The following is a 72,089-nucleotide window of genomic DNA, read 5'->3' as shown; positions in this document are numbered from 1 at the left end:
TGTAGTGAGTCGAATCCGGCGGCTAGGTTTGAAGGTGGACGCCAAATCTCTCTCCGACGCTTTTCACTGGAGGGAGGAGGCGTTCAGGAACGGGCAGCGTCCGGCCCCGAAGGAGGTGGAGGCCAAAAGGGCCTCCTTACGGCGAGCCGCCGTGGAGGAGTGGCGTCTCAGGCTGGAGGCCCCCACAGCGGGGCTTCGGGCCGTCGCGGCAGTGCGTCCTGTCTTTGCACAGTGGCTGGACAGGCGCCACGGCGCGGCGACATTTCGCCTGACGCAGGTGCTCACCGGGCATGGGTGCTTCGGGGAGTACCTATGAAAGATAATAGGAACAGAGGAAAGCGCCGTGTGTCACCATTGTGACAACTGCCCGCGGGATACGGCCCAACATACGTTGGAGTCATGCCCAGCCTGGGCTTCTGAGCCCCCCCCCCCCCCCAATAGGAGACGGGCCGCAAGGCAGTACCGCACAGTGGCGGCTGCGGTCGCAGACTAGACACTTCAACGTCAGAGGAAGCCCGCAGCCGTCCCTAATGCGCCGAAGAGGGCCACCACGGAGTTTAAGCTGGTAGGCCGTGCATAGGTTAAGTTGTATATAGGGTAAGGGACTCGGCCCGGCGGTCGCCCGAAGGTCACCATCAAATCCGGGCGGCTCAACGCCGGGCCGTAAGGCACGGTTACCCCAGCATAACCGCTCAGTAGCCCCCCACGAAAGCTGGGCGGTAGTAATAAGGCACTTTCTCCGCGAAACCAAAAAAAAAAAAGGGTTCCTTTATTGCTTACTTATTATCTAATACTATCCCATTATAATACATTTTACTTATAGTTTAGCATATTCTATAACTTAGAGATGACAACATTAAATGACGGAAGAAACGAACGCCGGTTTTTTTTTTTATTTTCAAAATTAACATCTATTTTGGGTATAGGTGTGTTTAAAGATTAATAAGCACTTTTATGAAATTTGAAATGCACATTTCGTGTTAAGTAGTGACTTAACCATCTAAAATAGATGTTTAATTTCCAATGATAATATTTACATTTCCATACACATTAATTTTTGCAACGTATAACTGTGTCCGAAGTCTGCCATAATGAATTATTAGTTACTAAGCACCGCACGTGGAAAATTTTACTACCTATATCTATTTATGATTGACTCATTGGAGAAGCTTGTCTTTTTTTCATACGGCCACGGCAAAGTGACCCCACTGCACCTGTATATGTAATAACCTGATGGTAAATAAATAAAGTGGGGTCCAATAGAATGTCGACTGACGAAAAATGATTACCTCTCGACATGCCGGCCTGTTGGAACTGGTTAGGATCCCTGAACGCGCCAGACTTACGTAGGCCACTATGACAGGTTTTAACACCTAGTGTACGGTGGTCGGTATCTGCCTAGATACCGACCACCGTACACTAGGTGTTAAAATCCGCCTGGATATAAAATATATCCTACAATCAGCAATAGTCTGGCTGTGGGACTCCGCGCCACTTCACCCAAAATGAGTTATTTTCGCCTATAGGTTTATTCAAATTTTTCTAACCAATTAATATTTTATGGCTCGAGGTTAGTAAGGATAATTTAACAGTAATCATTTAATTAATATTTCATGTGATTAGAGTTTTAATTAGTCAATTAATATTCCTACGTATGTAAAGTATGAAAACTGGTGTATATTATAAAAGTTAAACCGGAACTTTGAGTTACGCATTTTTACGGAAGCGGAATATAAAACAATTATAGTTTGTTTATTTAAAGTAAGTAATGTTTGGTTTGGTCTAAATTTATGGTGCTGGACGGTGCTCAGCCCTCCGAAATTCGTTAACTAGCGAAATCCGGGGTAGAAATCTGACTCCCAATGCTAAGGACTATCTTCTTCTTACTTCTTATCTTACTTAAATATATTATAAATGCGAAAGTTTGTGAATATATTTGAATTACCTGCTGCCGACCATTGCAGTCATAGAATAAATTAGAGCCTGTATAATATATTTTTATACTTATACTTACCATTTAAAATGTTTAAGTAAGTAGGTACTGTATTGCTCAGCGTAGTTAAACCCCAAATTGAATTCCTTACTAAATAAAATCTTGAGTAAACCATGTCAAAAAAAAATGAATTAATCAACCTGAGATTGATCCCAGGATCTTGCTTTTAGGTAACCCATTAATTCACAGAGGTAACAAAATACTAAAGGATGAAATAATTGCGCAAAAACGTATTTTATGCAATAATTAATTTATAAGAATTAACCATATTTTTGTAGCAATTACACTAAACTGCCGTGATAAACTAACCATGAATAATGCACATCCGAAAGCAAGACTAAAATATAGCACTCATACATTTTCTTTACACAAATGATACAATTGGTTAGGAACCAGAATTATAGGTATACGATTCCTGTCCTAAGTGTACCTAAACCGATAGAATCCAGCATGATTTGTTGGAACAATTTAGATATTAACAATTTTTTTACAGTGGTGTGCCATGAGTTTTTGCGGCCCGAGAATGAGAGTAACTGTAGAATTAATTATCTATATTTTATATAGCATGCATAGCCCAGCTCGTGTTCTACTGTCTCACAAAAAGCCATCGGGAAGTGACCGCTTGCAGCTGTATTTCGTGTGTAAAGTGGGATTATCCAAGACTTTTCTCTTTCTTAACTTATTTTCCTCAGCGCATGTGTGACTTCAGAAATATTAATTCCTTCCATTAGTCAACAGAATCAGAGGCTTGGTTGGATTTTTGCTATATAAAATAAGCATTTGCTCGCGCTATCGCCCGCACAAGTTTTTCAAGAATCTGTCCCGCGACATATTTTCTCGTAATAAAAGTAGCTTACTTCCTTTCCACGGTCTCGAACTATGTCCATACTAAATCTTAAAAATACTTAAGTGGTTCAGCCGTTAAAACGTAACAAACAGAGGTACTTTAGCTTTTATAAGTGTGGTTGAATGAATGAACTTATACCAAGAGTGCGAAAATAAATAAAATATGTTATTATTTCTACATTAAGCTCTTGGCAGTATATTCAGTACGTACCATATTACGTCTTCCGAATTACCCACCCTCATTCACTATAAAGGTACTATACATTCCCTATGTGTTAATACAGATCTAATTATTGGAAATTAGGGCACTAGTGAACCGTGAACGAATGGGAAACCAACAAAAATATGTTAATCCCTCCATTGGTGTATCCTTCTTCGTTTCCTAGATCCTACGTATAGTATTAATGCGGTAATAAAAAAACTTGCGTTCTTACAGGCACATATCACGCCTTTATCCCCAAAGGGGTAGACGGTGATACAATCAGGGTACTCTCTCTTCACCATGTTCTGTCCCATAATGTTATAGGGGACGACCCTATCACCATACTTAGCGCAAATTCTAGACTCCCAACTGATACTAAGCGGAATTACCAAAATCACTACCCGACGCAGGCAGTGATGTTGGGGTCCAGGGTTCGATCCAGAACTCTCGTTGCTATAGTCGTACCGCGCACGTAATACAACTCCGCTACGGAGACAATCCACAATATAGCCTTTTTAAATATTTTTAATTATATATATATATATATATATAGTCGCTTGTGGCGTAATTGTATTGTTTCTATAGTACAATTACCGTGCAAAGGTCCCAGGTTCGATTCTTAGGGCAGTTTTTTTCTGCTTAATATTAACCCAGAATGGAGAATAGGATCTGATGATGGATGAATTAATGATAAGAGCTCGCTCCCTTTTACACGCAAATCATGGTACCTAACATAACTGGCGCCCCCCCCGAGGCAATTCTTGTGCGCTCGGTCTCCACACCGAATGCACGCCCATGCACGGGGGGACATTATGTCGCGGACCTAGGCACACTATAGGTGATGCTTACACTCCCATGGTTGCAAGTTCACATGGGGGGTCTGACAGGGACTCGCAGAACAATTCACCTCCCTTTCCTCTCCGCCCATCCTATTACTTCCCCTTCCTTCCCCCTTCTTTCCCCCCTATTTCTCCTCTTCCTCTCTTCCTCCAGGGCCTCGCAGTCGTTAAGCCGGGGGGTTCGTAGTATCCCATTCGCTTGTCCCCCCGGTGTTGACTGTGGGGTCCGTACTTGGAAAAAAAAAAAAAACATAACTGGCGAAATGTGGGTGCAATAAACATCTGCCCACCTTCAAAAAAGAAAAAGGCGTGATAAAAATTAACTAACACACAAATTTTCCCAACTTGGGTATCAATATCATGCCCACCACTCGCCAAAGAGATTAAAAAATAACTGTACCTGCGAGGGTATCATTTCTTTCAAACCTTTCAATCATTAGGGTAATCCATGCCTCCATCTGCATGACGCCTGTGAATCCATCTTCTTACAGATGATTTCAATACACAATCCCAATCTCAATCTTCAATCCGATTCTAAGAATGAACCAATCAAAACAACTCATCAATAAGCAAGCAGCACAAACTTCGTTCTGATTGGTCCATTTTTAAGATAGAAAAAAGGTATTGGGGTCGTTTATTGAAATTGGATAAGTGGTAATAAGTGAATATTTTTGGATTAAAAATCAAAATATTCACTTATTACCAGGAATGGGCTATTTTTTCTGGTAGGAAATTACCAGAAAAATAGCCTATTTCCAGAACTGGTCTATCTGTGTGCCCAAAATCACCAAAATCTGTTCTGCAATTTTTGCATTTACTTCTCAAAACATTCACAATATTAGTAAAATATGACTTCTTAAAATTATGATGAGTGAATTTAAGTATCTCATAAAGGTACAGAAAATTAATAAACTAAATTTATGTAAAAAATATTATAATGAATTGTACTATCACTTAAATATTTAGTACCATTTTAATTAATTCAGCATTCACTGTTTTCTCATCTGTAAAAAAGAGAGGATTAATTTTATATTTTAATTTCATACTGGTACATTACCATAACTTAAGTATAACAATGAAAAGTCAAGATTAGAAATGTTATTGGAAAAATATTCCTTAGTTTTGAAAATCATATTATTGTCTAATAGTTAATACCTTTTTTAAAAGATTTATTAGGGACTTATTAGAAAATGATTGGATACCGAACAGCATATAATGATGAAAAAAATGAGTGCCCATCTGATATTGATTTGTACTGGAATAGTTTGTTTAAATTTGGACTGAAATAACATTATTGAAAAAAGGATCAAAATAAAATTATTGAAGTCTAAATAAAAACAACACACTAATACTGTATTTTTTCATACATACATCATTACCTTGTATTTTCTCCAATATAACTTTCATCCTTTTTGTTTTCAATTGTCCTTTTTTTGTTTTCAATTCATGCTTTTTCAGCATTTGCTGTTTTTTAAGACTACTAATCTTTTAACTCTCACATTTATGTCTTTCAACTGCAAGAGCTTTATTTAAAATCATACATTGCAATTTGTGTTTTTTTTTCTCTTTGGATGGAATGATGGCCCAAATGTTTAAAATCTTCTTAAAATAAAATAAAATAAAAAATAAAAATGCTTTATTCATCACGTAGGCGAACATGGTTGCACTTATGGTGGTATGTCAAGGTACATAAAATATTTAATTATTACTTAATTAAATTAGCTTATATAAAAAAAGACAATTTATATTGAAAATAAAATAAATGAAAAATATACTTAGTAAACAAAGAAGCCAGCTCGGGCTGGCAGGGAAGAGGAAATAAAATGATGTATATATGTATTTTTGAATAAGCAATAAGGGAGAAACGCGTCGCGATCCTCACCGGTGAGGACAATAAAAGCCCTAACCTCGCTAACCTACCAGCCTTTCACTAACTACCTAAGCGATGACTACCCGAAGAAGAAAGGCAGAAAGAAACTCCGGGCTTTATTTTTGTCATCAATTGTCCATTCTTTTATAATATTGTTATTAAATATATATTTTTTTTAATAAGTCTTTTCTATACAAAGTCTGATTAATTATATAAGCTAATACACGCACATCACCATAAAAGTGTGGAGAAAATCCACATAAAAGTATTTAGCAATAACTAAAAATTAATGAAAAAAAAAACAATAATACTAAAAAATTTATAAAAACTATGAAACAGTGTACAGCGTGCATACGCCTACATTTACAAACATAATATTTTCATTTCATATTTTGTCATAGATCTCGGTCAATATAATTTAGATTATAAATTTTAAGGCTGATGCAACAAAATGATCGGTCGGTCGTCTATTATTCTCTTCTTCTTCTTCTTTCGGTATCACTCATTTAGCAGTTTCATTACTTCTTACCAGCCTGATATCACAAAAAATTATTAATCAATACCTTATTAAATGTGCAGTAGTACTTAATGTTTGTCACATACCGCAGTTGTAAAGGTACTTTGTGTAGTTGATTGAAGTGGAGTTAATGGTTAAATTTTAGAAATATCTCTGGTTTGATGCCATTGGCATACATAAAAAATGGATCTAATGCTGTTGTTCAAAAGGGTTTCTAACTATGCAATCAAAATAAGGGTATAAAGTTTGCAGTCACTATTGATGGAAATATCATTGTTTTACTTACTGGATCTTTCATGGTCGCGAATTTTCAACCAAATCTCTAGAGTTTCCACAACAAGTGATTTGTGCCACCAAGTCAAATAGAGGGTCATGTCTCCTACTTTGGGTACTTAGGCTTCAATTTTCATTTTTTGCCATAATCTATTCAAGTTATCAGCAGTTCTGATGTTCAAAATGAAAGTTTACGATGGGTACTAACAGAAGCTAGTTCCATAATTTAATATCTAAGTAAAATGGTAATGTAAATACTTAGACCAATTTCCAAACCTCAATAGACTCCCACATGAATTTAAGTCGGTAGTTGGTATCTGCCCATTCTTACTCTTCTCACGAGAAGAGAAATTAACAGAGCGCTTACGCTTTTCGATAGACATTTTATTTGTGATAATTTCTATATTACAAATATTTTGATGTGATATTAATCGTTTCTAACAAGATTTTTGAAAAACGTATTTTGTAGCAAAGTAAATATTTACATTTTATACTCAAATATGACATTTCACAACAACATAATCCACAGACTGCGAAAGACTAGGGAGGCCCCAAATGCGTTAAATATTATCAAGATTGAAAGACTCAACTCGATAGTAATTGATGTGAACTGTGACCACAAAATAAAAAAAAAATTACCAGCTCGCCACGATGTCCGCGCCAAACCATTTTTAGATAAAAAGTCCCTTTGTGTAGTTTTCTCGCGAGAAAGTGATGTATAGTAATTGGGTCATGCCCAACAGTTTATAGTAATAAATATTATGTTATTGTATCCTATATCATCTACATCCAGATTTGTAGTGCTAAACACAAATTATAACTGTAAGAACTAGGATGATTTCCTCGAAACAGGCTTGCCTAATGAGGAATCGAAGAAATTGTCCTCTACATTTTGATCAGCAACATTATTCTACTGTTTTAAACCAATTTTCTTTAGGTACTTATATTTATGTCCTGTTTTATGTGTTTTGCTATAAGTAATAAACAATTATTATTTATTATTATTCATATACTCGTACATGTGTACCAATCAACCTGGCTCAACCAAAGCGTTCTTGATGCTGAAGTACTAAATAACACTTATACTGTATTTAGAAGAGATCGTTGCTCAACAAGTAATGTTAAACTGGATGGCGGTGGAGTTTTGATTGGTGTCTCTAAAAAATTCCAATCTACACGTTTAACCAAATTTGAAAGCACCAGTGAAGATATATGGATCTCTGTCAATATCCAGCAAAAACCTTCTAAGCATATATATATTTGTGCTCTCTATCTTCCCCCCCCGACAAAGTTTGACACACTGAAAAATCAGCTAAATTGTTTAAGCAACACCTTAAACTCTCTTAGCTCTAACGATGTAATCATACTCGGCGACTTTAATTTACCTAACATATACTGGTATTGCTATGAGGAAACACATGCTTCTATATCTAAATGCACATCTAATTCAGCTTTGACTAGCTTGCTTTCTGATTTTATGGCCCTACACAATCTTAATCAATTCAACCTAATCCGTAATAAAGACAATAAAATCCTGGATCTTACCCTCAGCAATAATGGAAACCTTATAGTTCGTAATGCTCCTGATCACCTAACTAAGATTGATCCATATCATCCTCCTTTACTTTTAAGTTTGACACCTTTCTCAATTGATTACCTTCCTAAAAGATCCTTGACAAAACGTAATTTTTTTCGCGCTGATTATCCAAAAATTATTTCAGAATTAAACAAGGTAAATTGGGATCGTTTGCTGGGCCAGTTCGACAATATTGATGCCATTGTTGAACAATTTTACTCTATGATTAATATTGTTATCGAAAAATTTGTACCCCTTACAAATACAAACAGAGGCTCTTATCCTATTTGGTATACTACAAAACTAATTAAAATTATAAAAGAGACAGAAAAGTATCGGCTCAAATATAAAAAATTTAAAAACCCTTTGGATGAACTTGATTACATAGAAGCCAGGAGAAGGTGTCACAAATTGATAAACATGTGTCATAAAAATTATAAAGAATCTTTGGAAGCTTCCATCTGCAATAACAATATGAAAGTGTTTTGGACGTATGTTCGTAATAAACGAAAGACTACTGAGACGATACCGAGTGAAATGTTCTACAACGAAGTAAAATTAACTTCCCAGACTACGATTTGTAATGCTTTTGCCTCCCATTTCTCTTCAGTTTTCACACAGAATTCCCCCAGCCAAATTAATTGTAAACATTCTGATCCTTTTAATTTAATGAAGTATCCACATCTCTCGTGTGTTAAAGTCCCTGTTTGTTTTACCTTAAGTAGCATCAGTGTTACTCAAAACTCGATCCAAAAATCGCTCCAAAAACTAAAATCAAATCTTGGTGCTGGGCCGGATGGCCTTCCTGCTATATTTATCATTAACTGTGCCAAAAGTCTATCGATACCATTAACCATTATATATAACCGATCTCTGTTCTTGGGGGTGTTTCCAAGTAAGTGGAAAATGGCCAATATTATTCCGATACCCAAAAGTGGTAACGCCAATTTTATTAGTAATTATCGTCCTATATCACTTCTTTCTATATTAGGCAAAGTTTTTGAATCACTCATTTGTCCTCACCTCACTCATCACCTTAAATACATGCTGATACCAGAACAACATGGTTTTCGTTCTAAAAAATCAACAATGTCCAACCTTGCTTGCTATGTCTCTGACCTTGCTGAATCTATCGACGAGGGTCATCAAACAGATGCAATCTATACTGACATAAGCAAAGCATTTGATAGAGTTGACCATGAACTATTAATCCATAAACTTCAGTTGTTGGGAATTCATGGCAATCTCCTCAAATGGTTTTCATCTTACTTAGCACATCGACTTCAAAAAATTGTGGTTTGTGGCTTTGAGTTAAAAGCATACATAGCTAGTAGTGGAGTTCCTCAAGGATCACACTTGGGTCCAATACTGTTTCTGGCATTTATAAACGACATTTCAAATGCAATTAAATACTCAAATTTTTTACTTTTCGCTGATGATTTAAAACTTTACAAAATTATACATGATTCTAAAGACTCGCAACTGCTTCAACTTGATTTGGACAGTATCTTCCACTGGTCAGTCTGTAATAAGCTGCCCCTGAATGTCGAGAAATGTAAGCACATCAAATTTACTAAAAAGAAATCTTGTATTCCCACCTCATATATGCTTGGAGTGAAGGTATTAGATGAAGTAGATCATATAAGTGATCTTGGTGTTATATTAGATAGCAAACTTTCATATACTCTCCATGTGAACAGCATTATAAATAGATCTTTTAAAATGTTAGGTTTTGTCTGGCGTAATTGTAAACATTTCAAAAATCTATTAGCATTAAAGCTTTTATACACTGCACTCGTCCGTAGCATATTAGATTACGGGTCCAGCATTTGGAATCCGTTTTATCAAAATCATATTGATAGAATCGAAAAAGTCCAAAAACGCTTTGTCAAGTTTGGAAAATCGTCGTTGGATGACGGATCAAATTTTTTTGTTTAAAATTTTTAATGGCTTATTAGATTGTCCCGAACTCGTCTCAAGATTTTCTTTTACTGTTCCTCGTAAAGGTGCCAGAATAGTTAACTTTTGTCCTTTTACTACCAGGAGATTTCGAACAAATGTTGGGTCTCACAGTCTAATCGCAAGAATAAGCCGAGAACACAACATATTGTATAAATCTGTGCAGGTTGACTTGGTAAATTGCTCGTTGCCTAGCTTCAAAAATTTGATGTTTAAGTTCAAAAATCAAATTTAAATATGAATTAACCTCTGTTGGAATTTTGCTTATTCTTAGCTACAGCTTGCACAGTTTTTAGCTTCTTTTTTGTGAGTTACTTTTCTATTTTTTTTTTTTAATATTTGTTTTAATTTTTCTATAGGATTTATACCTAGTCTTGCCATAAATATTGTAATAAAGAAAAAAGAAAATTGTTAACTGCAAATAACATTTATTACTTTTACAGTGTGTCAGTTTAATACATAAATATAAAACAATTAAAAATATAAAAAGCTTATTCGAAGTGGTCTCCATTGGCTGCAATACAGTCCTTTAAACGATGAGGCCAGTTATCAATAGAAGCACGCACTCTTTCCATGGGAAAATTCTTCACTGCCAATCGTATAGATTGTTTTAGGGACTCCAAATTATCATGGCGTTTAGAGCAAGCTGTACTCTCTAAAACTGACCACAAATCATAATCCAGCGGATTAAGATCGGGACTAGACGACGGCCAGTCTTCAGCTCTGATGAAGTCCGAAACGTTCGATTCCAACCAAGACTGCGTGGACCGAGCTTTATGACCCGGCGCCGAGTCTTGCTGGAAGGACCATACTTGGTTATTGAACATGGTGATGTTAAGGGGCTTAACTACCTTCTCAAGAATGGTATCTTGATACACTTGTGCCGATGTTTTGATACCTTTTTCACAAAAATATGGCTCAGTCACTCCTTCATAGCTAACACCCCACCAAACCATCACTGAAGTCGGATAATGTCCACGTTGCACTCTGTCGACTAATTGGGAAGCTTCCTTAGAGCTTTGAGCATAAATACGGTCATTTTGTTTGTTAAAATGTTGCTCAATTGTAAAAATTTTCTCATCCGTAAACAAAATTTTTCTGTGACCTCCCTTTGCGTACCGCTTCAGTAGTTGTTTCGATTTTACCACCCTATTCTTCTTTAAATTATCAGTTAAGAAATGGCCAGTGCGTCTCTTATAGGCTGCAAGTCCTAAGTCATCTTTTAAAATACGCGACATGGTTCTAGGTGCTATCTTCATTTCCCGAGATAAAATCTTTTGCTTTCGGACAGGATTTCTTCGAATTCTTTCCCTTACTGCTTTGACCACCTTTTTCGTACGAACACTACGTGGACGGCCAGATCTTTTTCTGTCACAAACAGAGGAGGTCTCATTGTACCTATTAATAGCCCGGTACACAAACATTTTACTAATACCAAGTGTATGGAGAGTTTTAAAAATTGCATTTGGCTCCATACCTACTTTGTGTAATGCTATCACAGCGATTCGGTTCTCTTTATCACCCCACACCATTTTAATATCGCAAAATATTTTACAATGTATTGGCGCCAAAATGAGAAAACACAATGAACAATCGTATAAAAATGACAGATTCGAAATTCAAATGTAATATTTTTTTATAATTAAGTGTAACAGTATTTATGGCCAGACTAAGTATAGTCTGGCATATTTTTACATACTGCGTGAACGTCTCCAAATTATATTGTGCTTAATTCGCTGCGCTTAAGTCACTTTTAGTTTAAATTATGTGCATGTTGAGTTTTCCTAACTTGGGCTTACATTATAGCTATAAGTTATAATATTTAAAATATTGTTATCGTAGTGTTAAGTCTGCTGGAAAACCTAATAAATAAATAAATCAATCTGTTGGGGGTATCGAGAAATGTTCCAGATTCCTCCCACATTTATACTAAGTTGCGTGATAGGGCGGTGATGCCTAACGATCCGTTTTTATTGTAGGAAGGCAGGGTATGACAGTTTGGTTCAAAAGCCAAACAAAATAAATCTATATAGTACTTAGTTTACTAAAATTAGGTAAAATAAAACAATTTCTCGGTAACCACCTTTATTAACTGTTTATTTCTTCATCTTTTCTTATTCATCATTCATCCAATGCCTTGTTACTTTTCCACAATAATTAACTAAAATAGAGTAAGTATGTAACATAATCGCTAAGTTCACTTCCGCACCATACTAACTACACTCGCAGAATTCCTTTAACAGCTTCGTGTGTTATTTAAAACTTAATTGTCAACAACATTTTAAACGCTAAGTACTAAACAAAACAACAAAACTATTGTCAAATAATGTACTTGAAATTGCCACTATTCATAGAGCTGTCATGACTTTTAACAACACAAAAACAGATTTAATCGTAATGCATAAGCTCATTAAATAATTTTAACGTCTAAACTATTTATCGCTTATTTTATTAAATAAGTTGCGATAAGGTATACGAATCGAATTAAGCACTTGTTAAAAAAAACGTTCCAAAATAAACATAAGTACACATTTGAATGTTTATCATTTAATACATTGTATTTATTTTAATTACTAAAGAAACGGCGGTCAAAAGTATGTCATGTCATGATTATTTTGAATTTGTAATATTACTGACATACGGACGGATGTGGCAAAACTTTATGGAAACTTTACAGTTAGTGTGTTCAGGATATTTCTTATATTCATTTGAAATTGAGCAAAATTACAAACAATTTTATTACAATTCTTCAAGCGAAATACTGAATATTTAAGAGGAAACCAAAAAACTATTGACATATATTATTTGGCTTTCTCCCTATTCGACATGAAAATAAAATGTATAAATTATATTTATAACAATAATTTAGTTTACCATGAAAAGGGTTATTTATTTAAGATCAATTATGTACGCTACTGCCTACGATCAATATTTATACAAAATATAGGTACACTGTCGATCAGTAAGATACATTTGTCATTAGTAGGTAGGTACTATAATTCTAATACATATTAGCGAAATAATTCTTATCACCATGATTTTAATTACATTACAATTCCATTATTTACAGTTCATTTCTAAAAGGCATAATATGATGTATATTTATATGTAAACCTACCAAGAATATAGTTACAAAAAATTGTTGATAGTAAAAAATAGTGTTGCCAGCTTCTGAGTAGCACATTATTTAAATAAATTGGCAAACCATGGTGCTTATAGGATTGTTGGCAACACTAATCAAGATATTGGGTAAGTCTGTTCCCATCGACAATATAAATACTGATTAAGACTTTCAAACACCACATCGACCACATTCTCTACACAAAGCTCGACGTAGTTAACTCTGTGAAGGCAATATGAATCGAATGTACCAGGATATAAAGTTAACGATACAATGTTTCACTATGCGTTAAATTGACGTAGTGTTCAAACGCCTTAAATATGATTGTTTATGAAGAATATTTTGCTTATTTACGGCGCCACCCATCGCGTGGTTTTATTGCAATTACATACACGTTACCTTATGGTAATCACCTCATTCATTTGTACAGTATAAACATTAAAAATAAAATTTATTTCAATAACTGTCATGGGCTATTTATTTCTGACTCAGAAGACTTTGTGTCATTCTTCACTGGACGCATCTTCAAATAAACATACGAAGTCACTACACATCCAACACGCATTATCTATACGTTTAATTATATTATGATTATTACTTCGAATACATGTTTGTCTTTTTGTATACATTCATTATAAACATTTGGCACATACATTTCGAAAAATTTATTGGAATATATTGCGAACTACAATTGAGTACAACAGATGATCCAAAATGGCACTAACATATAGAAACGCCACATCGTAAGTACAATAATTGCTTATTAAATAATACGAATATTTTATCGAATATAGTAAGTACACGGTAAATGTATGTACATTATTTATTTGGTCAATACATCACACTTAAAAAGCACACTTCGCAAGTGGCATGTATGTATTTTTCAATAGAATTCTCACACAATATAAACAATTGATTCACTATCATCACCATTTATAAGAAAAAAAAATATTATAAGACAAATCTTCAGTTCAAAATAAAACAATCAATATCGTGAAATTATATTTGATGTAAAACAAAAATTCATACTGACTTACTTGTTTACAATATATGAAAATTCTATCAAAAATTACTACACATAAGTACTAATCATAATGCCTGGAAGACAGAAATATGAAACATGTAATTTTGAATTATGTGACACAATGTTAGTGATTTTTTAAAGTCGAATTGTACTTTTAACGTCGAAGTGATAGTCGAATATGAAAGTTTTAACAGCAATCGCATTAACGAGGTATGATCATCAAACAATTCATCGTAAACGAACAGAATTTTAATAACTCTCAGTTTCGTCCAACCAAGAGTGTAACAATAAATTAATGAATGCTTCCTAGCCAAAATTCGCCATGACGGCCAATCTCAACAGAGATCAGCCAGGTACGCGGGAGATACAGTGCACAAGTGTGTATGCAAAACGCAGGTTTAACAATAATATGTGCACAATCACATACACAAGTATTACTTTTGTATTCTTGATCGATACAACTGTCACATCATTATCAATATATCGATATCGAAAATCGATCATTACTCTGAGCATTATTGGCTTCTTGTCTTCTTTACTTTCTCAGACAAATTTCATACCTCACATATTACAATTGTACTTTAATAATATATTGTATTTTACTTATTTCATAGTCTTTAGATGCCTAAATATACACATAACACATGGAAGCGCAAATGAATAACTCGGTAAATGATGTACACCAAATTCCAATAACATCGAGCAAGCATAACCAAAACAGTCCTACTACTGGCAGTAAGACAAGTCGGCATGAGCCATTAGAAGCGATTTTGAAAATTATAAAATATCGATATTATAATATTCATTATTTTTAGCCGATATTATGACGGTTGTGTAGAATAACATGCATCTTCATTACGTAGATAATATTATTCATTTCAAAAATTAGAAAACATGTATTAAAAATACAAGGCGTATAGTATAAAAATCGATACTATTTTAATATTATACGGAATTGATTAACATAATCGGAGCTGCATTTACTTGTTTTAAAATTAATATATCTATTTTATGTACATCGTTTAAGATTCTCATATATACTCAAACGACGTAAGAATAAATATGGTAATTGGTGTGGGGATACCTTATTTTACAGATTATTTTATTTAATTAATTGGCAATACATATAAAAATAATGCGACTGTCTCAATGCTAAAACATTCTCCTTCGTTATTTCAATACGTATACGAAAATACATTTTATAATTATCAAAACTTTATAAGATGACATAGTTTCCCAGGAAGACAAGGAGTCATTTATCAAGCTTGTGTTCATAAGTTATAAACCATAATAATGTAAGTAAAATTCTTTAATATTACGAGGTTATTATGTATATTTTGAGCATATATAGAGCTGCCAAATATGTCATTAATTTTGAAATATTTCATTAAATGACTGTATTTTAAGTATACCTGACTTCATCAATATAAAGCGTCATTAGTTGTGTACAAACTTATATGATAAGGCTGCACATGTTAAATAATATATATCGAAAGTAAAGTCAAATTATTATGAATGATCGTATTTGATCAAATTCAAATGAATTCTTTAATGCTGTCTAATTAAACTCGCTTTTCTCAGTTAAAATCCATCTAGCACATACTTCGTTTTAAACTGAAAGTAATAATGAGTCCTCGATCACAATGTAATGAATGAACTTCTAATTAATTATAAAATCGACTCCGATTGAACTTGGACTACTAGTTACATCATAGATTAGTTATATAAATTAGTTCCGTCTAAAAATACCTAGAAAACCACTTCCAAACTACAAACAGCCGTCTAAAAATATTGTTAAAATCAATATCTAAAAGTGTTACATCCGATGTAACTCTAATACGGATTAAAAGTGTGGTTTTAGATGTCCCACTATCATTCACTGGTATATATATTTATATACACATATATTTGTCATAGAAGCATTAACACACATACAGTCTTACTTATAAAAAAATCGCAAAGCTATGCTTAGTTAAAACACAAATTTACTCGATCAGCTGTAAGTCAAAACCCGCCATCTTGCCTCTTAATAAGGTTTAAAATAGGAAACCGGTGATGTTTTTGACAGCCATTTAAGCAATCCTTAACCACCTTTTAACGCTAAAACAAGTTTATAAGTAAGACTGATCAATTTCAGAAGCGTTAAGACGCATTCGATAAACTCATAGTTTTTATATTCAATCTGTTTTTGTGATATGATTTCGATATGGACCAATCTATTTATTTGTAAAATTTTAAAATTTGTTATTTATCGAACGCAATCTTATTGCTTTATGCATTATATTTGTCGATGATGCTCGTGACGTCATCGGCTTCATCGCCGTAGTCTCAAGCGCAACTAAGGCTACACGTAACATTTCTAACTAGTCAAATAATATAGAGCCGATTTTTACTATCAGATAAAAGTCATTCATAAAATACTACGTAAACAAATTAAGAATGTCAGTTATGAATAATACTCAATTGTCCTATTATATTTAGTCGGTTTATAATTTGATAGATATTTATCTGATACGAAATCGACCCTTAGCTAAATAACAATAACGTGGAGATTGGAGACGAAGCTCTTCGGGGAGCCGTTGTGTTTATATTTGGACGACTTTCCTGCGCCGCGTGAACGCGAGTAGATATTCAATGCCCCAAACTAACACGCACGACATAATCAGAGCGTTTTGCACGTGAATGCAGAATGAGAAACTGCCCGTGTAGTCTCTTACATAGCCTGGAAAATAATAAAAAGTGCTTAAATAACATCAAGTTCAGATTAATTGAGGAAACTTTGTTGCCGCCACCGGTAATAGTTGCTAGTGACTAATCAGCTGTCATGGCAACTGGCACATTTATTTCGACAAATATAATCAATCAGCGGCAGATTTTTTTTACTGTCCTTACAAGATATTTTTAATTTCCAGTGTCTAATCCGTAACTTGGGTAACTGGTACTATTTAGTTAAAAGATTATCAATCTATTGCAGTTACTTTTTGTCGCCACCATGGGTAATAGAAGCCGCTACCGAATGAGAAGACGAGCAACAATTTTATGTAAAACAATAATTAATGCCAGCAATATGATGAACTCACCGATAAGGGGTCCAATGGCGACCACGAACGCCCCCTTGCTGACCATGTGCAGACCGAAGGCGGCCGGCAGCTTCTCCAACGGACAGTACTCCGAGATGGTAAGCGTGAAGTTACTGAGACACATGCCTCGGAAGAACCCGCATATCGACAGCCATATCATAAGCGGCACCCACTCAGACTGCTCCGCTAGTACTGGAAATATTATATTTCATATTGAGAAAATTATTTAAATTAATATTTTTATTTATTGCTTTAAATGACGAGACGAGCTTCCCCTTCGCTCGATGGTAAGCGATACGACCGCCCATAAACAATAGAAACACTATCCAACACCTTAAATTACAAAATATTGTTTGGTAAATATTTCACTGCGCTCGCCATCCTGAGACATGAGATGTTAAGTCTCATTATGTCCAGTAAATACACTAGCTACAATGTCCTGCAAACCGAAACAACGTGACTACACACTGCTGCTTGGCGACCGAAATAGACATTGCGGTTATACCTACCCAGGCGGACTCTCACATATGAGGGACCTACCACCAGTAAAATTAAGACACTATTAATTAATACATCATATCTACTATCACTGCCAAGTGGAATACTCCACCCTATCCTCCTATTTCGTGCAAAATAAACATATTAGTGTTAACACTTATTGAGGTTCACTGCTCGGTGTCGTAAATCATTATACACCAGGCGTGCGCTCCCGCACCCTTGTAAAGATTTAACACACTTGGCGTGTGATACCGAAATGTCACGCATTTAAAAACTCAACAGACGTGTGGGACGCAGTCAACTTGTTGATAATAAATTAAATAAAATAAATATGATTGTGTATCGACTTTTTAAGTATTATCACTTATTTTGCAATATTATGCAACAGCCGAGATATTTGTATTTTCACAGTATCGAAAAATCGCGTTTTAACTAGTTTCCAATAAAATAAAATCTTGACGATTGTAGGTACCTATCTAAACGAACTCTAGCATACGGTATACGAATGACATTGTTTGCACTCAAGATATATAATAACGTATAAGTATTTCATATATTTCATAATATACAAAAAACTAAATATACGATTGCCTCAATAAATATGTTCATCGATTTATTTGTAATCGATACGGCAGCAAGCGTGTGAATACGTGTACTTAAATATTTACAAAGAAAAATCATTAACAAGTTATCTTAATTATGTCTTAACGAAACATATCGATTATATCACCAACAATATTTATTTAATATATGTACATAGAAATTAGATAAATAACAATTTCCGGCACTACGAGTATCAAGTCTAACGGGTACAGCTGGTTTGTTAAATAGTTGCTTGTTTTTGATGTTTATTTACTTGGGTACCGATCTTTGTATTATTTTATTATATGCAGAATATTCATACGGTGAAGGATAGGTTAGTTTTTGCAATTAATACATCAGTCAGCCGCTAGCTACCGCGTATCATTGGCGTTACAACTTGTTAGAAGGACTCAAATGATTTACTAGAATAAATTATGTACATGTCAAATAGTACTAATAACTACCACGGTAACAATAAAATTGAAGTTAATGGTACAATAAGCGGTTACTTATATGGTAATGAGAGGCTTCGGATTTGATTTTCAATCTTTGTGTGAACCGCCATATTACGATAGTCAACTCAGTAAAATATCCAGACCATTATATTATGATCAATATACCAATTCCAAGTATAGAAAATTAAACCTAAAATCTTTACTCATTAAACCGATTCTGAATTGATCGTGCAATATTTAAGTAACAATAAAGACTATATTTATTATCATTTAATTATATTCTTATAATAACGAATTAATGAATACAATCCTAACCACAATACAGTATGTCACTATAATTAACACATTGCATCGAAGCGCATCATTACTTATGTAACAAAATGATCTCACTCCTTAACCCAATGAATAAAACATACCTTTAAGAATATATTTACTAAGAATAAACAAGCTCACCTGATCTAGTCGCAGCGAGGAAAAATGACGATACGAAGAATATCATCTTCTTTGATATAGTTGTCCTGTCGAATATCGGCGGAAGTATCAACCGCACGAGGATATCCGTAATGGCCGTCATAGACAGACAAAAAGCCGTGTCGTTCATATTGTACCCCAAACTCTGTATAAAGAACGGGGTCAACATCCTAAACTGTAGCTCGCCGCTCCAAAATAAAGAGAGACCGAGTAAAAGGTTCAAAAAAGACCAGTCTTTGAGTAAATCCAAGTCCATGAGAGCTATAAACTTTTTAATGAAGCCTTTCTTTTTCTCTATCTCCGGCTCTGACTTCTTGATTGCTTTCATTTGTATGGCCTCGTCGTCCGCTGTCTGTAAAGTGAACGTGGCTTTACTTTACATTCGATAAAATATGTATGACTGTAATGTAAATGTGGCCTTATTATTTTATTTTCGATAAAATATCGGTGGAAATTAAAACTATCTTTGATGTATTCATGTATTACGCGGCCATTAAATTCATTTAATTAAACAAAATTCTTGAACATTTTATTTAAAACATTTTAGAATTATAAACATAAATTCCGTCGTGTACTCTGCACGCGAAATATTATTTTAGCAAAGCAATAAAGTGTAATAAATGTAAGTAACTTTACCAATAGGAGATGTACTTATATAATCTTTCAATATTATAAAATAAAATTGTAAGAGGCCTGTAGATTATAGACATTGAAGAAAAACCAGTATGGGCGGTCTTTATAGCAACAGAAGCCAAAACAACAGTTTTTAGAATATTTGTCTGTTTATATGTTTGTACACGCATCACGCAATAACTACTGCGTGGAATTTAATGCAGTTTTCACCGATATATTACTAGATGTCTCAATTGAAATATAGACTCTATTTTATCCCGGGAAAATATAAAACAGGATTTTTATCCCGGAAATACTTTTTCACGTAGAAAAAGCTATTACAAAAGCAATTGCCAATATAATGATTTAGCAGCAATAATTCTTCTAGAACACTCCATCATATTTGACTTCAATTCAAACCACTTCGTAATTCAATCGGACAATTCTAATCACTTTCATGATTTATGTGTTAAAATACAATACACACGCAAACCACAAATCAAAATAAATGTCTGTATCTGCAATACGACTATTACATATGATAACACCAAAGGAATATTAACAATTTATGATAATCGAAAGCTACTGTTCCGCCATCATTTAAGGCTGAGTGAAGATATTTTAATTCTCACTAACCTACTTAGACAAACTTTAACAAAGAACTATTTTATAATTGGAAAGAAAAGTAACTTCATTGAACTTAAACATAATTAGTGCCGTCCAGATAAAGGATCGATTGACGAAAAATATTGTTCTTCGCTAGTCGATATTATTATGTCGATATGTCTTTCTGTGAAGTTATCTTCGAGGATGTTGAAAACTTATCTTACCTAATATTATAGTTGTACTATTAGTATAAATACCAATATTTGTGTATATGTTTCTATGTTTGTTAGGGGAAAACGCAAAAATCGCTGAACTGATTTGGATGAAATTTGGCACGCAGTTAATTCGACTTCTGGATCAACATGTAGACTACTTTTAATACCGTTAATTTACTGTTAAATATTAAAACTTTATAATCCAACTTTCAATCATATGGCGCTGACATTCTACAGATGTCGCTGTGGACCTACAGCGATTTCAAGATTTTCGAAGCGGGAAACACTTCACGCAGGCGAAGTCGCGAACAACTCCTAGCTCCTTACAAAACCATAAACAAGCTTGTAAATTATAAAAAATCATCACCTACATCAAGATACAGCTGCAAATAGCTTCCAGTGAAGTCCATGTTCGATATATTGGATATCACAGACACCTTCCTTCTCCGCGCCGCCTCGCTCATGCTGCCGCTGGAGGTGACCCTCGGCATCACCGCGACCGAAGCCGCCGTGGTCAGCCCTGGGTACACTTTACAATTCTTCTCAAACTCTGGCAACGGCTTGTCACAAGTCTTCGCGCGTGGCAACCCTATCGTCCTAACGGAAGGATGGTTCATGTTTGTATGGGATCTCTGTGGTGTCAACTTTGGCATTGGGTGTGTCACGAGAGGGTTAATCTCGAATTTGTCTTCGTTTTCTTCGTCGCTTTCTAGTATACACTCCATTTCCTGAAAATTGATAAACAAAATTCAACTTAATGCTATTAGCAATTATATTGCAAATCGCACGTAATATTTTTAAATTGATTAAGCAGTTAATTAGATTTATCAAACGAATATCGAACTGTTACTAGACAATCTAATTAAAAGTCATTTGCTAAATGTGCGATGGTTCATTGGGGTCATTGACTGCGGACATTAGATTACGAATGCGTCATCAATCATTGTTGTTTATCGTGATATCAATGTGTCAGTGTTTACGGGCACATCTCTTTTGTTTTGTTACTCTCGTGATTTGACACACGAAACATAACCTTTATATTATTACCCGCGATTTTTTTTTTATTTAAATTCAATTTTCGGCGAATATGTTTGGTCATGCCTTTCCCGGAACGAATACTATTTATTTCTTTTAGTAATAAATGACAAGACGCGACGGGGCAAACCTTGGCGAAAATATGAAACTCAAAGCTCTACATGAATACACTGCACTTGTAATACTGATTTAGGCAACAAAAGTCATCATAATTATTCGAATAATGTCCCGTAAAAATATTTTTAACACGAAAACTGCTATTTAACAAAATACTGACAATAAATGGTTATACACTACTTAATGCTTGACATGTTAGCCGGCTAACATGACAGCTACATGACATTACGCCTTATTATGTAATAAATAATAAGGTCCAATGGCAAATGGGTATCTACTAAAAAAAGCCTTAGTAGTAAGTACCCTTCATCAAATCGCATATGACCAAACAAAAACCACCTTTGTATTGTTACACTATTGTATACACTCGTACCGTGCTCGCTGATAACAATATTTACAAATAAAAACTATTAAAAAGTATTCACACTCAATTCGTGTGAACAAACGAGTGTAACATTGCTTTTATTTGTCAACAAATGAGACCAACAAGGGCATTTGGTGAGTTGAATTGATTCGATAAACAGATCGCGCATAACCTTTTAAGCAAGTTTCTTTTAAATATAAAAAATATTCCATTAATACATAGGAGCGAAAATTAACTTCTATGATTAAAACTACTTAAGCCAAACGAATTTATAGCTAAGGGAAATTCTTGGGCCGCTCCTTCACAGCGATAACAGTCCGAAGCGGTGGTAGATTAATGACGATTCAAAGGGGCTTGTAAAAGATTGAATAAAGAAAATTTTAAGTTGAGTATACTCGTTGATTGAATCTATATCAAAACTCTAGTTGCTATGGTCGTTTTTTAAATATTAACACATCGGGAAATAAAAATAAACAGTAACTTTTAGGTTTCGCAGTTTTGTTCGCTCCAATCCGTTAAGCCGTATTATCGATTACACTATTCACAACACAGAACTACATTAGAAAAAAAAATAAATAAAGTTACCTTCACCGGTTGCAATTCACAATCAACTGGCTCGTCGATAAGATGTCTCTTCACTGGTTGCAGGAGACACGACCCCAACACTGCGTGGAAAGCCAGTGCGCCCAGTATCACCACTGTCCAACGGAACCCGAACTCTCCTAATAGTAACTTGACTAGTTGAGGCATGACCATGAGCCCGAAGCCGGTGCCAGCCATCGACAGTCCGACGGCTTGCCCGCGCTTCTTGGAGAAATAGTGGTTCAGCGACACAAAAGATGATGACGACGCTAGACCTACACCGAAACCTGGAATGCAAAGGATTTGTGTTTTATATTATCTTTATTTATTTCACTTCATACATATCGTGTGAAGGTAGACTTAATGCCAGAGGCAATCTCAGAGGTGGAAGGTAAAAACATAGTAGTTGCACGTCAATAAAAACAGTACATTTAAGGTAGTAACCTATACCATAAATAAAATAATTTTCTTTAAATAAATACCATATTATACAATAATTTGTAATAAGTGCCCACTTTCCATGAATGCTTTTGTAACTATAATAAAATTATGTAGGCAAATATTTATTTAAATTTAGCATTTCCTTCTTTATATGTGACTTTAAGTTATTAAATACCTATTTTAAGCACAGTTTGTGTCATTCCGTATAAAAAAAAGTAACGTCATTTCCACCCAATTACGTCTACTTCTGTCCTTAAAAGGAATCCGATTTAACTGTATGTACTTGTAGGGACTGCAAACCTATAAAGGCAATTTATTAAATAAAATTCTTCTACATGGAGTAATACGATATGCGATTGGCTTATAGCCATTTTATTCTATGAACATAATAAACTATTTCTTCCATAAAATATACGCGGGTATAATTTCATAAATATACCGGTGTGTTTACAACATTAATCCTACGAGGAGCTCGTGTACTTATTTAAATGATCTCATTCATAAAAACTGAGTTTCATTTACTTATTTACGAAAGCGTATAATTATGAGCATTTTAATTTGCCCGCTCATACAATTGGTAAACATTTTTATTACGAGTCCAATTTAAAAATGTTCGCAGGCCGCACGCAAAGTTTTAAAATAAAAACATTGTTTTTTTCATTCACGTAAATACGCACATATTTCACTTTGTTATCCTCAAAACTTTTAATTGAATTTAGTTTTTATTAAACAATATTTTTATAACAATACTTAAATAACATAAATACCGACTTGTATTGTGCAGAAAACAAGTACAAATTATATTTTTTTCCTAAAAATAATTTTATTATTATTTAATTGCGTAACAAAATAGCCACAAATACAATACAATATATTCTTCGACCCCATCCTTAACATATCATAAAAAATTAAACCAAAAATACACTGACGTCATCTACTTAAGGCTAGCACACCGCATACGTGACTTGGACCGTATATCACATGAAACATCAGTTTTCTGAAAAATATCAATATTGAGGAAATTCCAATTCTCAAAATTAGGATGTTGTTTGGACATATAATGAATTACAGTGCACAAGTGACGCAAGCGACGTAATGAATGGCGTTTACGGTCCATTAAGTTACGGGCCATAAATAAAACGACTGCCGTGTTCCAATAAAACATCTCGTTTAGCTTCAAAACAATGGTAAGTAGGGTAGAGAGTGATATTTACTGCTTCTGACTAACGTCTGACCGAAATGTCTATCGTTAATTCATTAATAGCCCGACTATCCTATTTTATAGACCCAATTCTGGTACTAAATGTTTATTAGTTTGTTTTGCGTAGATATTTATACGATATACGCATTTTGATTTGGGAAAATTCAAAATTTCCTATTGTTGATACTTCAAAATAAAATAATATGCATTTATTCTCAAAACGTCCATGTTTCAATTATAAATCATCATCAACCGTAGGATGTCCACTGCTGAACATAGGCCTACTCCAAAGATGACCTAATAAATGTCGTAGGAGTTCGCTGGATGCGGGTCGCTTCCAATTATAAATAAAAATACCAAATTAGATTATTAAATTGAATGATTTTCCAACAACTACTTATGCATTACGAGCAGGGCTCAGAAACCCCATCTTTAGTATCTACACGTCAAAGACCTGCCTCGCCGTGGCACATATTTTATCATAATTTTATATACGCAAATCACCCTACTTATTTCAATTTCAAACAAGTTTGACTTGACTTCAGAGTATTAGCTTATATCGCGTCCTCGCTACCTTAAGGATATTTACACAAAAATCGCATTGTGAAATCTTACAAAATGGTACGCTATACACATAATATAGTTCTGACAAACGTGGTTACACAAACAGAGCCAAAGATTTCGAAGAAGTGCAAAATCGCTAGAGAACAAAATACAGACAAGGAAAAAGCAATTATAAAATTATAATTTATTAATTTTCGTTAGTTATTGAATCACTTATTATTATATGTAATGAGTTACAAACATATAAATACTAACACACAATATTTAATTCATCCAAGTCGAATAATGACAATAGTCTTTCTAACTCAAATTAGCATTAATTATTAGATTTATTTAAATAACTCCTAATGGTTACATTCACATGAAAAGTATCTTATAAAATAATAACTATTTACCTAAAGCAATTGTTTATAAAAATCTTATCATATGTGCGCCGCGAAAGGTTAAATTACTCACCGACTTGCATATCAGACTCAATCTATACATGTTTAAAATAGGATACTAGAGTTTATATGCGCCTGGTACAAAATGATAATTTGACAGGAAAAATGCTCACAAATAACTTGATTTAATAAGGATTTGACAGAGCTTTACTTTGTATAAATCATTAACAAACCAGAGATATTGCAATAAACAGAGAAATGGAATTATAATAATGATAATATCTAGCTATCGCAGTTCTGAGAACCTGATAATCTGTTTAGTCGTCTTAACAGTAATGCATGCTAGCGGTCGTTAAACCTAGGCAGAAACCTTATAGGTTGCCTGCACATTCTGAACCGGCATCGACCTGGCATAAAACTCCATTCTATGATATTAAAAAACCTTAACTATATGAATAATGAAGTAGACTTAATATTATTCGGCTGTTAGCAATAATAACTAAAATATTCATATTATATAATACGTTTATCAAATTTAATTGGACGCACCAACTCGTTAATTTCAGTTTGTTTCAGTTTTTAAATTCATTCGACCATTGATAATATTAAACGTGTCTACAAAAGACGACCGATACCTGATTATAGGAGTGTGGTGAACAAATAACAACTGGTGTCTTTATTGTCATTCAAATTCTATCTAGAAATATCGGACTTATGTAGATCTATGACAACGAAGGAATCCTAAATGAATACCCCTACCTTATCCATTATAATTTTAAACCACAACAGTAAACATACCATACAATGCAGTCATTAACACTACCTGTGTCATCCGTGACATACTAAAAATACAATGTTGCCATAAACAATAAATATTATGTAAACAAATAATAGCACCATTTTATATTCTTAATAGGTCACCATAAAATATTAAATGTTGATTTTAAATCTTAGGCAGACTGACTTAAGGCATAAAATGTTAAAACAAAACATTAAGAACTCACCTCCCAGAATACTGTAAGTGGCAAGTATATGACCCATGCTGTTCGCCGGAGCGGTAAAGAGCAATCCCAGCGCGCATATTGTCGAACCAACAAAGCATACTTTTCTATACGAGAAAGTTTTTATCACGGGCCCTACGAAGAATCCGGAGAAATTGACCACAGAGTCCAAGGTACTGGCGATGACGGACGCTCCGGTAGTGTGCACTCCAAGATCATCGAGTAAGTCTTTGAAGAGCAAGCCGAAAGACGGCTCTAGAGATCGCGTTGAAAACTGTAAACAAAGATTACATATTAGATTATTTGATATTATTATTTTGATTACAATGTTTTTAAAGGCATCACTAAGACTTCCTAAATGCATGAAACTTCTCCGACGCTTTGTTTCTTATTTATGCTATAATTAATAAAATTAATTTCGTTTTAGTATAAGAGTTTCAGCACTTATGTTTATTCTAAATCTTTCCATTTGGATAGATTTATCAGACCTCTAGCGATTTCATTGACTAAACGAAACAGCAAAGCTGTTACAACTTGGTTCTATTCCTATAAAATATAGAACGTATATCGATCATTCTGCAAGTCCATACGTAAGACGGCTTCTCATCGATCGAGGTAATGTACTGGATGCAAATTTGCAGATGGCATGAAACAGACGAGTGGGCGGACGGAAAGAGCATAAAGCCGATTACTTCCAGCCAGCGAATACAAATAAACACAAAATTTCCAATAAACCGCTAGGGAAACTCGGGATAAATAAGCATTAAATGGAATTGTGATATATAAAGTATTTATATATCAAGGTATACGTGTCAATATTATAAGGGACGAAACCCAAGTAATGTAACCCTACAGATGACGCAGAAAATTTCAATGGTCCACACTCCATAGTACAATAATCCCTATCTTTTAACCGGAATTGAATGACGAATATAGCATACTCGGTAATGATAAGACTCTGTAGTCGTTCGTAATATTGAACGTGAAAACTTCCATTCATGTATAATATTATATTTGGACGTGGCAGTCAATTTTAGTTTGTTACGGCTTCCACGATTCGTACATTCAATAAACTATCGAATTGAAGATTATATTTAGAACGTGAGGGACCGGAAAATGTATTTCACAAAGATTAATTTATAACCGTCATTGCAAGTCGTAGCCAGAGCAATGATTTATTTATTTATTTATTTAAACAGCCAACAAAACATACTCCTTACATAGTTTTTTTAACAATTCAGTAAGTAATCGCTGTAGTGCTGTTTTAATTACAGGCTGTCAAAGCATGAACATATTAATACATAACAATAACCAATTGACTGCACCATAAGTGCAGTATATTCTAAATATAAGACTGAATATAAAACTAAATTTAGGTTTCAACAGACGAGTTCAATATTTTCTTTTTGAAGATAGGAAGCGAGTCATTAAATTTATGTCAATACAATCAGAATTTTCTACAATTCGGTTATATAATCTGGATAAGCAAGGGACAGGCGACTGGCTACCAAGGTTTGTTCTGCTGAATCTACAATTAAATAAGCTAATCTCTTAAATAGCTATTAACTTCCAAAATTCCATGCATGAATGAACGCTATTGAAAAACTAGTATGCATACATTTTATTCAAATTAAGATATTTAGGATACCTTCATATAGAAATAGTATTATTAATCATTTTCATTTGATATAGAACTCACAGGAATATTCGAAAGCATAATATTCATATGCTCTTACCTAAACTTGTTTCAAGCCGACCTTAGCGTTTATTATCAGTACCTTACGAGACTCCTCAACCGATCAATATCATAAAAGGGCATATATGAGACATCTCCAAATATATTACACAGCTATACACTCGAGTTTTATGTAAATATGTATGCATGTTAATCACAAATAAAAGACGAAGCGCCGCGTCATTAGCAAACATAAAACGCGGCAAGCAACCACATTTTTACACACGAAATACGAATACAAAATTAAACATTAATACAAATAACTATTTTAAAACAAACTTTACTATGAATTTTAGCAAAGGTGTACTTCAACAGATAATTTAATTCAATTGCGTTATCTATGTACTACTAAAAGTACCCTAATTAGACTTAGCGTGTGTGTGGCCGATTAATTTTCAATACCGTTGTGCTATAAAAGAACTAGACCAAATTTATATTAGCTTATCGATAATATATTCACATTAAAATACCCGTAAATGTTAAAGTAAATACGTTTGATTTTTAGAACCACAAATAAAAAGGACTAAGTACAAAGCCTTTTTGAAGACATAATATTGTTTACATTGGAATAAATATTGCTATTCATGTACAGTTTATTAAAATAACGTAATGAGGCTTTAAGTAACGTAATGCGCGACTATTTTAGACGTCAAATTATATTACTGGATGTTAAAAGACCCTTAACTCAGTTAGTAAAAACTTTAGTATCATAGGCCTTGGACAAGCAAACAGACTAATTATAATCTAGTAATAAACTAGAACGAACTATTTGTTGAAGTTCAAGGTAGATGTAAATCTTCTGTTACCTGACAGATAATAAACAATAACATTCATCGGCTGCCTTAACTAAAAGATTGAAAGGTATAATATTTTTTCATTATAAACTAGACCAAATTTATATTAGCACATCGATAATATATTCACATTAAAATACCCGTAAATGTTAAAGTAAATACGTTTGATTTTTAGAACCACAAATAAAAAGGACTTTTGACTTTTTCATTTGCCACAAGATAACAAATCCTTGAAGAAAATTAGAAACACTTAGGAATCCAGTGCAAGAAAGTATTTCTAGTTTCCTTTGCATTGTTTGATTACAAGACATCTATGAATAGAGAATTCTGAACTTCCTTTTTTATAAACGTACTATATAAATTATGAAAATTAATACAACAGAGTAGAGAATATCGCCAAGATCAGGAACTCTGTGTTTTTTCTGTTTCTGTACACTGGACAAGAGTGAGTTACATAAAATGAAAGAGATGTAGATCTACACGGATTGAACTTTATAGTAAACTACTAATTTATACTTCAAAGTATCCACAAGTAATATTATAATACGTTCGTCGTTTATAGATATATAAGTAAATTGTACCAGACACTTATTACAGCCGATAATCTGTTTAAAACACTGCAATTTTTAATCGAAGCTATTAATTATCAAGTGATATTGCGATACGTAAAAATATAAGATATCATGTTTTAGAAGACCATCACGGAATTGGTGCTCAAGAACCAACTGGACAAGCAAACCTCGTAAAATTTTTAAACTGACTGTAAATCCATCAAGTGTTTAATAGAAAATGGAAATAGACGGCAACAAGAAGTTCACAAAACTAGATTACGTCACAGTCAAAACACATTTTAACATCTAGGTGAAATAACGTGGGGAAAAAACGACTAAACTTAAGTTTTACGAGACTGCATGTAATGTTTCAAGGTGATGCACCTGCTGCAATCATACATTGTTTTGTGATAAATAATTATGATATAATTCTTAATTTTGCTATCTTCATCTGGCCATTCCATTAAACAAAAACTTGTTTGTAAGAATGAGACCTCTACAAATGTGGTACAATAAAATCGTGCGAACAGCTGATTCACGTAAGCTAAGACGTGAACACAAATTAATTGTGTCAGTAGTACGAGAGCAAGTAACTGCGAGTTGTTGAGCAATCGTAACTATGTCGCTACTTTAAGAGCAATTACTTCGAGCAAATTGAAATTCTGTTGCAAATTACTTCGACATCTAGAAGGTTCAGCTGTCCTTAACCGGCACAATAAAAGATCAATAACAAAAGGTACTATTATAGTGACGGCGATCATTATCCTGGCTTTTTTTGTCCGGGATTCGTGGAAACGTATTTGCGGGGAATTCCCGGGTAAAGAAAATTTTGACAATTCTTTTAAATCAGTCAAATAACTTCAACCTGTAAAGTACCTTAAATTTAAAACTTACGATAAGTATTGGGTGCTTAGGTAGCTTAAAAACTATATTCTTACTTTCAACAGGTAAGGAGTATTACACTTGTGTATGTGTATACATACAAAAGTGTAATGCATTTAATCAGTAAGAATTATTAAAACGACCGCAAAAATAATCAATATAAATATGATGTCACTTTAAAAATGGTATAATTTCATAATAATTTCTTATGTTTATGCGAGTTTAGACATTCAAATAAAACTATTTTATGTGTTTTATCGCGGTTTTTTATATTATATTTATGTCTCGAAGTTTCGAAAACTTTGCAGTTTTCATGCACACCCCCTCCCCCTTAACATTTCAAGATTCATATCAATGATATAATTTCTAAACGCCAAAAATGTACTATGTAATAATTTTTTTAGTTCATGTTCTACTAGACATATTTAAAAAAACGTGATTCTATTCTTGTGGTGCTTGTTTCTACTAGGTGGACTTTGGACTCTACTACTTACTGTAGAAAACAAAAATCAAGCGAATAATAAAAGTCTATGCTGGTATTGAAGCCGGCAGAATTGCGAACTCGTTCGACACAGATCCGGTATATTACGTCTACACTTTTATGGTTGCATTACATAATCCCTATCAGTAGAACAAAAATAGAGGTCAATACTGACCTTATGCTAACCGTTGTCAAGGTCTGCGGTCTGTGAGTAATATAAGGTATATTTTTGCGTAATTTTCCTTTTTCAAAGGTATAACTAAGATTAACTTCAATCGTTCTTGATAAATAACAACGTGAAAGACACAAGGTTTATGAATGCAGGAAGACTTAAATAGGTAAAAAGAAAAACTACAAACGGAAAAAAGTATGATAGCAAGCCGGGTTTTCTTTTACTGAATAACATTTAAAGATAGACTTTCCCGTTGCTTAACGATAAGTAAATGTATATTCCAACTTTTATTCAACTTTTTCTCTATACTTTATAAAATTTTACATCAAATCTGGGTCAGTTAAGATGCTTGATTCGATAATTATTTTTAGTTATATTTTAAAGCCTGATTTCGGCAAAAAATGCGAATAATTTTTATGAACATTTTATATATATATGTATATTCTTTAGAAATCGATATCTACACTGTGCTAATCGTTTCTCTTATAATTGGAAATGATAACTAAGCGAATACAAACATTCCTATCTTTCGACGAGCATTAACATGTTAAAGCAATTGCACATAGATACTGATTTATGTCTGATTATTTGGACACTGCATTATTAATGATTGTCCTATCATATCAACCTTTGTATGCAGTCGTAGACACCTCAAGATTTTACACGCCATATCGTATCCTATTTTCAAAATTTCTAGACTGACTCGTGTCTATTTTATCCGATAGATAGTGGCCTAACTTGAGAAACCAAAAAATTCAACTAATAATTCATTTTTGCAACGTGGTTGAAAAAGCTAAAATACAAAGTAATGTAAAAAGAGACAGAGACAGAAGGAGATTGCAAGATTATTTCATTAAGAAGAAAAGTTGTTAGTGCCATAGATTTATTATTGAACGTCAACTTAATCGAAGGTCAAGCCGATAAGCTGTACGGTGAAGTAAACGAAGCGCTTGACATTGAGAAGTTTTTATGTCATTCTTGAGTGTACTTGTAATATAACGCAAATTTATCCTGTTCACTATAGATAATTGGTTGATAAGGCAAGTTAAATAGGTTAATAGTAAATTAAAAAACCCGGTTAACTGTGAAAAGCTAATACTGTCCTACATGCCCTTATTACCCAAATCTAGGGTGAGAACAAACTTTATCAAACATGACTACAGAAAGATTTGGCTGGGTTTTCACAAACTGCCTGTCTAACATCCGTGGCGGTAGGGGCAAAGATCTAAAACTAGAGGTAACAAGTTCAATTTCCAACACAAAATAAACGTTTGATTGATTCGTCATTCATATTATCAATTCTACGTGCTATGAGGCCGACAGTAACTCGAATCCGCCAATACCGGCGAAACAAGACCTATTAGCAAAAAACGGATTATACTTCATTTCCTTATTAGTAGTCGATCAAAAGTATATTTATTATTATTCGAAATGTCACAACGCGTACAAATGAAAATATTGAGTCGGTTGTTTTAAAATAATTAAATAAAAATATTATAAAAATTATAATATAATAATGTAATATGTCGAATATATTTACCAGATTTGTAAGAGCAGTTTAAAATATGTTTTACATAATTCCCACATTGACGCTGGTGATCATTTAGATAAATTTTCACTGAATTAAAATCTTAATGCATTCCTATTTTGTCATTTAATTTTTCAATCAAAAACAAAATTATTACATTCAGTTTTAGTTTATTTATAAAATTTTGTTATAACTGAATTGACATGTAAAGATACCGCCCATTATATCTATTTTAGCCGATAGTGCACAAATCCCACGTGACGTTTTGCAAGTTTCTATATAATCACTTGCCGGAGCGTGGTAAAGTGCAAAGTTCAGTTTCCATCGCTGATGTGTGATTGAGTAAACTACGCTGGTCGTAAACATCGCGCTCAATATGGTCCCTCATAACAACAATATGCTAATAAGGATATTGAAGTTATGTCTAATTCTAGAGAAGATATACCCAAACAAAAAATTAGGCCATAGAATGACACAGTTTCATATATACTTTTGTACTGTAAAGCCTTTTAAGAAGTTCTAAATTATCACAAAGCTTTGTTATTAATTATAATATATTAACTTAAAACAAAATATTTAAAATGCGTTAATTTAAAAGACTGCACAATCGTTAAAAATAATTGAAAGTACATTATTCGAGTGCAGTTTGTTAAATAATCGTATTGTTACGCGAAAGTTGCGATGTCTTTCAAGTCTCCTATCTGACAATTGATCTTAAAACATTTAACGATTATTTGATATTCATTAGTTTTCAATTTATGGATCATCATCATCATCAGCAGCAGGATGTCCACTGCTGAACATAGGCCTCCCCCAAAGATTTCCAGATCGACCTATTGTAAGTGGCCCGCATCCAGCGACCTTCTACATTATGAGGTAACTTTTTTTACGTTTATAAATTGATGAACAGCCATCGTTAAATAAACAATACAACTACAAGAGGCACTAAGGCTTCATTTTCGACTATTTAAACAAGACGAACTGCTATAATAATATTCCGCCTCAATGCTCCTACGTCCAAATACGTCTTGACGTCAACTCTTCTTAGAAATTCACATAGTATTACAAGTCACGCACACCATAAAACATATTAATGGCTAGAAATCAATTCGATCGTGGAATTCCCCCGTGTTTCTAATAATTAATATAAACAGACATATGAAATATTGTAGACAAAACAAACGATTCTTATTAAGTTATTAGTTTTTGGCAAAAATAAAATGGATTTGTACTTAGTTACTAAGTATCGATAAAAATGTATTTATTTGAGTTACCATTTTCATTGTACGATTAAAATCGTTTTGATACAGCATATCAAATGTAAATAATCTAAAGTGGTTTGGAAATCTTCGCATTTAACTGTTCATTGTTCTCGAAATTTTCATCCAACATAATATATTTTTTGTATAAACAAGCTAAAGCGTCACATGGATTATTTTTTTTTTTTTTTTTTTTAATAAAGTACCTAAAATGCAATTATGATTACGTAATAATAGATAGACTCTTATAAAATCCTGGACCTTGATATAAAATTATTTATCTCTATTGAGTCGGACACAAACGAATATATGCCAGTAATTTACTCGACCACACAAGTTGTAGTAGCAAAATATAAATAAAATTAGTAACAAAATACCATCCAATGTCATATGAATACCGTGTGATGATACAGATATTGCGTAACATAACTATAAACGACATGCGATCCTTAATAATTGACAACATTTCATTTTTTCAACATACCCAAATGTTTATATTTTATGAAACTAGATCTAAAATTATGAGACCCATATTTTTTCTTTTTTCGAAATTCAGATATTTTCATTCATGATTTTCACTTTGAATTTTGTTTTATTCTAAAACGACGTAAGCACCAAATGACGTCAAATATACGGCTCAAAACGCCTTTGCTTTGCAGTAAAAAAGAAGTGAAGTGACAGATTTTTTGTTTCTCTCTCTCTCTTTGAAAGTAACAGTTGTGACGTATCTATTGTAATATTGACATTTGACGTTGACAAACGACGGTGTCTTAGTTTTTTAAAATAAATAGTAAGGTGGACCGAGGAACTATTTCATTCAACCGTATATGTGACGTCATCAAGCATTTTTCAGTTTTTAATTTTTTTCTTCGAAATTAAGTATTAAAAAAATATTAAAAATTCATAATCGAACTCAGAGTAGAAAAATTAAGAAACGGTATTTTTGTTTTAGCCATGTTTACATTTTGAAATGTTGTCAATTGCGTGCCGCACGAAGGAAACAGTTGCAACCGAGACGCGGATATTATTTTTAATCTTCCTATTTAAAACTATTTCTTCTTAGTTGTTGTTAAGCAATAACATTTATGCATCTGCATAAACCTTAAACACTAGTATTAGATAGCCAAGAAATCTATATCATTATTGCGAAAATGATGCATAAAAATGTAATACATTAACCCATTGATCAAATACATTCAAAAAACAAAATAAATACGGCACAAGTTTTCCCATAGATGTCCAGTTAATATAATAAGTACCTAACATATATAAGTAGTACATATTAAAGTATACTTACATTAACTAAACTGACTCCGAGACACACCATCCACGCCCACCCGCCATCGGGCGCGACCTTCCTCGTCGCCGGTGGTACCTTTTGGTCCGTTCCTTTACTCTTCTCCACCGTCATTTTCAGCCTTTGTCACCTTCTTTCCTACAACAAAAAGATATAAGTAATTAATATTCATGTAATATTTGCATACTTCCTGTATTCTATTTGCATGTTAATGTAGTGATCTTGAGCTATCGGGTCAAGTGCCTACTATACTCTGGATTAATATTTTTGATTCCATAATTCATGATGGTGCATTATGAGCAGCTTCGGCTAGGCGAGCTGGCAGTCCACGACAAAGTTTTTCGTACGTGCAGAACGTTAAAATGCAATACATAAAATGCATTGATAAAAAAATGAGGTCCAAAACCATCTTAAAGTACAAAGGGGCACTCCTACTGGGTACACGCTACGAGGTCAAACTTATCGTGTATTGCAACATCCGACTATAACTCAAAGCCACATCCTACAATCGATAGATAATCACATAATAAATATAGTTATAATTCATGGATTTAAACAACCATTGCCACGCGCCGCGAGTCATCAGCCGGCCGCGATAGCATGTGTTATGATTTGAAAGACGCCAAGCCGGTCGCGCGGTTACGCCTTGACAACAAAGCAGGCTCTGACTGTACCGAAGTGCAAGAGGGACGCCAGATCATGTGAGTAGCACGTGCTGAGCTGTCCATGCAGACACCACGTGCCTTTAATGCCGGTTCCTTGCAACTTGTACCTATCATTTCAATACAAAGCACTGATGTTTGTAAGGTTAGGCAGCCGCTGCTTTTGAGTACCTACTTTAATCATTGTGTTGATCGCATCGAAATTTTGATGAGAAATTCATTTGAATTAAATAACTAAATAAGCTGTAGAGTTGTTTTTATATATATTTTTCTACTTTGTATCTAAGATCCTTTCCAATCTTTTTCAAGTTTCACAGCGATACCCAAGTTTATTCAGAGAGTTTATTCACTAAGTAAAAACCCCGACTCGATAATTATATTTCAATAAAGAAAGGTTTTATTTCAATAAACTCCAGCTATTTATACCTATATACTTAGAAAAAAACTCGAACCGTAATTAGATACCCATTCCTTACAACCTACTAACAACTGTTCATGAAAAATACCGTTATTGAAACCAGATAAACTTAATTTACTTTGCAGTAAATTTGTACATTGTTTTCTTTGTTTGAATTGATTCAGTTTAAGTAATGAAATCGAATACTTTTTATTTTCAGCTTGGACCTGGCTTCACCCAAAATAATATTTATTATTTACGTGAAATTCTAATAAGTAGATAATAATACGTGTTATAAAAACTAAGCAAAAACTTAATAAACAACGTCAATTCGACTATTCACATCTATTTAAATACTTTAGAAGATTTGAAACCTTAATATTTAAGCGTCCAAACTAATGCACTTGATAAATAAAGTATTGGTATAGAAATTAAGTTATCATTAAACATAAAAAACCATAAAACCAAAACACATCGAAACAATTCACGTTAATTTCTTATCAACGCGGTACACGATCAAAACCTTGATTTCTGAATGTAAAAGTCACAATAAAAATAGTTTTGTACGCACATTTTCCTACACTCGACTACTCTAAACTAAAATAGAAGCTTACAATCTCGTTGACCTCGGCATTCGGTGTCCCCGAGGACTTCGGCGTGTGAATATTAAATCGCTATTGTCTGAGTCGATGATAAACCGATTACTTATCGGGTGAAAAGCAATACATTGTGTAAAAACAATAACACTGCCTATTGCTTAATGAGTTCCCAATATTCATTACTGATTAGACGATCGAAAAACAGATAAATAAGAAGTAATTATATTTTATTGACTAGCAACTAATTACTTTCCTCGTGATGTCTAAATACCTATTTATAGAATCAGACATTAAACAATTTAGTTAGTTATAGACCGGACAACAGGACCACATCACAAGTTATTACCAATTCGGTAATAAGTCGTTGTTTTATTTGAAATGTCCGTGTGTCAAGATATCTTAGCGTTCTTTGATATTAATAAAAAATAATGTATTTACAGAAAATATGCCTATATTAAAAACGTGCAAATTACGATATGAAAAAAAAATGAAATATTTTATATTGGTGTTTTGCTATTTCACGGTAGATTGAGTAACGCAGAGTGCAAAATTTTTGTACGACAATCTTCCCAATGATAGATAGATAGAACATAACATGATGTCCAAACGAGTAGACGAAAGTGCAATTGGAACTCCAATAGCTCCCTGAACTTATTATCACCACCACGCAACAATCTGTGAAACGGTTTGCCACTATACTTTCCCTCCTTTCTACAACTTAGGGGCCTTCAAGCAGACCGTGAAGAAGCGTTTAAGCAAGCCGTCAGGGGAGTTTATCTCTTGCCGGTCGACATGTTTTTGGACTTAACTTACGTCAGTAAGGCTACTTTGACACCGTCGATAAAAAAATATGAAAGCGATAAAAAGACAGTAAGTAACTAAGATGTATTTTTTAATCCAAAAATCTCACGTCACACTGATTGCACATCGGGGTCAACTAAGTAGGTACGCTATGACAATACCAAACACAATACAATTCATATTCAATAAAGCACTGACGATAGAAAATGCCATTTATCATAACCCTTTTTGCTAAAAGACAGAACGAATCAAATAACGTGAAGAAATGAGCTATAAAAAATTCCGATCTCACACATAACGAACACATACGCTTAGTCTTAACTCTTATGTAACAAGGCAATTCAAAACACGATATTTTAAATGAGTCGTATGTGTGCGTATACAGATTGTACTGAGAAATAACGTGACTACCAGAATAGCAGGACGATAACCTACAATGATGTCAGAACAACAAAAAATACGCACCGCGGCTGTCGTTCTTGCTTACAGAATTCAATTAATCTATGATATAAATATTTCATAAGGTATTTCCCGAAGACTCATAGTCTTTGAAGTTGTAGTTACGCTGTAGGAATAATTGTCTACAATACAGTAAGGTCAGATTCTCCGGGTCAGCATAAGTGTTTCACAGAAAACAACGTGACAGCTTGCTTCTGGAGATCGTATGATTCCTCACCTGGATCTTCCTAGATTTCCAAATTAATAACTGCCTTAATTTTCCTATTGCTTTCTTTTATAGCACACAGCACATATGTATAATGTATATAATTATTTTGGAATTGGAAGTGTTACGTATAATGAAGAACACTTAACATCACGTAACCTTTTATATTGCCGGTCTGCGCTATAAAACTATTTATAAAATAATTGTAATTGGGGATCTAGTTTTAAATAAAATGGAACAAAATTTGGCGGCACGCAGCCACTTGTAATACTTTCTTAAGCACATGTGTAAAGAACATTTCTAACGCTACGTCGGCTTTCATATTTGGTAACACATCTGTCTGCGCTTGCGCTATCGCCGAATCTTTCACCGTTCGGGTTACGCTTCAAGTTGAACGTTTTCTGCTCGTCATCGTCGAGTTACTGATGCACTGTTATTGCTAATAGTAGTTATGAATAAAACATTTTACTTCCACCATAATCGGATAACCCTACAGGTATTTAGATTTTTTTGTGTGTGTTTTTAAATTGGTTTCTATTTTATCTAAAAATTGTTTACTCTAAGCTCCTAACATTATGGTTAATCGCATGTTACTAAAACTTAAACATAGGCTTGGATATGTTTTTGTCTGTGTTTCAGTTTTTGTTTGTCTGGACTAAATTCGAAACAGAGCTAGAATAATAATACCAGTTTTTTTTGTGGGGGCACGCGGGGCACACAGTGTCCCACAGTGTTCTACTGGCAGGAAGGAAGGAGGGGTACCAAAAATTATGGACTTACAACATTCGAAAATTAGCGTGCCCCCAAAAAAGAAGTGACAAAAAAAGGCCTGATAATACCTAAGTATATCATCATTCAACACAGCATATACTTGTACCTGTCCATCAAAAATCGCGGTCAATGAGCTACTTATAAAATCCTATCTCTTGGACAATAAACATCAGATACTTATCAAATCACAGCCACGATTAATACATTTCATTGCACAATCGAAATCACGTGAAGCGATATTGATTGTTTGTTACCCTATCATGAAGCGGTCGCGGGGCGTTCAATGCAGATAGTAGAGCGGTTACATTTTAAATCATACAACGTCGAAAACAATGATTTTTATTATAATTTAACAATATGTTGAATATTACAACACGATAAAATACCACACACGCATTTACATGGTAATAACAATTTTGTATGGATGTTAAGGACACAGTGAAGATTTCATTGAAATGGTAATGTGGGACGTCAAATGTTAAATATACAACAGTTTAGTTGCTTTGTGAGTTTATAAATGCGAAATATAAAGTACTTAGCTACTAACTACTCTTAAATATACATACCGTGATAAATTAATTATGCCACGACACTAATATTGCCATAGATATTGCTGTACAAAACTTTTTTGAATTCTATTTGTGGCACAATAGTGCCACGTTTCAAAGGACCCGTAAGGCGCGAACGTAAAATAATGCATAAATAATGAATTATTCATTAAACAAAAAGACAATAACAATCATAAAATAAAAAAACTCCCCGCTAGTCTTAGTGCATTAACTCGGCGGACAGGCAAACTAGGACTCAGTTTCTAAGTGGCTTTCTCTTGTAACTTGTCATACGCTAGGTGGCGACATATGGACGCGAATGAGCATTAAATCGCAAGATCCGCACCAAACTCCGCTACGAGACTTTACGCACGTCTACCGTATCATATGAATCATAGTTTAAATGCTTATTGATTGCATTCAACTGATCAATAAACGCTAGCTCATATAAATGCTACTGCGGTCACAATAATGCTGCTCTAAATTCAAATAGTTCCATTCATAACATTTTAACCCTTTACTGTACTTTTAACCCGTCTATTTTGAGTGCGCGCGGTCTCATTACTCTGACCTAACAATTTGCCTGTACAATTAACGTCATGGAATTATTTTGCATTAACAAACGTTAATTAAATCGTCTGGAAGTTTTAATTAAATGTACGTCAGATAAAAAATGACATGTAACTTTTCCTAGAATATTGAGATATGTCATAATTCGCTAAGGGATAATATTATACCTACAGCATTTGTGTCAAATACTCGTATATTCAAGCTTCTGCAAGATCTAGCTTTAATAATTGAACAACGGAATGACTTACCTACTTAAATGAAACTGACTTATGAAGAAATTATTCTAATTTTATTTAAAATGGATATGAAAATTAATTTCCCCACACGGAAATATTTTTGCAATTAGAAAAACCATGAAAATTTATAAGTAACAGTTAATCAAAATTATGCATCGTATTGAGTATGTTTTTGTTTCGAATTTCATAAGAATTCTGTCAATTTATTGAAAATCTACTAGCACGTAGACCAAAATATTTATTACAAGTAATACGATGTACCCGAATCCATTAATAACTTTTTTTTGTGTTGTTTCCGAGGTAGAGTCGAATAATTTATCGATATATATGTATTATACAAAGTACAAACAGTTGGAAAGAAATGCAAATTTTGCATGCCAGGTCTACCTACGATATTTTTTCTGTATCGCGGCTGTAGTGTGTAGTTAGTATATAAGCTATGTAACGTATAGTATTAAGTGAGTATAATGACAGCAGTCTAATAAAGAACTTGAAACCAACAACACGTCTCAACATAAATTAATCCTTCCATTACATGGCGACCCTGCCAGTCGCGTCGGCGCAGCCCCGTGCTAGCGCGCGACGTGCAGTGACAATATTTTAAATATCATATAAGAAAAACTAAAATGAAGATAGAAAATAGAAAAAAAAGTAACAATAAGAAGATAATGAAGAATTAAGAAGAAATAGATATAAATTAAAATAAAGATTGAAATATGAAACTATTCAAGAAGGAAAATACATAGGAAGAAAGTAAAATGAAGAAAGAAAATTATTTTTAATTATTGAAGAAAGTAAATACTTAAGAAGTTTAAGAAGATAAAATAATATGGAAGACATATAGAAAAAATACATGTAAGAAGAAATATGAGTAGCAGGTACATATTTAAGTAGAACAGAATGCAAGATGTTCGAGCGGTGTCCAGGGTAATCCCGGCCCAAGGAGTCCAGGGTATAGCCCGGCCCATCCAGCACGCAGTACCAGAAAGCAGCCCAGCCGCATCGTCGAGCCACGAAGCTTCGAGCTGTCTTCATGAAGAAGATACAATTTATATCCTTTTTACATTTTTATATTTAATTCGTTTTTTACACTTAGTAATAGGCTCTAAAATTTATTTACTTTGAAAGCATATTTTTAAAAGACCATGGTAAACGAGGTATATTTTATTTTTGCTATTTCAATAACTAAGCTTAAATTATTCTTTTTTGTTTGTTCTTAAATATTCATGATTTAAGTAACAATGGCAGAAAACTTTGATTTAGAGACAGCTATAGAGTTTTTACCAGTCATGACAGGAAATGAGAATATTACTAGACAATTAATTGATAATATTGAGTTTTACGGTAGCATCCTTAATGAAAGTTCAAAACAATTATTAAATAATTTTGTATTAAAAACTAGATTAACAGAACATGCTAAATATTCTTTAAAACAAAACTATTCTAATTTAGAAGCATTATTAGAAGATATGAAAAGAAATTTATTGCCAAAGAAATCATTCATTGCTTTACAAAATCAACTTCTTAATTGCAGACAAGGAAATAGACCCATAAAAGTATTTGGCTCCGAAGTAGAAGGTCTTTTTACAGAATTAACTTACGCACAATGCGAAGGAGATCATTCGAAATTAAATATACTTCGTCCTATAAACGAGAAATTAGCAATTGACTGCTTTAGAAATGGTCTAAATAACTACCGAATAAGTATAATAATAGCATCTAGAAAATTCAGTTCGTTGGCACAAGCCATTCAAACTGCAATAGACGAGGACATAATTTTAAAAAATAATAGTGTTTCCCATCTTTATAGACAGAATAATAATTATTGTTCGAAATTTCAACCCATGTCTCACAATTATAATAATTTCTATAAAGTCACATCTCACAATAAATCAAACATAGATCATTCGCACAACATATTAGCACATCAAAACAAGGTGTCCAATAGCGAGTGCATTTTGCAAGATCAGCAATCATCGCATTGCGACTCGTCCGAGTGCATCAGTTTGAATATTTTAAACAACAGCGTAATGAAATCTGATCCCAGCCCCGTATGTGACGATAGTCAAGTTGATATTTGTACTGACGTAAATGTTTGTAATGAAAATCAATGCGATATAATTACAATTATAGAGTCAGTAGAACCTAAAAAAGAGTTCATTAAGCCTCAAGAAAAAATCGAAATTTGTAAGGATAATAATATTTTAAATTTAAAACAAACTCGAACAGAAAATGTTGATAAATCAGAAAAGGGGATATTAAACAGGTCTAAAGATGCAGACTTGAGTTTTGGAAATAATACAGGATATAGAATTAAAAGTAGGAGAATTTTTAAATCTAATGAAGGTTTTTGTTTTTATACGCCTTTGGAAAACAAATTGTACTTTGACTTAAAGTATTTAGAGGTAGGTAAGAATTTAATAAAAGATATAGAAGTATTTTGTAGAAATAAAAATATTAAGGAATTGAAAATCAATAAGAATAGGAGTAATAGAAAAGATATTAAAAAGTTTATAAGAGTGATAAGAAAATATTATGTAGAATATCCAAGAATAAAAATAAATAATGAATTAATAGATATTATGAAAGTAAAGGAAGTAACAAGTAAATATACGAGAAATGATGATGTGAAAAATAAAAATAATGATATTAAAATGTCGACAAATGTTGAGACGATGAATAATAAGAAAAAGTTATATTGTTAAAGAGTATAGATAAATGGTCAAGTAAAATTATAGACAATATAAATGATGAGAATAATAAAGATATAGTAAGTTATATTATAAAAACTGAAAGAAGTACTAAAGTATATTGTATTGATGAAGAATACAATGAAAAATACTTTGTAAAACTATGTGAAATGTATGACAAGCGTTCCGTAGGTATAACATAAGTTTAGAATAAAATCTATATTGTGGTTATAACAAAAAAAATACTTGCAAGATATAATGGTTAAATGTGTATTTTTTTAAGTATTATGTGTTATTGATATACATGGATATTATATGATATACTTAGTTTAAGAATTTTATATTAAAAAAAAAAATAAGAATGTGTAAACATTTATTTTTTTTTCCCAAAGGGGGAAGGTGTAGTGTGTAGTTAGTATATAAGCTATGTAACGTATAGTATTAAGTGAGTATAATGACAGCAGTCTAATAAAGAACTTGAAACCAACAACACGTCTCAACATAAATTAATCCTTCCATTACACGGCCACGAATTCCTAGTCTAAGCATAACCCGCCTACATTACCTACTCTTGAGCGATTTTTTAATGTCAGCATAAACCGTCAGCATAGGTTGTCGAAATTCGCAATTTCTCTGTATACCCAAAACAATACGTAGACTCAACAAAAAATGTTATATGTTATCAGTTCCAGAGTCCCATCAATATAAACCACGTTGGCATTATGTAGGTCAGGGATGTTATGGATATGCAATTTCGGATATGGATACGGATATGGATATCGGAATGAAATTATATCGGTTACGGATACGGTTACGGATATGTAATTATTTCGGATTATCCGTAAGTTTCGGATAGTTTCGGTTACGGATATTACAATAAAGTAAAATAAAAATATTATGTAATACAGTAGGGCGACGAATAATAACTATCGTTCGTCGTCATCGTTATTAATTATCGTTGAACTAATTGAGGAATTAATTAATTAATTTGAGATGAAATTTTAGTGAAGTAGTGCCACCTCCTTCCCGTGAAAAGTTTTTAACCGACTTCAAAAAAAGGAGGAGGTTATCAATTCGACGTGAATGTTTTTTTTTTGTATGTTTGTTACTTCAGTACTCGCTCATTTATGAACCCATTTGGAAAATTATTTTTTTATTCGAAAGAATATCTCTCCAGATTAGTCCCATAATTTTTTTTTCAGTATTTTGGTTTTAAAAATAAAAAACCTAGAATAATTATGTCGTCCAAGAAAACGAAATCGCGAATTTAGCTTTCCTGTAACGTTTTTAGTTATGTTTTTTGCATTGAGTTTGGTTGAGTGTACTTCTTACATACTTATACATACAGTATCACACCTTTTCCCTTTTTTAGGGGTAGGTAGAGGTATAACACCACAGCGTGATAGTTGTACTGTGAGCGAAATATATCAGTTGTGTTTTTGCGTTGGGTTCGCTTGAATTTACTTCTAACATACATATATATAGCATCACACCTTTTCCCCTTTTCAGTAGTACTCAGAGGTGTAACTCCTCAGCGCGATAGTCGTATCGTGAGCGAAACATAACTACGACATCGAGACGGTCTACTTTTAAACTAACACAAAAAAGCAAAACATAAAAATAATTTTAACAAAAAATTAAACCGCCTTTAAAAACCCCTGAAAACCAAAAAATAATTTCACATAACAGGTATTTATTGGATACCAACTTTGGAGTCGGTGCCTAATTAAAATTGCTAGTTAAGCTAGATAAATATATTAACGAATATACGAAAACAATGTGCTGCCAGCGTACAAAGTCAGCAGGTCAGATCGTCGCCGGAGATGAACACACCGCCGCAGCACAGCAAATGGAAGCTATTAAGGAAATATTTAAATTTGTGAACAGTACACTACCTAAATGCTCACCCTGTTACATATAGCTGGTCAAATGTGGGTGTATTACACTCCCTGCCCCGAAAAAAGAGGAAAGATAAAGGTGTAACACCATATATGTGCTTGGTATTACACCTTTCATTGTGTATGTTTGTTAGTAGTTAACGCAAACCTACTCCTTTTAATTAATTTGAAAGAAATTTAGCTCATGGATGGACTATGCTATTAAAATTAAACAATGTTTCCGTACATTTGTTCACATATTTATCTAGCTAAACTAGAAATTTTAATTAGGCACCAACTCCAAAATTGGTATCCAATATATACTTGTTATGTGAAATTATTTTTTGGTTTTGAGTGGTTTTTGAAGGCGGTTAAATTTTTTGTTAAAATTATTTTTATTATCACACTGTTTACATTTTGCAAAATTACCTTTAACTTGATAAAAAAAAATGTCCAAATTAAATTACTTTGGACGCATTTTGTCCTTATAAATTAATTTAGTACGTAACACAACACTTTTCCTTTACTTTATTAAATTAAGTACCTACCTACTCCTAAATAAAAAAAAAATATATATGAATGAGGTTATGTTATGACTAAAAATAACAAACATACTATACAAGATTCACGTGGCGCGTGAGCAGTGACACAAAAACGTGTCGGAACATATTATCCGTAACTTATCCGACACTATTATACCGGATACGGTTACGGTTACGGATATATTTTTATTTCGGATATCCGATAGTTTCGGTTACGGTTACGGAGCTCCATAACATCCCTGATGTAGGTCACACTTGACGGTCATTTATAGTGCCATTTTATTTGTACCTAATCATGAAAAAAATGATAATTAAGAATACCTAAGTGCCTATTTGTTATTAAACAACTTTCGTCCATATGACTTCCTTTTACAACAAAGGAACGAAAGGCGAATCCTCGAAACCAAACAATGGAAATATAGGCTACATTTGCATTAGTCAGATGATGTCATAATGCGCCTTAATAATGAACTGTGCGATTATATTGAGCCCACGCATTAAAATACATTGTTTTATGTTAATTTAAAAAGATACACTGTGGTCGGCGAAAATTAATAAATATACCTAGATCTACTTATTTCAATTTAGAAGAGAGAAGTTTTATGTATGTTCAGAGTTTAGAAGTGCTATAAAAAGTAAAAATACTAGGTACTTGCATCGACTATTCCCACGGCACTAACTGCTAACTATACCCATTGTAATGTGTCGAGTGTAGACAGTAAAGGATGTTTGTATCCTAATGTAGCTTCATATAAAAAAAATTATAAATTAAAGTCGTAAAATATTCCATTTTTGATTTTATCTGCTGAACTAAAAGATAGTTAAAAACTAAATAAGTGTCCATTTTAAATCGGAATAAATTGGCGTAATTTTTAAATGCCATAAATACCTATCATCTTTATAGAAAAATATTAATAGACCTTGCAGGAGATAGTAATAGCACAGCTGTGCGGCGAGTTAAGTTTAGCTTTTTCACCACGGTGTTTTTGGTGATTTGTAATTTTTTTTCCGTGTGAATTACATTCTTTAACCAACCATCATCGAAAGTACTACTCAAATGTTGACAATTAATTTACTAATAGTAAGCTACAGTAAGCCTGTGTCCTGCTACTTTTTTATACGGATACGGCATTTAGTTATAACTGCTTCTGATTATAAACAGAGTGGGTTCCAGATAGTGTCGATTGACGATATACGATCGTCCTTGTCACTCGACACAATTATGCCGGCCAGTTATAATTTGACACGGAGCAGCGAGCAAAAAATAGCATCGACACCTGAAGTTAGGGGGGCAGGGGCAGTAGTTAGTTGCATTAAAGAATTAAAATTAAATTAAAACTTTATAAGAAAACCTTATATTTTATTATAACTTTATATTTCTCTGGCCTTATTTAAACAAAAAAAGTGAAATGAGAATTTTTATATCGGCGTGGAGTGTCCGATTTTGACCAAAATGCAAATAGACTAGAGTTTTACCACATCAGCTGCTGTACGTATACCTATGAATAGGACCATGGGATACAGGACAATCTTTTCCACAGTTCCTAAGCTTGTGAGTTTTGTATGAGAATTCAAACTGCTATAGTTGACTGCAAATTTTTCTCGTTATAATCTGTATATGTGATCCGTAGCACTTTATAGGTTTTATTATTACTTAATAAAATATGATATGTCAAAGAATTTATGAATAAATTACTTTAGAATCACTTCGTTAGCCCACAATACCCTAGCATCTGAATGCAACAGAGCTCAATAATATGGTATATTACCAATCTAAATTATTAATTCATTTCCAATAGAAACATATTTATACACATTATTATGTGTCGTAGAGCCATTTCTTTTTTATTAGGTATTCTACCTATAATTACAGAATATTGGCAAGTAATATGGAAATTATGGATGATATTCCTTGGTTTTGTTTATAAATACAACATTTTATTATAAGGCTTAACAACACTTCAGTTTCATTGTGTCTACAACAATTAGTCGTAACAATAAAGAATTTGTGTTAATGAGGCCAATTAATGTATCCTTGTTGGCTTGCTACCTGATAATGGATTAACTAAAACAGCTTGTTATTTTAATAACAATGTAAACAACACATTATTAACCGAATTGTTCCATGTTTGCTAGAACAATATTGTTTTATGCTCTAAAAAATTACTTTATAGATGTTTCATGCCAGTTGAATAAGAAATATGTTTGCTGTTTTAATAGAACTTGTGTTGTTACTGAACCATAGCTAATAAAATACTTACTAACCTACATAGTAACATATTAAAAATCGAACTCAACGAGATTTGTAGTAGAGTTAGGCTTAAGTCTTTTTAACACTTTGTATTGCAAGTCTACAACCATTTCAATTCACTGTAGAGCAATTTCTTTTTCCACATAATTTATCTTAATTAATGATGTAAGTTTACACATATCTTGTTTTCTTAGAAATGTAATATATTTTTTTGTTTCGGTAATAGCATACGGTGACGGATGCTATATATCAAAAAATGTGTAATCATTTTGTGACATGCCAGTGAAGTAATTATTTCCGCTCTAATTGTTTGAATTTAGAGGGGAAATGTCCCATACTTATTACAAAAATATTTTTTTTAAAGAATAATGCACTATTGTTATAGATTATCCCATTATACTAATATTATCAGCATCAAATTAAAAAAAAATAACAAGTGATACAATGAGTCACAAAATTGCAAATAATTTAATAAAAGGAAGTTCACATAATTATGAACTAAATATAAATATTTAATGTGGTCACAAAATAATGTATGTATATTTATATTTTTTTAAATATAATACCTATTTTCTTATGTTATTGAAGGGTATAAAGCAGTATAACATACTTTATAAACATCATTGGGTCATCTAAATATGGCTATAAACCATACTACGCAAACCGCACTACACTTTTAAAGGGAGCTAGATTAATTGCCGTTTATAAAACCTTTTTGGAAGGATAAAAAGACATCTGCTCTGCAGTCACACATATAGCTTCTCAAAAAAAGGAACCTCTTTTCTACTTTTTATATACAGTAACTAAGATGGCTTCAGATGGTTTTCCATAGGATGTAGGGTAATTATACCTTCCCTAGGGGTAATTATATACTAGGGATACCCCCAATAAGATAGTATTCAAAGTTTAGTGGGTGAAATAAATTTTACTCAGTGATAGTTAAAGATCTACTTTATTTTCTTAATTAATAGATGGTAATTTAATAAAAAATGCATAAAAGATTGGAAATCTTTAAGATTTGTTGAAACTTTTTGTACAATTTGGTAAAGAATACTTACCTCATATTACTTATGCATTTCTAAAACTTTTTGGAAGTGTAAGTTTTAAAAAAATTATTGTTTCTTGTAAATACCAAATTATTCTTTGTTTAAATGATAAAATATTATAAAGTTAACGTAAAAGTTATTTAGGATTGTAAGGAATGTCATGAATTAGTATATAATTGTGCCACCTGGCTATGTTAATTTATAAATAAAGGTCATGGTTTAAATTTAACCCACTAATATATATAAAACACTCACCGTTATAAAAATATTTTCCATACAGTCTCTTCACTCTTACAATAACATCCAACAACACAACACTTTCTTTAGCGTGCCAAAAATCATAGAAACTTAGGTATTACTTTTGTTTGCAAGTAAAAAAATATTCGTACCCCACAAAAATAAATTTACATTAGCAATGTTTTTGTAACTTGTTAAGTGTTTATTTTAAACAGATATTTCATATTTTACTGCACATTTTACTTAACCTGAACGCACAATCCAATAACCAGACTTAACGTAACAAGAGGTACTTTTACAATTCAAAGTAAAACAAAACAATAGCAATAGTGGAGCGCTGAGCGCGCCTGGCTCTTTCACGAATGAAGTCGAATTTCGAATAGGTCAATGTAACGTGTAGGGAGGTGAAAAGTATTATTATATCGATGTATACTTTAAAAGTACAACAAAGACGGTTTAGTCGATAAATTAATAAATCGATTATTCGTTTTATATATGAATCGATAAATTTTTATTCTTTGTAAAAATTTTAATGAGTTCTTTGACAGCTGCCAAAACACGCAATGCAATGTGGGCGAAAAAATATCATTTTTATTGGTGAAACTTGCAGTAATAGGAACGCTCCTATCGATTTAACAAACTTAATAAATCGAACAAATATAAGTATTTAAATTAAAAATTAATGTGCACAGCTCCAAAACACTTTTACAAAAATAAAAACATACGAAATATTACTACTGATTAATTTCTTTACAATATTAATAGTTGGCTATTATTCATTATCAAAACAAATATGACGTATTTAGTCGATAAAAATTGTAATGATAATCGATATTAATCATCTATGTTTACATGCCCCCAACCCCAGACATGTTACTTTGACACCTGTCACATGGCTTATCTAAATTTTACAAAGTATGATACACAGATCTATGGCATATGGTGAATGGTCTCTAAATTTAGCCGGTTCCCTGAGAACGAATTGAAAAAAAATTAGATACACAGATCTGACAAAGATGTCTGTGATTCCAAGTACCATAATTATTGTACTTTTATATGCATGGGCGCCACTAAGTTTAGTTTTAGGGAGGTGGATCTGCACTATGTAATACTACATATACTATACTATATAATACCATTAGGTTTTTTTTATTCAAAGCCCGCGGGTTTTTGAAAATGTTTTATCATGAAGAATCTTTGTGGTCGATAATTCCCGTTGTTGCAGATTTATTCAGGGACATATTTTTTATAATTTATTTGTGGGCAGGGGTGCATGTGCACCTACTTGCACCCCCCTCCCGGCGCCCATGTTTATATGTATGTAAGTATGTAAATTTATTGTTATAACGTATCCGGATTTTCAAACGCGCCGAGCGGTTAGGGCCGATACGCGAACCGCTCTAAGGATGACTCACGCTAGACCGTGTCGGGTCCGAGCCGAGCGTCGGCCGTAGCACGGTCACGGAGCCGGTACTGTGCCTTTCATTTACAAAAACGGGCCTCGTCGGAGCATAAATAGCGTTGTCACTAGACTACAATAATGTTGAATTTGCAGCAGGAATTAGCAGCTATTGCGATCGCTATGGACGATGAAGAATCTGAATCTTCAACTACAAGGAATTGGAGTATGCATCCACTTTGGAGAGAACGGCAAGAGGAAGGATAATTTGTAAATCTTTGTAAAGATCTATGTAGTTATCGGTTAGCGGTCCTATCGCTTACCATCAGGCGAACGGCAAGCTCGTCTTATCATTTAAAGCAATCAAAAAAATATGGAGACAAATATTTGGACTCAGTTTTGCACTAAACTAAAAAATCTTTTAAAAATTGTGTAACTTCGATGCTTGGTTTATACTTATCTGTGCTAAATTTCATTCATATAAGATTCAGCTGTTTAGGTTTCGAAAATCGAAATGTTTTTACGAACTGTCGTATTAATGCTTCTAGGATTTATGTTCTAAACTTGATGAAGAAATCATTTTATTATCTTATCTCCTCATATTACAGTTTGCTTAACTAAATCTCTTCATAAAGTATATTATTTTATGACTAACCATTGCAATAAGTATGCGTTAACCATTGTAAATTCTAAATACATGTTTATTATTATAGATAAGTAGCTATAATAAGTCGCTTGCTTCATTTAACGGAAACTCGCTAGCCGAGCTCGTCCTAGGTGCGTATTGCATTTACAAATAAATTAATTTATAAATACTTAAGTACTTATCTAGTAAAATAACTATATTTCATAAAACTGTGCATCTAAGAATTTAACAAGGAAATAATATTATTATTATTTATGTATATAACGTGTTTGATTTCACTGGAATGCATTTTCGTAAATTTGCATTGCAGAATATTTAATTCAATGATCATGAAATATAAGTGTTATGGTGAAATATGTCTAGTTTACTACATTTTTATATCGGGTAAGATAGTAGATTGTTTGTTTATTTTGTTTATGATGCTATAGAAAATGTTTAAATCATCTTCAATTGAACTACGTAGAAACCTCTTGAGTCGTGTGCATTGAAGTAATTTGAAGTGCCAATTATTGAGAGACATAATACTATACAATATAGGTACATAACTAAGATATTCCATATTCATATTCCAGTCTTTGAATATATTCAAGATCAGATGAAACATCAGATATTGACTATTATAGAAAATACTAAGATTTTTAAACTATTTACTTTTTTTGAACTTATGAAGTTATAAATGTCGCTAAAGAAATATTAATATATTTTTTTTATTACTCAATTGATAAAATTTTTGTACGTGTACGCACGTATCTATACCGTCAGCATAGAACGATGAAAAACTAATTCATTTTAAAGTGACTTTTCAGTTGTCAGTTACTAGTAAAGAGAACCGAAAATTTAATTCTGGTAGTGTTGCTATGCTCAAAGAACAAGCAGCAACTTGCTATCTAGAAAGCAGGCTACTCGATAAATCATTTAATACGGCAAGAAGTCCACATCACTGATAATTTAATAAAGGTTTTGTTGTAGTTAAAAATAAAGATAAACTTTACATTTTCTTTGAAATTTAATTTTCTTAATTCCATTTTTAAAAACATTAGCTACACAAACGTTTACCACAAACAAAGACAGCATCCGGTCCGAATGACGCAACTCTCAAAACCACATGGTTACAATAATTCGTCTTACAATCAAATATTGATTTGTATTATTGACCCCAATAATAACTATACTGCATTTAGTTTATTACACCGCTGCCTACTTAAGATATCACGTGGAACGTGGCTGATAAATACTTAATAGAAGGGCATTGCTTAACTCTTTGATATGTTATCACGATAACACTAGACTCTGCGAAAGTGTATGGCACTACGATTCTTTAATTATAATAATGACTAATTCTAAAATATAGTCTGACTATGATTTAATGGAGTTGAATCATCCAGGTAAATGTATATACAGGGTGATTTGTGGAGAACAATAAACGGAGAGATAGAATATAAAATTAATGTCCCGACTAATCTCTATTTTCATAAATTTATTGTTAATAAATTTCAATTCATGTTCCGCCACTCTAATTTCCATTCAATGACGAAATAAACGTTACAAAGTTGGCACAAATTCCAATAATCCCCTTCAAAGAGTAAAATGGAAAGGATTACTCAATTATAACTCAGAAATTGTCTAAATAGAATTACTTATGTTAAACCTAATATATGAAAGTAGTATAATGATTATAAAATGAGACGGCAACATCCTGTATAATACTCATACAGTACACTCATTCAAGTTAATATCTGTGAACTAGCCGCATTGTTCTATGCACACCGCTTGTCCAGTATTAAAGTATACACTGCGACAAGAATTATCAGTTACATTCGTAACGCAGTCCAAGCTTGTGCCTTCTGATGTTCACGCGTTGTTTGCTTTTTAAACATTTTTTTATGTTTTCAGAACATGGCAAATGCTAAAAAGTTAAAGTCTAAAGTTAAAAATGAAGGGGAATTCATTCCCCCTGACGGTGGTTGGGGGTGGATGATCATATTCGCCGCTGGATTTTCAAATGTAAGTTTCTAGAACTTTTGTTTTTTTAACTTATTGTGAAAATAATTTTTTTTATATTAAATAATGTATTATTATAGTATTCTGCCAGTCTATAAAATCGAACCATATTTTGCCGCACTAAAAACAAAACATTACCTGTCACTAACAATGGCTCTATGTGATTCGATTCTTACCCGATTTACATTTATTTAGTAAAAATTGCAAGTTAAGTTAAAAATTTAAAGTTACAATTTACAATATTATAAGTATATTCATGTAAATTTCCATCATTTGTGTGTGCCATATGTGATGAAGATTTTTTTAAAATTGCCGCCTAGACGGAGCACAAAGCCTATCTCGTGGGCGAAACCGTGAACAAAGCTCTATATTATTATATGCTGCTATATTTTCTCGGGAAACCCTGCGCAATAACCCCTTCTCAGAATAAAATGAGAATAAACTGTAAGGTGCGGAAAAATAAAACTTATGTATAATAGATCTAATACAAATATAAAAAAATCAACCGACGAATTTTGACCACTGGTCGACCACTAGTTTAAATAAATAAGTGAAAAGTGCCAATAAAAACACACACATATCAGGCATTTATCGTCGAAGATGTATGCAGAGGCGCAATCAGGGCACCCACTTTTCGCCAAGTGTGTTCCGTCCCATGATGTGATAGGGGCAAGCCTATCGCAATAAAAGCACCTTGAAAATCGATTTCGTCACTGAGTGGATTAGTACCGTCATTATGACGAAAGTTTTAAGACGCATATTTACACTTTGATAACGTGTGAATTACAAACACTTCAATTTTATTTATTTGTATTGATTTCAATGGAATGTATGCATATTGCATACCTTACATCTAATATTAGTACGTAATAAAGTAGGTAGGTACTATGCAATAATAGATATATACAGACATATAAATATGTATAGTCATACAAAGCAGCTGATAATAAAATTGTTATTGTTTGCAAAATATACTTACTTCGCATTGCATTATTTTTAAAACTCACAATAAACATTGCAAGAAAGTAGTCTCTTTATTCAGTGTAATATTTTTTAACTGAAAACGATTTGAATAACGATTAACTGTAAAATTTTTATACCATAATTTTATGTGTATTTTGTTTTCATATCGTTCGTGGATGTAGCAATTTTCTCTGCTATGGTAGGCTCACATTTTTTTAAGTCTGTCTAATATTATATAGCAACTCTAATATTTTCCTTTTCTACATAAAAGTTTAATACATACTTATTTATATCTCTTGCATTATCTAATATAGACTGTGGATGTAGATAGGGGGTCACCAAGCGCATGTTCAGGTGAAAATTTAATCCAAATCCTTTCTGCACCATGTTTAAAAAAAGGATATGTTGTGACGAACCCACATTGAAGTGATAAATGATAAATATCTCCTGGCACAACTTATACGCAATACGTAAAAATTTATAGCTCATAATTGCACTTTATCATGTGACTATGATTAAAATGAATGCACGTAACAATAATAATATACCTAATGAGTGTATTATCAATGTATCATTTGCAAAACGTAAGCAATAGGCATATTTTTTTTGTAATAAGATTACGTTGTCAAAACATTTTGTTTTATAAGTTACAATAAATTATATTATTCATTTGTTATGTTCTTACGTAATATTACATTAAACCATAAAATATATAAAATCATAATCCGTATTACATTCGTTTGATTACTACAAATTATTTACAGTACACCTAAATAATGAATATAAAAACATGTCCACATACGTATATTGGTTATATAAATTAATACAAATATTTACTTTGTTTCTTACTTGTTACTAATATTATAAATGTGAAAATTTGTAAAAATCTTGATATGTTTGTTAGAAGCAAACGCAGTAACAACTGAACGGATTTGAATGAACTTTTATCCCAGTTATTTGCTCCCATAGGATATAATTGATTTTTAAATCTGATTTTTTGAATAGATGGCGCTGGTGTCGTACAGTGTTTTAAGTACTTTTGTAGAGCGAAATGCTTTATAAAACGGGCGACGCCGCGAGTATCAATTAATAAATAATCACAACCCTTGCCGCTAAATATAGTAAGTTATACCTAATATCTGCGCTTTTTGGAAGATTTTGAATCTATGGAGATTGATTATTTTTCATAACACAGAATTTGTAGATTAATTAATATAACAACCTAAATATTATTTCTACATAATATATTTATTACTAAATAATGTAAATCAGCTACATAAGTCCTTTACACTCAGATAGCTACAGACATGATTTGTCTATAGTTATATTTATGATATACTATAATACGTCGCTGAATACTATATATTATCATTTTATTATTAGTAGAAAAAATGTCTTAAGATTACAACGACGTTTCGATACCGGATATTATAAACAGCTATAATACAGAAAAATATCGGAGCAATTATACGACCTCGTGACCTAATTAGGTAACTGGCTATTACGATGATAACAAAATAAAATAATTGCATACACAACGGATCAAAGGTTAAAGAAACTATTTATTTATTGTGCATACTTCGTTACAATTGCGATATCGTATTTAGTTTGAGCGGTATCGTAAGTGGTAGAAACTCGATGTCACGTGTTTGTAAGGCAGGAGTGGTTTGGCTCAACCGTCGTAGTAACATTATGCCATGGAAAGATCTCTTGAAGTTCAAAATATTCCTACAATTAATGACATTTTTGCAGATTAGGTACATATCCTCCGCAGCTGTATTTTTTTACAAATTTTGCGTGACATCCTTTATACACCCTTTAACGACAGGCCCAGTACGGAAAATTATACCACGTGTTATCCAAACTCGCAATTGACCCTGGGACTACAAGCTCACATTCCGTGTATATACTCACTTGACGTAAGAGGTGATCTTGAAGGCTGTAGACTTTGACGCTGCATTGTCTTAAATAAAAGAAAAGAAGGAACATTTTTACTCAATCCCCATAAAATTCAAACAGGAAATAAAAAAAATCAATGCAATTATTAATGTATATAATAAATTGTTCTAATTCACCGACGGTCTAACTCCGCTTCCACTATACCGATAACACATAATACATAAAACATATCATTATAATGCATGTTGCTATGGCATAAGAGTTTCCTTATGTATTATGGTATTTTCCTTTATCGTTGTACTAGAAATAGATATTGTTTAACCAAATACATTGGTCAGAGGTATTTTTATTTCATTTGTCATACATTTTTTTTTTTTTAATAATAATAATTTATTTATTTAAAAAGTACAGTATTAATACTTAAACTCTAACAGTCTGAGTAGAGCTGTATAAATAATACAATTTTGATAAAATATGGGAGTATCTGTAGCCGAACTAGGAAGAACCTGTATTTCGGTCTACAGCGCTATTCCCCTGGAGATATAATGAATTATCCAATGGTGTTTAATTTAATAGCTATTTTATTTCAATACAGAAACTCAGCTGTGAAACTGCCCTCTGTTTGTGTGTTATGTTAATGTAGGTGTGTGAATGTATGTCAGAGGGTGTGTGAAAAAATTAATGATAAATAATTTATAATAACAATAATAAACATACTCGTAAAAATAAGACTGTACCGATGTTCAAGCTAATAATAAAAATCATAAGTCTCATTTCATAACATATAATATTATTGTATTCCTTCCGTACACTGCTATGCTACAAAAGGGGTCATTTCTTATGGACATTGATTATATAGATTTTATTTTACGAATAAGTATGCTAAATGATAGAAATTAAAATGTCACATTGTTATTACACCATGACAAGACACTTATACAGAAACACTAGGTGTTGCTCGATGCTTCGCATGCGTGAAATGCCTTTCCCATTACGTGAATCCCTTAAACTCTGTAGTCTGTAGCGATCCACAGCGTCATTTATTTAAAGAATCCGATTAAAATATGTCATCATTTCCTTTGGGAGCAAAAGCCTATGTAAGTCATTTTGTCGCCGTCGAAAATATTGATATTACATTTGAATAATTTTTTCTCTCCATTTCAGTTATCAGCGCTGCCAATCCTGCAGCAATTCGGGCTGCTATTCCGCGACAAGTTCGCCCGGCTCGGCATATCCAGCTCTGAGACGACTACCATTATCAACATGAACTCTGCCCTGACCTCTTGCGTCGGTGCGTGACGCGCCTTGCATGGTAACTCTCTGATACCATACCGGCCCCTTCGTATTTAGTTTTCATACAATTCAGCGCGTAAACTTTGAATTAAGTATTTACAAAGATTTTTCAATTACTTATTTGAATTTTTCTAAACCTATGTAATTCGAAACTCAAATGAAATAGGTGCGTTTCATACATAGTGGACAATTGTTTTGTTACGAATGCAAACAAACATATAAAATAGTATAAGATCTATTGAAACAATTCATTCAGTAACCGGATATTCAGCGGACAATATAGAACATGTGACCGTTATCGCAGTTAGTTTATTGTGTTTGTATTTATTTTATAATGAGGACATATTGTCTATGTAAAACTTTGTCACCACTACCTACTGACGCATTGTAGACCCACGACAGACAGGGGAAAACAAATAACTGATACTCGTAGTTACTATTTGCAGTTTTTTTTTTTTTATTACATCTACTCTCCAGTAATGGGTACTTATTGTAATATGCGTAACGTATTTCAAAGATAAAATAAATTAAAAATAATCATTAAGATAAAACTCGTTGTATCTACAGAGCAATATTCTTAAAACAATGGTCAATATCGCCAAATAAAAGCAACTACCTGCTAATTATAATTATCAGAAACTCGTTTATTTATCAGCTAATTATAAACAAGTTTAGACTAAAATATGCCAATCGTTAATTAACCAAAGATTTGGATCGTTCTATTGTTGCTTTGTTGGGGTTTCTTTGAGTCACACACAATGAGTATGGACTAGTACATCCTCTTAGAAGGCACATTTTCTATTACTACTAGCTTTTGCCCACGACTCCGCCTGTGTGAAAAAGATTTTTCGGGATAGTTTTCCGCATTTAGCAATAGTTGTCGGTGATGCTAAGCTCCTACTAATATAGCGTGATGTAATATAGTCTAAACCTTCCTCATTAAATGTTCTATCCAACAAAAAAAAAAAAACATTTCGAACCAGTAGATCCTGAGGTTAGCGCGTTCCAACAAATACTTCTGCTTTATATAACAGTATAGATTTCTCTTTTAAGAAGAAAAAGCACAGCCGTAGAAAATCCAGTGGCTTAGGTTTAATTACAAAGTTTAGCGGTAAGGTAACAAAATTATGAAAGCCGCATATTTTTTTACCCAATCTAAATAATTTTTAAATCTCGCAATTTCGGGCAATATGCTGATGCTGGGACATTGAGATTTTCCGTCCCGCTTCAGTTGCACAGTTGATCATGCTATACTGTATACAGTGTAGCACGATTAACAATAACATACCTTTTGTCTTTGGAGAAGTCCTATGTTCAGATGTGGATATCCTCTGGCTGTTAATGATAATGTGAAACACTTAGAACGAACTTACAGTCAATCTTGTCATTTTCTAAATTTACTCGATATCATATACATCTTGCCGCAATCGCTTTGCTTCTTTCTAACAAATAACCAATTTTGTGATGGCAATGTTTAGTTCTTACCCTACGTGTATCGTACAAGCATGGCCTTGTTTAATTTCAGGTCTGGCGAATGGTCCAGTGTTCAAAACATTTAGCTACAGGCAAGTGTCGTTAACGGGAGCTATAGTAGTTTTCATATCGTTAATGTTGACAACTTTCTCGTACAATTTCATGACCTATCTGATATCTTTCTCAATACTTTACGGTAAGTCGTATTTTGTAAATACAAATGATTACAATATGTTTGTTTAAAATATTTTGAGTTCAATAATTTGACATATTCATTAATTACATGCAGAATGCGTAATTATGATAATATTGATATTATTATTGTTACCCTTATGCTAATATCTTAATTGCAATGATAATTTTCAAGAACGCAGGCAATTCAAAAAATGATCTTATCGTTCATGGATTTTTTCTTGTTGATATTTTTAAAATTTCCAATCTCTGATAAATGCAAATCAATAAAGAAATTATAAAATTCTCGAAATACTTATGACCACTCGGACCATTATAAGAATAATAAATTAATTATCTTATTACAGGTGCTGGTTATGGCATCAGTAGTTCTGCTAATGCTTTGGCGTTGAATACTTACTGGAAGAACAGAAGAAGATTAGCAACTGGTTTATCATGGACGACAACCGGGCTCGGTCCCATCATGTGGCCACATATAATCACAGGCCTTTTTGCACTATTTGGAGAGACAGGTGCAATTCTGATTATAAGTGGAATTTCTCTTCATGCGATAGCGTGTGCATTGTTACTGCAGCCTGTGGAATGGCACTCAAAAACAAATCCAAAAGATGAAGATGTAGAAAAATTATTGAAAAATGGTGGTAAAGAAACTTTGGTAAACGAAAAGAAAGTAGAAAGCGGATACTTCAGCCAAGTATCAAAACTCAAAAATTTAAGCGCTTTTTCAAGTCAATATTTGTATAATGAAGATGACCCTATTAATCCGGGATACGAAATAACGGATCCTGGTGTGCCTATGATGTTACGAGCAAACGATGGCTACTTTAGTCAGTCAAGACAATCTAAAAGTAGAGTATCCTCTAGGGATGGGTCTAATAAGAATTCTCGCTTGAACTCCAAAAAACCATCAATGTCTAATTTATTAGAAAATCGTTCACGCAAATCTTCAACATTATATTTAAACGAATCGAAAAAGAATTCTTCAGCTAATCTTGGAGCACTTGCGCAAGAGAGAGAACCACTCAAACCGAAGCGTAAAACATCGGTCACTCTTGACACACAAATCCCTGAATCCGAAATAGAAGATTGTCCGACTTTGAAAGCTCCGCAGGATTTAAAAGCGGAAGAAAAAGTTGTAGTGGACAGTCTTGATCCAAAAACAGCAAAAGTAATAGCTGATAGAGCTGAAAAGCACTTTGCAGGCAGTAAAAGCCTGAAATCATTTAAAATGGATGGGCAATATGGAGAGAAATATCACAAAGACAATCACAGCAATATATCTTTAAAGAATCAAGAAGAAAATGAAGAGCGAAAGTATTTAAAAGATAACCACAGCAATCAATCATACAGAACTAAACATAGAAGAAAGTCAAACAATTTTAATTATGAAAGTGAGGTGCTAAAGCAAGCATCTTTGAAACTAGAACAGTATTTAAAAGATAATGAAAACAATCAGACTGATAAAGTAAAACTGTTAATACCACAGATAAGTGAGCCAGACAATGAAGTCTTCGACGAAAAAAAAGAGGATGAAGATGACGAAGAAGAACAGCTAACGTTTTATCAAAAACTAGTTCTTTTCTTCGATTTGGATTTACTTAAAGATTTCACATTTATCAATCTAATGTTGGGTATCACCCTGGCTAATTTTAACGAATTGAACTTCTCAATTTTGACACCTTTCATTCTTGGCGATTACGGTAAAACAAAGTCAGAAGTTGCACTGTTTATGTCTTTATTAGCCGGAGTAGATATTTGTGTAAGATTTTGCATACCTTTTGTGGCTGGTAAAATTGGATGGGATAACAACTCGTTCTTTCTATTTGGCGTCATGTCGATGGCTATGGGACGAGTAGGTAAATCTGATTTTCCTTCATTTCGTATTTTAACTACATTATTTACAACGACTTCATATTTTATTTTGTCTATTTTCAGTTCTAGCTTACTGCCAGTCATCGTGGGTAGTAATATTAGTGGCAGTTATGATTGGCTTTGGGAAAGGACTAAGAACTGTATTTATGGCCCTCGTGATCCCAACACATGTGCCCTTGCATAAACTACCAGGGGCAACTGGAATACAACTTATCACAGCCGGAGTAGTGTACTTAAGTTTAGGCCCAGTTGTAGGTGAGTACAATACAAAGTATGATAAACGTTGTAAACAAAGAAGTTGTTTTTGTTGTTCCGAATACTACCAATGAAATCAACAAGTCAATGTATAATACGATAAACAAAGTTGACTGGGGTAAGACCACTGCCTTGCAATTAACCAAGAATGCAACGTACACATAATTCTTTTACATAGCGCGGTACCTGTGATGATAAATTACAATCTGGTGTTCCACTGGCCTATTTGCAACCATTCTATTCTAAGAAGGGGGGTTGTTCGAGTGCTGGTTTGTTAACACTTATGGTAGTTGAATACTTTTTTTAAAATATATTTATCAAAAATGTAGGTCATCCAAAATCTAACGGAAAAAGAATATTCAAAGGTCACGCAATAACACATATTTTACTTAAATCTTTGACGGTAAGGGTAGTTGTCAAGTAACATTATTAGCAAACTGTAATATCACCGAGTGTTACCGGCCATATTGCTGCGTGCGTGAGAAAGATTTAGCGCGATATCTCCTCGACGCCCCCACTTTTGCTCACAACAATATTTCAAATACGAATTACTGCTTTATTTTTAATCAATTTTGATACTGGTTTCACAGAAGAATTTGTTTTCTGCATTATATAAAATAATACCCAAAGTCAAATATAGGAAATTACCCTAATACTGACTATTGACAACTTCCGAGACTCTTACCTATTCGTTACTGTAATAAACGAAAATTATCAGAGCTCTTATTTGATCCATGTAATATTCTGTTTATATGTACTATATTTCGTCAAATTTGGCTATCTTTACAATTTTCTGTTTGAACCTCATTTAAAGGGAATGGAAGACGAAGAACCTATGCTTTTCATTCAAAATCTACAATGTAATGTGTTTGCAGGTTGGATTAAAGACAATGCATCGACGGCTCTAACGTTACATTGTCTAAATATTTTCACATGGCTCACGGCATTATCATGGGGATTAGAGAAATATATAACCTCAAAACGTCAGGCAGCTTCAGAAACGGATATTGTTAAAGCATAATAAAACTGTTACATTATAATATATTTTACGACAAAATTACCTTGTTTTACTTCAATTTAGTAAATATATTTCGCAGCAACTGATGAGTACATGAGTGTCAATGTGTCAGATAGTAACATAAAATAATAATTTTATCACAGAAACATATGGGTACGGTTTCTGTGATTTATTTTTTCGGAAAAGATAGACATACATACATACTTTTTACGAGTATATTCGAGTAAAATTCTTAATATTGATTGACAAATGATGGGAAATTTAAACCTTTAACGTATTAAAATGAGTCCAGATTTTTTTAACTACCATTAAAAGTGACCCTACAGCAATTGATAGTAAGCGGAGTGGGGTCCGTCATAGAGTATCGACTGTCGAGAGATGATAATACCTCGTCGATCGACATCATCATCTCGGCTTCACTGAAACTGGATATTCACAAGTTGATCCCTAAACGCGATATATCTATAATTTAATATATAATATGTCTAAGTGTAGCTATGGTAGGTTTTACACGTTTTTTGTTGAATGGTGGCGTCCGGGCGGATCCAATATCCTACAACCAGTATTATAACTTTCAAATTATATAACGTACCTAGATATGAGCACTAAAATGGGAATTTCCCATTCTTGATAGACGCCAAGGCCATAACTTTGATGTTTTTTCAAAGGTATTTCCAGTAGGAAATCATTTCGGGCATACGGTTTATAATAAATTAACAACTATTGATAATTATTGACCTCACGCTTCTCAATTTTTATCAGCTAACGATAAACTTTGCACTAAGATGGACGTTTTTTTTTTTCATTTATAGGGAAAACGACAGCCAAATAATATATGTAAAGTACGCTATTAATTTGTCTCTCGTGCGAACAAAATCTAACTCAACGGAATCCTTCGTCTTCGTTAGTGATTATTTCGAGTGATCAATCAACAGATAAATCAATCTATTTTGTGGAGCATTCCACACTCAAACAGGTTAAACTCGTGAAGAAAAAGCGACAAAGAGAAGCATAATATATTATCCAGAGTCAGATAAATCCAAAAATTATAGACTGTCCCACGGGACTTCTCTAGTACTGAGAGGGATTAAGCCTTAGTCCACTACTCTGGCGTAGTACAGATTGGTAGACGTCACACACCCTCAAAATTCTTAAAGAGAACTTCTCGGGTATGCAGGGTTCACTGATACACAATATACACATAACTGTGAGAAAAGTCAGTGTTGCGTGCCCTCGGATTTTAAACCTGCAAACAATCGTCTCGGCGCGGCAGTCAGTTCCACTCCCAAATAGGCTATCGCCGCTTCTCCAGATAGGCTATCACTGCTTGATTCTACACTCGTTTCTCCACTTCAATTCAGTATTAATGATTATGAAAAAAAAACAAATAAGTAACTGAATCTGATGTCAGGCGATCCTCATCGTCCATAAAGTTTTAAAATATCATTATGGATCATAGATGCACTGCGAACATTCTGAAAAGGATAAGAGGCACAAAAGAGAGGGGTTGTTTTGCAATCGTACTCACGTGTTGCGTCTTGACTTCAACAATAGACATGCTACATAATATTATGAAGAAAAAAGCATCGCAGTTTCGTGCAGTAAGTACTTTGTCATTCAAAATTCTTATTTATATTCATAGTTTGACTATTATTATTATTGCTTGGTTCACCACGTACTAGGAGACATGGTTGTCCAGTCTTCTAGTTGCATAAAAAAAAAACAAATTAAAGCATTGATTTTTAATAAGGAAACCAGACTGAACTGCATCTCACCTATCTTATTCAACGATTACGTAGGCATACAATAACTGTGTCGTTTGGAATAGTGATATCTTAGTTCGCGAACAGGAAATTTGCCATCTGCGTCGGTGACGATACACATAACAAAAAATACAACATAAGTAATACGTCACACATAAGAAAAATCAATCAGAAAAGAAAACAATACCTACCTACTTTAAATAGATTGCAAACTAAAATAATGAACATTTAATACTTTTGAGAGCTCAAATGATTTTAAAGTCAAATTCCATCTCAAGATTGTTTGAAAATGTCATTCATGTTTTCGTCTCGCACATAAGATTCTTGAAAGGACATACATATCGTTACCGCGTCTAAACAGGCGCCATAGCGCGGTGATTCTCACGTTGACAGTCAAGGCTGTTATGATGCGATAATCTCCTGCCAATTATTCCAACCAATGCCTAATTCCGAACAACTCTCGCCTTCCAACGGACCAGGAACTCGTCTTGTCTTAAGACTTTAGATTTAGAACATATTCCCATCACCACACGTTTCATTCTACGCTGTATTGCTATAACTTGTTACACACACATGCATAGCAGATGCACATTGCACGCAAAAGTCGTTTGAGAAACTAAGGAAGTCCACGATGATGTACGGAGCGTTTAACATAAAAGTGTCAACAATATTAATAACTTTAATGGACTACCAATGTTATTTACCAAATTCTTACATGGCAATAGATATCCAAACTATTTTTAGCTCGCGTTTTAGGTAAACAAAACTTCCCTGGCATAGACAACATAATATATTAAATCCTTAATATCAGTAACAACATTGTGATATTTTCCTTAATATGTTTAACATTAAACTATATTACAATTTCAGTCGCTCCATTATATGACATATAAGTTACTATACAATTATTGTGTGATAATAATGTAAAACAAGTTTTCATCTGTCTCACAATAAAAACAAAGAAAAATCATCAATAACAGTCGCGCGAACTGTGACTCATCGATAGACAAATGGACGTTTAAATAAAACACGTAATTTCCATCATCACTTCACTCGCATTATCTGCTCGTATTTAAGTGTTTGACGGCGATCAGAAACCAAGTATTTTCTCGTGCTAACATTGTGTCGAAGTTTTTTTATTGTGATTTTGTAGTGTTATTTGTAATGAGTGGGGTTGTTGGTCAGAGAAAAATCCCACCTGATGGTGGTTATGGTTGGGTTATTGTGTTTGCTTGTTGTTTAAAAAAGGTAGGAGTGTCAAATTAATAGAACATAACATTATAGGAACATATTTGACTTACATATTTACATATTTAAACGTGCAATTGATTCACATATTTCAATATACAATATTTTATTTTTATTATAATTTACATAAATCAAATCACGATTTGGCATATGGTAGAGACGTTTTAGATAATAGTTTTATCTATAACTTTAGTAGTATTGACTTCGGTGACTGTGTAGTATACAAAACTGATGTCAGTTATTTTGCTGTGCCATTACGAGGTTGAAAATAGGCCCAAAATCCTTATCCTTCTTTCCAAACTTTCATCAAAGTACATCATATTCCTCAGCCGTTGTGGGTGATCATAAACGTGGAGATTTAACTTATAATTCAATGACCTTATTACACAAACATTATGCGATAAACAAATCTGCTGACAAAATAAAACATAGCGCAGATAATCAGGGAATAAGGCTTTGGGATCATGGTGTATTAGTATAGATAATTTAGAGATATTCCGAATTTAAATATGATTAATCGTTATTTCAAACACAAAAACGCACAAAAAGTTACCGGATTTCTTCTTTTAAAAATGGTTCCACCGTTTCATTAGTGATTTTGTGAAATTTGATGATAGATGCTAAGGTTATTAAGAATAATAACTTTCCACCCGAATCCCAACTCTAATTGACTTAATAACTTGTTTTGAGTAAAGTAACAAAATATTAAGTCTTCGTAAAAACATAGTTAACATTCCGCTAAGCGTGATATTGCTATATATTTTTAATCGATTTAAAACAAGCCGTGACTATTTGAAACTCAAGTAATTTTTTCAATTACTTCGTAAATAATAATCTCACAAAAATATTCCTAACTAGATCTTCTATGGAAAGTTTATTTTACTATAAAAATTAACACATGAAATACGTAATAAATATTTAAAAATCTTATCCAATTATATATATTTACATCCTTCATGACATAATCGCAAAATAAATAATATTAACATAGAAACAAAAATATATCTACCTAATAAATAACCTTTTATAAACATAGATTATTTATTTTTTATGAATGACGTCATAAGCACATATTGGCATAATAAAGATGATATTTAATCCACCACAGATTGTAAATATCATTACAATACAGTTATGCAACTTAGTAAAGTAAGTTATAGACGATGACAGCGCAAAAAGTAATAATACTGTTCAATTTATTAATCTGTTTTTCAGAGTACCTATTAGTAGACTCTAATTAGATAATAATTATAACGTGGTCGTGGTTACATATAAGATCGTTTAATTTGTATCCAGGCCATTTTTATCAAAAGTACGTAGGTCAAATCTGGATGTTTCATTATTTATAGTAGTGCTGGGATGTAATAGCGGCTCTTTGTAGCCTTCATGTCACAAATGTCACAGATATCATATTTAAATTTATTCACATACCTAATTGGAATATCCGAATTCAAATGTAACGAATTACTAAACAGAGATATCTGGTTTAATCAAATATACAACTTTAACTTATAAGTCTTAAGGGATACATCGAAACAATTTATAATAAATACATCGAAGGAGCTGACTATAAAAAAAAAGTTGTGAAGGAATCTGAGAATACCCAAATGTTTTAAGGTGTATTAAGCCCTGCTATGTTGCATATAAGATTTTGCTTGTTACCCAAACGATCACTAAACTGTCTCAATTCTATCCAATTTTCCACCTAGGCAAAATATATCTATTTATTATAAAATCGAGCCTAAAACCTGTTATCAGATATGTAACTAGTTATTAGTCAAGAGAGACAACTAATATAATTAAATTAAATGAGAACTTCTTAAATATATACAGAATAAAAGTCCCGGGATAGGAAGAGGCCTATGTTCTTTTCAGGGTGTTAAACTCTATATAGAATCTAATAGAATAGAATCTAAATCTCCATATAGAATTTCATCGAAATCCTTTGGGTGGTTTTGCGTTTATCGCGTTCATACAGGAAGACAGATGCAGCGGAAGACTCTATTTTATAATATATTTTTTAGAACTTTTTAAGTCGAACAATTCTGTCATAAGTCATTGTTGCGTAACTTTAAACGTTTATGCAGCCCGCCGAATGGAAACTTAAAAAAGAAATAAATTTTCTCCGCTTTTGCTACAGTTTCCATTAATGCTCCGCGCCTATTGGTAATAGCGTGATGTTATACAACTTATAGCCTCCCTCAATAAACAGGCTATCCAACCCTAAAAACATTTTTCAATTAGAACCAGTATTTCCTAAGATTAACGCTTTCAAACAAACTAACTCTTCAGCTTTGTATTATCTATTTCAATAGATTTAACCTATAAAGAAACTGAGAACATCCTTCATATTATTATGAAATATAACTTGTAATATTTTTGACTATTGGTATAGTTTAATTTTTACTAGAATTTTTCATTTATTATTATATTTCACATATACATATATTATCACGAACCCGCTGACACACACCACACAAACAGAGGACTTGTACACAGCTTAATTTGTACTCTAATAAAATACTTATTAATTTAAATACCATTTGATAAATATATCTCCTGGGGAATAGCTAATATTGTAGGTCAAGAAAATACATGTTCTTCCTAGTTTGACTACAGACACTCCCATATTTTATATTCCCTCTTTTAAATAAATTAATTAATCATTGTATTATAATTAAATATTTTCATTAGTGTATTTTGTTCTTTTCTAGTTCATCATTATACCAATCATTTTTAATTTTGGAGTGGTACTTCAAGAAAGCTATGATGAGACAAATGTGTCCCCCACTGAAGGCAATCAAGTTATAGTGTGGCGTCACACTATGGAAATGCTGTTATCGTTATTCGGAGGCCCCCTACTTCAAAGTTTCACGTACAGGAAAGTCGCTATGGCTGGATGTCTTCTTGCATCTTTTGCTCTCCTATTAACCGCCACCGCGTCCAACTTTTGGCAATTACTCATTTATTACGGTATTATATTATGTAAGTACCATTATACATTGACCGAAATGTAACCTTATGATTATTGAAATTAAATCTTTTTCAATGTCACATTTAATTTCAGCTATAGGCGAAGCAGCGTCGGTGCCAGCTTTCGATTTGGCGCTGAATTCATTTTTTAAAGAGAAAAGAACAAGAGCTATAGGCATAGTTACATTTTCTGCAGGACTAGGTCCTATAGTAATTCCATTACTTATGAGTAGCCTCTTGTATTCATATGGTTGGCGATACACAGTGTTCACCTTGAGTGCTCTGTCTTTACACTGTTTTTTGGCGTCGTGTTTACTCAGACCAATTAAATGGTATACTAAGGTACAACCAGCATTAGACTCAGGTAAACTTCTTCAGCTTACGTAATAGTGCAAAGTACTTAATTTATAATGATCTATATTTGATTCTAATCGGATGTCTTTATGACTACCAATATCATTGATGGAAAATATTTTAATAAATAGGAAATTCATCGCCAACCCAGAAAAACGCAAATGAAGAGAGGCAAGAATCATTAATATGTCTGAATACAAAATTACTAAAAAGCAATACTGACCCGATCCTAAACAAAGCGACATCATGTCCTAACATTGTGATTATCAAAGCACAAGAAACACCCTTATTAAAACCTCCGAACACAAAAACATCAAGAAGAAGATACGAATAATGTAAAAGAAATTTATGAATTTCAAAAGGAAAGTAATACGAAGAAAATAGCTCATAAGATAATTGAGTTCTTCGATCTGACGCTTTTAAAGGACCCTGTATTCGTCAATATATTGTGCGGTCTGTGTCTAGGGCCGGCTACTGAGGTCAGTTTCACGCTTTTGCTACCAACTATACTTAAAGACATGAGGCAGTTAGAAGCAAGTGACATAACTAAATTGATGTCTATAATAGCGTTTTCAGATGTATTGTTCCGACTACTTGGTCCATTAATCACAGAACCGTGGCACAAGCCGCCAAGAGTCGTTTATATGGTTTCTTTATTCGCCTCCATATTAACACGAATTGGTAAGTTCATCACCCTACTTTCATACTTCAATTTTTATTCGTAGATTCTTATTCTTTATTATCATTTTTTAGGTTTTCTCTTTGCGAAAACTTATAATGAGCTGATATATGTGGCTCTAGCCATGGGCATATCTAAAGGTGTAAGGAGTACATATCTCAAAGTAATATTACCGGACTACGTGCCTCTTAAAAGACTACCTCATGCTTCCGGAATAGTAAAATTCTTCAGAGGAATAACTATTGCCAGTATCGGTTCCATTTCTCGTAAGTATACCTAAACTGATGTATTTATATACATGAAAGTATTAGGAAGATAAAAAATATAATTGGGCAATTTAACTTATTCTACTCATAATTTAATAAGAAAGTTAATAAACATATTTAGATATTAGCGTATTACACTTAAACCGGTGAATGAACTTAGAGGAAATTTGTCACACTGATAGACCAAATGTTATCAAGTATTTTCGGTGATATGGCCCTACTTAATTGCTAACACTGTACTCCCAAATATAGACATAATAACTGTTTAAAACGTTAATTAACATTTCTTTCTCTTATTCCGAATTTTAAATAGTTCAATGTACCTAATACCGTAAAATATTTGACATAGTTCTTTGAGAATTTTAAACAGTTCAATGAAATATCGTAAAATACTACATATATATATAGATACTACAAGTATTTATTTTCTATGCTGAACCCTTCTATAAAAATACACAACTTATTTCTTTAATAAAAAAGAAAAACCGATTTTTCTTAGATCATTTACGTACTTTTCCTATATTCAGATTTTATGACACAACTTCCTGTAAGTATATTATTTTTGTTTCAGTTACTTTACGCGATGCTACACAATCATACCACATACCCATTGTAATTTTAAACATCTTTACAATGGTTACAATCACGATGTGGACAACCGAACTGCTATATTTAAAATTTAAAAGACGTAAAGATGGGACAGCAAATCCTAGTTGATAAATGTAATTCATAAGAACTATATTCAAAATGTAAATATTAATAAATACTGAATCGACCTTGATGAGAAGAGTGCATTAATCGAATTAACTAGACCGAAGAAGTGGATATCCGCTACGACGCGGTGCGCACGAGTACGTTGACCAATGACTTAGCCAATGATGTTAACGTTGCCGTCAAAGGCCGCGACAATAATAACGGGTCACAGAAGTCAGTTCGGACGCGCCTTCCTAATACACGTGAACCGTGATACATTCATTCTATCGAATGTGCGTCTATTATTTTTTTTTAATGATACTCGTATGTGATATTAAGTGTTAAATACAATTTCTAGTGTAAATGTTTTGTGTTAATAGTGAATAAATTTATTAACTTCTACACGTGTAAAATCATTAAGATAAACTCATTTATTATAAACAACGCAATGATCACGCTAATACGTTAAAATGTGAAGCATACGCCTACTATATTTTTGTTAGCAATTAACACAATATTTCATTGACGTAAAAATTTTATCAAGGCACACGAGCTGAAGATTAAATGGAAATTAGACTATATATTCTTCATACTTGCAATATTCTTACATAAGATATTAGACTCAAAAGTGTAAATAGTCGCATTGTTACCATTAATTATGCCTTTTAGTGTGAATATTCGACACTTTTTAGTCATAATTTACCGAAATCGCAAAATTATAATGACAAGGCATAACCGACCGTTAAATTGAATTAATTATGCAATGTCGTGGTGTTCAGCAAATGGATTTTCAGTATCAACATCCACACTTGAAAAAAAAAGTCTGACGCATGGATTTATTTGGCTGCTTTTAGTTTGACAAACGATTCTTAACCCAATTGGACACACCACCAATACATCTATTGTGACGGCTGTGAAAAATACCCATTACTTTAATATAATAGAATAAAATAATTGTAGAACTGATCGTAGAGTCAGCCATTTTGAACTCTTATAGCGTCTTAAACTTAAAACCCATTTTAATTTATAAAATTTACATAATTAACGGCTCAATCTTGGCATTTAAATTTTGCATATTATTTGGAAAATTTTCAGAAATTTAAAGTCTAATGGTGCGTCATACATAGGCCTTTGAGTTATAGTGTCATATAGCGAAATTAGTCCTACGTATAATATCTGGATACGTTTATTTCAAGGCTAATTAGCCATATATCATTAGTTATCTGCTGTTCCAAATTCATCACGTAATATGTATTAAAGTAATCAATAATTACCGACTAGAAACTGCAAGCTGAGGGCACCGTACACAATTCAATTAAGAATGCTTTGATTCGGTAATATTGTTTAAGATATCAAAAAGCGATTTTTTGTAAAAGATTAAGTACTGGATAAATAAAAATCGATACGTCGAACAATTAAATTCTAATCAGAAGGAAAATAAAAATTACAAATAATTATTGAAACATTATTTACAGTATTGTCATTCTAAATTTCGTTTCTTTTTTTTTGATAGATCAGTCATTAGCCCAGGCTAATGAATGTGCATCCAGATGCACACGAAATAACAACACTTATTCAATCACAATATTTTGATCATTTATGTAATTCAACCCAGAACATACTAAGTTTCTTAGATATGTTTTTTTAATTAAGGTAAATATAATTATAATAAATTAGATGACTTAATGTCGATAAGAATCCCGATTGGCATAGTCTCAGTAAATCACAAAAGACCAAATTTAAAAAATACTTTCTTTGTCCAAACCCACCATACTTATGAGTTACGATACGGGGTCCTTAGACATCATGAATTTTTGTAATCTCTAACGCTAATTGTAAACAAAAAATGTATGGTAATATCGTACGTACACTATCCTTGCAATAGATCTTAAAACCAAAATGTATAACAAAATTTCTTATTTAAAGCTACAGCCACTAAATTAAGTTGTATGTTTTCTCTCAGTTTACATGTCAATGTTGAGAATTTTATTACATTAATTTGTATTATAATTTCTGAAAACATTAATACTTTGGCATAGGAAGTGACAAAACCCAATTTACTACCTTGGATTCGGTTCTCATTTC

The 72,089-nt window shown here is 32.9% G+C and overlaps 3 protein-coding genes across 7 annotated transcripts; 2 read left to right on the top strand and 1 right to left on the bottom strand.

Moving 5' to 3' along the window:
* Positions 1 to 12,147: 12,147 nt before the first annotated feature.
* On the bottom strand, positions 12,148 to 54,240 carry LOC115443929. Of its 3 annotated transcripts, none has more exons than XM_030169537.2 (8): positions 54,043 to 54,240; positions 35,127 to 35,264; positions 26,431 to 26,701; positions 22,841 to 23,124; positions 21,111 to 21,467; positions 19,289 to 19,658; positions 17,301 to 17,492; positions 12,148 to 16,942 (listed from the first exon to the last, which is right to left on the bottom strand). In XM_030169537.2, the coding sequence occupies exons 2-8, from the start codon at positions 35,238 to 35,240 to the stop codon at positions 16,806 to 16,808; spliced, it is 1,725 nt and encodes a 574-aa protein (XP_030025397.1). In that variant the 5' UTR covers positions 35,241 to 35,264; positions 54,043 to 54,240; the 3' UTR covers positions 12,148 to 16,805. The 3 variants fall into 3 exon arrangements, with proteins under 3 accessions (XP_030025397.1, XP_030025395.1, XP_030025396.1); XM_030169535.2 differs by lacking the exon at positions 54,043 to 54,240 and adding an exon at positions 49,036 to 49,408; XM_030169536.2 differs by lacking the exon at positions 54,043 to 54,240 and adding an exon at positions 35,687 to 35,750.
* On the top strand, positions 51,073 to 62,067 carry LOC115443928. 2 transcript variants are annotated; one of them, XM_030169531.2, is made up of 7 exons: positions 51,073 to 51,193; positions 52,956 to 53,066; positions 57,090 to 57,216; positions 58,744 to 58,887; positions 59,231 to 60,739; positions 60,819 to 61,010; positions 61,886 to 62,067. In XM_030169531.2, exons 2-7 carry the CDS (start codon positions 52,959 to 52,961, stop codon positions 62,029 to 62,031), a joined length of 2,226 nt encoding a protein of 741 aa, XP_030025391.1. In that variant the 5' UTR covers positions 51,073 to 51,193; positions 52,956 to 52,958; the 3' UTR covers positions 62,032 to 62,067. The 2 variants fall into 2 exon arrangements, with proteins under 2 accessions (XP_030025391.1, XP_030025393.1); XM_030169533.2 differs by lacking the exon at positions 51,073 to 51,193 and having other exon boundaries at positions 52,808 to 53,066; positions 57,090 to 57,237.
* Positions 62,068 to 64,779: 2,712 nt separating this feature from the next.
* Positions 64,780 to 70,406, top strand: LOC115443932 (monocarboxylate transporter 13). Of its 2 annotated transcripts, XM_037441226.1 has the most exons (7): positions 64,780 to 65,039; positions 67,754 to 68,024; positions 68,107 to 68,376; positions 68,498 to 68,845; positions 68,934 to 69,047; positions 69,120 to 69,311; positions 69,883 to 70,406. In XM_037441226.1, the coding sequence occupies exons 1-4, from the start codon at positions 64,956 to 64,958 to the stop codon at positions 68,698 to 68,700; spliced, it is 828 nt and encodes a 275-aa protein (XP_037297123.1). In that variant the 5' UTR covers positions 64,780 to 64,955; the 3' UTR covers positions 68,701 to 68,845; positions 68,934 to 69,047; positions 69,120 to 69,311; positions 69,883 to 70,406. The 2 variants fall into 2 exon arrangements, with proteins under 2 accessions (XP_037297123.1, XP_030025400.2); XM_030169540.2 differs by having other exon boundaries at positions 68,498 to 69,047.
* The last annotated feature ends 1,683 nt before the right edge of the window (positions 70,407 to 72,089 follow it).

Source organism: Manduca sexta, chromosome 22 (assembly GCF_014839805.1).
Source record: "Manduca sexta isolate Smith_Timp_Sample1 chromosome 22, JHU_Msex_v1.0, whole genome shotgun sequence".
Classification (NCBI taxonomy): domain Eukaryota; kingdom Metazoa; phylum Arthropoda; class Insecta; order Lepidoptera; family Sphingidae; genus Manduca; species Manduca sexta.
The sequence above is the reverse complement of the archived record's forward strand: the minus strand, read 5'-3'. Positions and strand labels throughout refer to the sequence as shown.

Excerpts from the sequence above, each read along its gene's own strand:
- LOC115443929 (XM_030169537.2), bottom strand. The coding sequence starts at position 35,240 with ATGACGGTGGAGAAGAGTAAAGGAACGGACCAAAAGGTACCACCGGCG. Across the intron at positions 26,702-35,126 it reads TCGGAGTCAGTTTAGTTAAT|TTTTCAACGCGATCTCTAGA; the intron begins GTAAGTATACTT and ends CTTTGTTTACAG. Across the intron at positions 17,493-19,288 it reads CCTCGCTGCGACTAGATCAG|TACTAGCGGAGCAGTCTGAG; the intron begins GTGAGCTTGTTT and ends TAATATTTCCAG.
- LOC115443932 (XM_037441226.1), top strand. The coding sequence starts at position 64,956 with ATGAGTGGGGTTGTTGGTCAGAGAAAAATCCCACCTGATGGTGGTTAT. Across the intron at positions 68,025-68,106 it reads TTATTACGGTATTATATTAT|CTATAGGCGAAGCAGCGTCG; the intron begins GTAAGTACCATT and ends ATTTAATTTCAG. Across the intron at positions 68,377-68,497 it reads ACAACCAGCATTAGACTCAG|GAAATTCATCGCCAACCCAG; the intron begins GTAAACTTCTTC and ends TTTAATAAATAG.
- LOC115443928 (XM_030169531.2), top strand. The coding sequence starts at position 52,959 with ATGGCAAATGCTAAAAAGTTAAAGTCTAAAGTTAAAAATGAAGGGGAA. Across the intron at positions 60,740-60,818 it reads GATGGCTATGGGACGAGTAG|TTCTAGCTTACTGCCAGTCA; the intron begins GTAAATCTGATT and ends GTCTATTTTCAG. Across the intron at positions 61,011-61,885 it reads AAGTTTAGGCCCAGTTGTAG|GTTGGATTAAAGACAATGCA; the intron begins GTGAGTACAATA and ends ATGTGTTTGCAG.